We start from the raw sequence: 72,089 nt of genomic DNA on the forward strand, positions 1-72,089 counted from the left end.
ACCTTACTACTGCCCTAATGATAATGGGGATCCCTGATAGTTATCATGGTGTCCAACAAGAAATCTAAAAACAAGCGGATGGTTACCCTAACTACATTCAACTTTTTCGAGTATTTTTTAACTTGTGAAAAACTTATTACTACATCAGATTATGAAACATAAAAGTTTAGATGATCATTAAAATTTCTATATAGAGCTTGAAAAATATAATAATAAATTTCCATGAAACATATAAGAGTTCTCACCAAGATAAATCAAGCACTGGTTTAGGGGGAAAAAAACTGACAGTTTGTGACGGGACAATAATGTGAGCACCTGTGTGATAGGCCTTTTGGTTGTATGTTACATTGGACAATGACCATATGGGTTAAATATCCTAGTATAGTTTGAGCATGACTAGTTTAACAAAAAAAACTGTTAATAACTATAAATAAAAAAAATCTAGGGCTGAGATTAGAAGTGCATACACATAAGCAGCTCCAAATGAAGTTTAACCACACATAGAATTTGTGATACAAGTATTCCACCTTAAATGTTCATACCTATACACAAGCAACTTCAAGAACTAGTCCAACAGCCTAAACTCAATAAATTTAAAAGTAAATATCATTTTAGATGATTGTGTGTTCAGTATATAAGAGCAAAGTTTATCCTTGTCGGGAATAGACATATTTCTAAAAGCATATATATACAAGTAAGAAACCCCAAGGGATTGGCCTAGTGGCAAGTCGAGCCTTGATAAGCCCCTTAGCAAGGGTAGGTCAAGTGTTTGAAACGCCACGAAGCTCTGAATTCCTTGGGGCCTCCCTCCAGTCCGGGACACAATTTGCAGGTAGGACTTTCTAAGGGGGCAATGCGTGTGACTGTGGTATTAGTCTCACCCGAGGGATACCCACGATAAGCAATATATATATATATACGAATGAAAGTTAAAGGCAACTTCCTTCCCATTAAAGAAATTTAACAAGAATTTCTATTTTGTTTTTCATCAATATTAATAGTATGAAAGTGAACTCACTACTCTAAGAAACCACATATATTACAACACCGATCACTAAAACGAGAAGATGGATTTTAAAAGTCAATAAACTCACCAGCCTTAATTTGTCACCTATAACCAACACCGGATTCAAAGTGTCCAAACCCTACACAAATTAATTAATCACATAGTATAGGTGAGAATATCAAACGACAACATAAACATTCACGAATAGTAATAATCATATAAAAATCCGTCCGAAACAAAAATAAAAAATCTGAGGGCTTGTGTCGAAGAAATTGCAAATTGAATTTTTCGCAAACTTAAACCACATTGCACGAACAAGTATTCAAATACACGCAAGCACACACACACTCCCCACATACAGATAGAACATATGGCGCATTCGGTGGGATGTCAATTTGTCCACAGACACTATCAAGATCAAGTAAGATAAACTCTTCTTCTTCTTCCCTCACATTTTCAATTTGATTGGAATTAGTCTCCATTTCCTACAAACACAAAGAAACAAACTATCAATAAATTACATGAAAACTGAAATTTTTGACAAGAAAATTCATCGGGCCAAAGCCCACAAATTTTAGAAACTGATTTTTGATGGCCCATGGCCGTTGAAATTTTTGATATTCCCCAATTTGTGTAGCTAGGCCATGAACATAACCTGGTATTTTAAAATGGTCATGAATGTGATGTTGGTGCAAATCAAGGTGTTTGAAACAAATTAGGGACCAACAATTTTCTTGGTCTGGGCCTTGGGGGTTGTTGAGTTAAGAAGTTTTGTACTTGGGTGGTTGCTCTTCTTGTTCCCATCAGCTCTACTCGTTTGAATTTGAATTTCATTCAGAGTCTTGAAGTTCGTTGGGGGACTACATTCATCGGTTTATATTAGATTTGAATTTGGGTTTGTAACTCATGGATTGTTCCTACTACCTCTTTTAAGTTTTTTCAATCATGGGGGACTAATATAAGATAGAGAGTTTGATTGGTTCAATCAAATATAAATAGGGCCAAGGGTTTTTGCCTTGAGATTGAAAAAAAGAAGCAGAAGAAGAATAGAAGACTTACTTGAACTAGTTCGTAGAGATTACCGCTGTCAGAGAGCGTCGTCGCCTGAGGTTGCCAATGGTTACAAACCCTAACACTCTGTTTGGATTGAGAGAAGAGAAGGGAAGAGAAACTCATTAAGAGAAGAGAAGAGAAGACTAGTTTCTCTTCACCCTGTTTGGATTGAAAGAGAAGAGAAGAGAAAGAACCAAGCATCTCCTATTTGGTTAGGATTCATAAGAGAAGAGAAGAGAAGAGAAATTATTCTTATTAAATGACTATTATACCCTTCATAGTCTAAAGAACAAAGTTCTACTTGTACAATGATACAAAAAGATAAACACCTAAACTCATTTATAAAGAACATGATAAATATTCATCTTCCAACCAAATATCATACCAACAATAGTATTTTTAGTCCAAATGACTATTATACCCTTCATAGTCTAAAGAACAAAGTTCTACTTGTACAATAATACAAAATATAAACACCTAAACTTATTTATAAAGAACATGATAAATATTCATCGGGAGCCATTCGGCATTAGTCCGTTTAGCATACGAGATGACTTCAAAATCAAAAAATCGTGTTTACTTAATAACTTTACAAAATTGTAAATACCTCTCTGTGCGAACTCTTTCAACTCGACCTCTAGCTGCAACTCTCTCTCTCTCTCTCTCACATTCTCCATCTCCCACATGCTGAGACATTTCGAAACTATATGAAACTTTAAACCATGGTACTGACTAAATCATTTAATGGATTCAAAAGGCATGGCTTGGTAACTATGATCCAGATTCATCATTCTCTTTAGTAATCTTCTTTGAACTGTTTTGTCATCTAATAAAATTGGATAATATTTGCTGATTAGCTCAAATAAAATCCAAAAACCAAAATTCTTCAATCAAATAAAACTCAAAAACCATCTAACCAAACCACTTGCAATAGCAACACATTCCTAACCAAGGTGGAAACTTTCACATCACAGAGTTATCTGACAGAACTCTCCTCTTCTAAATTTCTCCAAACCAAGCAGAACCTAAATTCGTCAAAACTAGACTACATAAAACTCAAAAAAATTACCAATTTACAGCGACAATCAAACTAAGTAAAACTAGCGTCTAATTCGAAATAACAATAACCATAAATTCTCGAAGCAAAATTCAAGCCAAAAGAAAACTCCAACAAAACCCAAATTCGGATTGTCTCCTTAGTTTCTCAAATAGATGTCTTTATCTTCCAAAAAATTCACATGATTTCCGATTCTATGAACCAATAATTAACCTCTAATTCACAATAACTGTAAAATCGAGGAACTTCAAACAATTCTATTATTGTAAGAAACAAACCTTTTCGCCTCTTTCGATATACTTCACGGCAACTAGCTCTTTGGTCTGCTTATCTCGCATCAACCTCGCCACACCAAAATTACCTCTTGATGATCATTAAAATCGAAGCTGCTGACTTCCCACTGTTAAAAAAATAAATAAATAAAACAGGGCGTGTGAGGGTTTTTGAATAAAGAAGAAGAAGAGAAAGGTTTGTGCCGTTGAAGAGGGTTTCTTGAACAAAACCAGAAGAATGAGAGAGAGAGAGAGAGGATACCTCAAGTCGTCTCCAACTCGAGTTCGGCTCCTTCGTTCTATACCTCCAAGGTTTCTGAAATCAGATGAAATTTATTTGTTTACTTGGGATGTAAATAGCAATGGATGGCCTGCCAATATTAACTATCTTTGGAAATTTTGAAATTCACGAGGGCAAACTTCAAACGTAAAATTTCTTTCTCTTCTCTTCACGCCTTCTCTCCACTTTTGAAAAAAAACGAAATATGACATTTTTCCCTTCTCTTCCCACCATTTTTCTTCTCCTCTCTCCCCACTTAACAAGCCAAATAGGAGAAAGGAAGAGAAAATTATATATTTTCTCTTCTCTTCCCTTCTTTTCTCTCAATCCAAACAGAGCGTAAGGAAAAAGAGATATGAGGTGAAGAGAGGAGTGAGAGGCATGGTTTCAAGACTCGTTCGAGTCATCTCGATATCTGGAATGGACGAGACGAGACGAGACGCGAAACGAGTTTTAAAATCACGTATTAATAAGGGCAACCCACATACCATCGCCAAATTGTTTTGTCTTTATATGAGTTAAATTTTTTGGAATGAGCTGATTTTTGGTGAGGATAATAATCTTCACAGTCAGAAGATCATCCTCACCAAAAATCAACTTATTCTGAAATTTCTAACCCCATCAAAACAATTTTAAGAATAGTAAATCAGCAATTTTTTTTCTTGTAAGCCAGTTTTGATGAGTAATTTTTGGAATGGACTGATTTTTTGTGAGGATGTTCTCCTCACCATAGATATCATCATCACCAAAAATCATCTTATTCCAAAACTTTTTACTTATATAAGACAAATATATATATATAGATAGGTTATGGTTGAGGTGCCCTTAGTAATAATTGGGGATGCCTTTAACATTACTCAATTAAAAATTGTTTTTTATATGTTATATTAAATGTAGTATAATAATAATTACTATTATATTTATATAATTTTGAATCAAACTTTATCAGATGCACCAAAAATCCACCCATTCTAAAACTCTTGATGACCCATGGAAGACAAAAAAATTTGGCTATGGGGTGGGGTGCCCTAGGTAATGATTGGGGTGCCTTTAACAGAACCTTAAAACTAAAAGTAAAAAAAAAAAACTAATATATATACATTTAGGATTCGGGCAAGTCTGACACCATGAAGGTTGAACCCGTGCCCAACCCGATTGAACTCAGTTAAAAATTTATAGTCCGAACCTGAGTCTCTTATGCCTAGACCTGACCAATTGTCGGGTTGAACCCAACGTGTTCAAGTTTGACCCGCTCAAGTTGCAACCCTGCTTGATGAGGGAGGGTATGAAAATGGATTCAATCAATTTTTTTTTTATTTTTTTTTTTATTTTAGTGGTGAAGAGTTCTACCATTTTGGGGCTTGACGGAAATGCAACATAATTTTTTCGATTTCATGTGAAAACATTTGAAAATGGACGATTACTCATCGATTCCTCTTCTTTCAGAATTTTTTCTTGTGTTAGCTTTATATGGAAGAGAGAAGAGGGTTAGGGATTGGAAAAAATAAAAAGAGCTTCTATTAACACTCCAATTAAAAGTAAAGAAAAATAAGTAAATGGTTAAGAATTAGAAAAAGTTGGTGTGCCAATAAAATTTCTCTATATTTTTTTCCGGACTTTTTTTGTTTACGATTTTATGTGAGCCCAATCATAATTGTGACAACTACTGAAAAAAATTTAACGAGTATTGTAATGTTGAAATAATAATTTGAGCCAAACCTTTTTAATGTTTAAATGATGTGGTCTAATATTTAATTGAGGTGTGATAAATAATTTATGAAATTGGGATGTTATAAGTAAAAGTTGGGGTGCCAATAGAAACTTTCAAAAGAAATTGGTTTTTGGTCGAAAAAACGACAGACCTACATTGACAAATTTCTTTACAATTGGTTTAGCCCGTCGAAAAATTTTCAAGTGGCCAGGCCCGTAGAATTTAGCGCATTTTCATAGTAGATGCTGTAAACACGGGCAACCTCTAGTTATTTATAAGACGCATAACCATTGTATATATTAGATTCTTATTTAATGTATGATTGTGCTAAGAAATATAATTACCAAGGTCACATATGAATTAACATTCTTGGGAAAGGGGTTGATCTTATTTCCTTGTAAAAACATTGCTAAAACATGCTAGGAAACAATGAGGAAACATTTAAATTTATCTTGGATTTTATATTTAAAAAAATTGTATTCCCCATTATTTTGCAATTTTTAATTTATTGTCTTTCCTCTTCTCTCTATTTCAATAAAAGCCCTTCAACTTTGTTGTTTTTCATCTTCTACCCCCATTAATCCCAAAGAGGATGCCCGTGTGACAAGCACAAGCAAAGTCTAATAATTTTTATATTGAAATAAGCAAAAAAAAAAAACATCATGTTAATAAATTGAGAGTAGGATAGATGAGAACTTTTAAATAGTTGAGTGGAAAGACTTTTACAAAAAAAATTGAAAAACTTTGAAAGATAAAATTTAAAATGAACAAATTCAAAAACTGTAAGAGTTATTTCAATGGGTTGGGTTCCGAAGAAAACATGTTTTGTCATATATGGGCTAAAAGTTTCAAAATAGGCTGATTTTTTTTTTTTTTTTTTTGTGAGAATGATCTCTATGGTGAGGGGATCATCTTCACAAAAAATCAGCCCATTTTGAAAATTTTAATCCCATTTGACAGGTTGAAGAATCGTGGACTATTCATTTTTGTTGTTAGTTTGTAACCACTTTTCATAGGGTGAGAAGTTTTAGAATAGACTGATTTTTTTGTGAGAATGATCTTCTCACCTTAGAGATCATCCTCACAAAAAATCAGCCCATTCCAGATACCTTTTTGCCATATAGGACAAAACATTGTCAAGAATGTTATCTACATAACATTCTAAAATAAGAGAAAATTGACTAAAGTGATTTGAGTATATTTAATGAAGCTCTATTACAAACTTAATTAAAAGGAATATTCAAGTTGAAGGTCCTAGAAAAATAAGAAGACCCAAAAGAACTTAGTTCCTACTTTGTATTCTGCAAATTATTTGTAAAATGCAAATAATTTACTAAAATCAATTTTATTGGTGCTTGGTTACACAAAACAAATGATTTGCATTGTACAAAATTTGCATAGATTACCTAAACTCTTAAGAAATTTCAACAAATGATTTGCGGCAAAATAAGTACCACAGATTATTTGCAAAATTATTCAGCTTCAACCTATGTATATCATAATTTCTAAAATATCCCTAAAAAAAAAATCCATGATCAGAGCCGAAAAATACAACTTTCAAGATCCGAATGAACGTATAATTAATAGATTTCCTAGTTGATAATCCGAGAGTTACTTTGATTGACATACAAACTTCATCACGTGCATAATTATCACCAAAAAACATATGGGAGATGATATACATCCCCAAATCCAGGCAATGGATGATTACTTCTTAGGCCACAAAGTCATATGCCTTCCTAAGGTCCACCTTAGCAACACATCTAGGAGGGGGGGCTTTATCTTTGTGCAAATTCCTAACCAACTCATGGGACAACCTTATGTTGTCTTTGATGGATTTCCCTTTGATGAATGCAGATTGAAAGGGTTGACCAGCATGTTCAAGGCGTCTTTGAGTTTGTAAGCTATAATCTTCAAGATGCATTTGTAAAGGACATTGCAACAAGCAATGGGTCTGAACTCATCTATAAAGCTTGGTTTGTCTATTTTAGGCACAAGGGTTAAGGATGTGGCATTGATCCCCCTCATGAGTTTCCCTTTTTGGTACTAACATTGAACAATTACCATCAAATCCTTTTTGATGATGTTATATAGTCTTCTTGAAGAATATGACTATGAAGCCATCTGGGCTTGGGGTATTATCACCATCCATGTAGAATAATGCATGTTGATTAGGGCATAAAAAAGTTGTTTCTAAGGTCCTAATTACAAAGACTTTAAGGCTTAATCAAATGTTAAATGCCCTAAAAACAAATAATTCAGTAATAATCAATGTTTATTATCATTTTTAAATAATTTATGATTTATGACCTGATTTCGATTATTTATTTGTGATTGGTAAAAGTCAAGAAACTCAAAAGGATAAAGCAGGACATATAAAATGGCCCATTACACTCAAGAGTTCAAAAGAAAGTTTTGAACAAAAATCTAGGCTTATTGGGCGAACACAACCGCGACGCGATTTACCCCTTGGGTGACGTCTTGAGGTTGACAAACATTGCCTTGAGGTTTGTGCATATTTATGGCAGTTTAAATTGTTGTGTGATAAACTAGGGTTTTGAGTTTTATTATTACAAAAGTTCTTCGACTCTATGAAACCCTAATCGAATCTCTATAAATAAGAGACCAGACTAGAGTTAAAGGATAATCTTAGGTCATCCTCTCCTATTTTCCTATTCTACCCCCTTTCTTCTATTTTTTTCGTTCTAGGGTTTTAATTTTAATTTTAGTTTAAACTTTCCATAGGGTCTTAATTAGTAATTAAGGGATGAGAGGACAAATAATGGCATAAGGGGTGTTTTACATGTTCCTAAATGTGTTTAAATCTGGGATTATCCACAATTTCATATTTTTGTTGCTAGTTATGCATTGAGTAATTATTGACATTGAGTGAGTGGTCACATTGTTATTGTGCATGTTATTTGCAAATGTTCCTAGCATTGGCTAATAATATTATAAATGAAAAATTAAATAAAAACTAAAACTGTTGAGGGAATATATTCAAAACTAGAAATATGAATGGATGGTACAAAAAACAATTATATGGACGAGACAAATGAAAATCCCATTTTCAAGAAAATATATTTTCTTATCTATTTTTCAGAGAAAATAATATAAAAATAGAGAAAATAATGCAGATCCGAAATATCCCTAATATGCATCTCTCTTTTAAGTGTTTTGTGGTGTTATTGCTTCAAACATAAAGTCCTGTTTCCTTTGTTTAGTTGTTTATCCATTTTTTCCTCTTTGGATAAGAATAATGCTAAAGTGACTTCAAAGATTATACTTCATATTGCACTATCTTGATGTGGAAGTGTGGAGGCACATCAGGAAAGTGCAATATGAGGTACAATCTTGAGGTCACTGTAACACAACTCTTTTGATAAAGATGTTTTCCTCACCATATCTTCTTTGTGATGAAACTAGTTTTAATGGTTGCACATTCCAATCTCACAAAAATTTCATAATGTGTAGTGGGACAAGTTAGGAGGCCACCCAATTTTGAACACATGAACATGATCAGAGGAAGCAAAATCTCGTCACTAATTTTATCACTGATCCAATTCCCTAGGGGTTTCCTTAATCTTTGGAAAACCCATAAATCATCTTGATTAGCTAGTAATTGGAAAACCCATGTGAAATGAAAAATACTCGAATCCAATGACTACAAATCACTATTGACGCAACGTGATACAAGCAAGACTCAGAGTTAGTTTGCAACTCAACTCTTTGCAGTATTGGATCTGGATTTCATCTTGAATATCAAATACCAAGTATACCCTTACTCTTATTTCTATTGCCACACCAACTTTTACTTTGAACACGCAAAGATGTGATGTGTTAATCATTCTTCACTGACAATCTAAGTAAAAGTTGGTGGGGGCAATAGAATATCTCTTTCTTTATTGCTAATAAAATATGGACAGAGAACCGTTGATTTTACCGCCAAAAAAATGAAACTGTTTTTTTTTCCAGGGAAATATCCATGTTGTCCTTTGAAAACGACTGGACCTCACCTCACCTCATCTTTTTTGATTCAAACGGCCATTTACATCCATACAAAACTTTTGATCTTGAATCCCACAGACACAATGGTTCTCTCTCTAGACCATCTACTCACTTTCTTCCATGGCTTCTTCCATTTCAGTGATTTCTTGCTTCTCTCCCAAATACTCCACACTAATCCTTCAAAATCGCCAAATTTCAACAACCCAATTTCACAAAACATCAGAAAATTTGCACAAATGGCCTCAAAGCCAAAGAATTTCGATGCCACCTATTAGAGCTTTTGATTCTAGACCCAAATTCTTGCCTTTGGGTCCATCTGAAAGTAGCTCAAACCGCAGAATTCTCGCAAAATCCGTTGGCACTGAGAGTGGGAACGTTTCAATTGGTTTTCCAAGTGTGAGTAATACTAGTTTTCTTACCATTCTTGAATTGTTTTAATGGTTGTATTTAAATGGAAGAAGTGCATTCCAGGTATTTGGTGTATTGCATTTGGTCGTTTCGCTTGGGATCATCCTTGCAATGGATAAATTTCTGAAACGGATTTTCGTAGCTGCTGCCATCAAGTTCCCAAGTGCCCTTTTTGGAATGTTTTGTGTATTTTCCGTTCTGATAATTCTTGATTATATCATCCCTTCTGCCGCAAAGAATTTGATGAATTTCTTTGAGCCCGCGGTTATGTTTATTCAGAGATGGCTCCCATTGTTTTATGTTCCATCCTTAGTGGTTTTGCCTCTCGCTGTGAAAGATATCCCTGCGGCTTCAGGGGCCAAGATCTGTTTCATCCTAGGTATCTGGCTACATTCTTTTTTCCATATTTTTGAACTTTTGATCTTGCGGGTTTTAGTAACAATTCCACTTGAGATTCTAGTAAAAATTGAACTGCTTTATCAAGTCCACGAACTCCATTACTAGTTTGCTTCTCCATTATTATTGTTATACTTTTAACTTTGCAAAGCCAACGCTTGATCGATACATGTCAAATTCTACCATTAAACTATAGTAGTTTTGATTAAATTGTTCACATTTTTTTTTTCCTTTTTCAAGGAAATTCTTGGGATTAGGCGTTCCTTTGGTGGAATCCTCATAGCTTTTATGGCTATCCATATGGTTAGCTGTCTCAGTCTGAAATTTAAACTATGCAGAGCATTTAAAGTAATGAGTTATTTTGTATCCCTCCGGGTTTTGGTTTATATTTGAGATACCCTTTGGGTTTTCAAATTGATGAAATAACCCTCATTGTCAACCTCTTGCCAAAAGTTATTGATTTTCTCCCAAAAACTTATTGTCTTCAACCATTTGAACTTACTGGTGAGTAAAACATTTAACCCTCATTTTCATCCTCAAGATTATATTGCTTTCAACCTTCAAAACTTGAGAACAAAATAAGGTTTTTTCATGAGATATACCTCCTTGTGACAGGCAAAAAATTTTAGGTTATGGGTTTTGGGGAAAAAAAAAATCAAGGGTTTTTGGCAAGGTTGATGATGAGGGTCTCACAATCATTTTTCATTACTCTCTCACAGAAGACTGCAGTCAAGTGGTATGTTGCTAAACCCAGATGGATATCTCAAAATGACCTTGAAGTAATTTATATATGGCTATATCATTGGTAATTAAATAGATGATTGTTCAAATTTACAGTTAACCATGATCACTATGTGACTCATATGACTTAATTTAATTAAATAACAGAATATTATTTGCTTTGCTTTCTGCAGTTGGGGGCTGGTTGGCTTCACTTTCTGTTGCAGGTTACACAGCCATAACTGTAAGAAAGATAGTAAAAACAGAAATGATAGCCGCTGAACCAATGTCAAAACCTTCTCCATTCTCAAGCATTGAAGTGTGGACTTGGACTTGTATTTTATTTTCATCGTTTGGTCTAGCGTACCTATACCCAACAGTGCTTGGAACAAGTGCAAGGACTTGCCTTCCTTTCTTACTTGCATCTACTGTGTTGGGTTACATGGTTGGTTCTGGGTAAATGCTTCTTCTCTTATTTATAAACTCATTGAGTCATCGTGGATTATATTTTATTATATTCACTTATTCATTCTTTTCCATGATATTTATCACAATGTTGATAATTGTGTTGGCTTACAGCTTGCCATCCAATTTCAAGAAGGTTTTCCATCCAATTATTTGCTGTGCATTATCTGCAGATTTGGCAGCATTAGCTTTTGGGTATTTCTCACAGTCTGGATTGGACGCTGTTCTAGGTTTACAATCTATTACTACTCTAGCATTTCTTCCACTCACTTCATTTCATACTATATACTTCAGTAGATTTTGCCATGTTTTTAGCATTTTAATTCAGTCTTAATTTAGGTCTGCTTTCCTCTAAATTATATGTGCAGTAGCTTATCAAATGAAGGAATAAGTGTTAGTTACAGGTTGTTTTCCTTCTTAAATAGTGTACATTCACTCCTTTTTTTAATATAATCTTTCACTTAGCAAAAAACGAAAAAAAAAAAAAAAGACTCCAAAGAGTGTTCTTCAAACTCATGATCTTAGATGCTTTATATACCTTAATTAATCATAAAAAATGGTGTCCCAAAATAGGCTTCAAGAATCTGTTTTTCTTATTTTGCTCAACTCTTTGATCTCGTTCAATATTCCCACGTTGCTCAAATAAAGAGATCCCATGGGGTTCTTAAGTGCTATAGCATTGAGTAAAGATGGGAGAGGACAAGGGATATGGTAACCAAGGTTTGACACCTACTCTTGAGGCAATGTTTCCATTGGGAGAAAAATTGACACTCTCAACCAAAACATTACGAGACATTCAAAAGTCAATGTTTTGCTCCTCTATGCCTTGTTGGGCTGGGCTCGGTTCAGGGCACAAGCACAGGCTATTGTCCCACGTGTGGGTAGGGTATAAATGAAATGCTCGTTTTGGTCAAAAGTTCAAGTTTCTTTTTGATAAATTCCATTCATTTCCCTCTTTTGAAAAATTACATTTATACCCCTTGTCTTACAACCATTGGGATCCGATTTGGTTTTCTTTGAAGGGGGATAACCCCCTAGGAAATTGATTCATTTCCTTTAAGGGGAGGCACCCCTAGGGTCATAAATCTTTTATAAATAAGGGGGTTTCCTTCTCTATTAAAATACACAATACAATAGACATTCATAACAAAGAACAAAAAATAAATAAAAAATTCTTCCTACCTTTGTTTTCTTTGATTCAATTTTATTTTATGATCTTTGATTTTTTCCTTGGAGTACATTGCCATTATGGGGTTAGCAGACTTTTCATCCTATGGTCCTTCTTGATTGAAATGTATATCGTTGAATCCTAGGAAGTGATCTCCAAGATCCCTACAATTTCGACTCTTGGAGTACTAGGGGCATTGTTAGGAACTTAATTCCTAACGTGCCCACTCAAACGAGAGAAAGGGATATCTTGAGTGCTCAACACACCAAGGATATGTGTAAAACACAATTCAAACAAATATTCTCTATTAATTGATAGGGAGATTACATCCTTTTATAAATAAAGAGCCCTAGTCCTAATAACTTACCAATGCTACTCTTACTAAAATACCCATCCAAATCAAATACCTAACAAATCAATAATTAGTCCTACCAATAGAATCCTGATAGAAATAGAAATTAAATCTAACTAAAATAGAGTTTTAACAATGCCCCCCTCTAAAAGTTGACCATGTCCTCATGGTGGAAATGTAATTTCAATTGGAATATTTTCATCATTCACTTCATCTTGTCCTTATAGCAAATATACTTGCATCTTTTTACATCGATGTCCTGGAGTGTAACGTTCATTGCAATTATAACATAACCCCTTGTCCCGTCGAACTTTCATCTTATCACTTGAAATTCGTCATGCGGGTGCCGTGATCATCTCAGGAGGATTTTTGGTGTGTGTTTGATCATTGGTAATCAATCCTGACATTGAGTGGTTTGCATGTTGTAGTCAAAACAATTTCTCTTTTTGAGTGTCGATGGCCTTCTTGGCCGATTTCATAGTGTAAGCCTTGAATAAAGGTTCCTATCAATGCACGATCCAACTATCCTTCAACTGATTTGCCAAATTTTCAAATTCCTCTTGGTAACCCGCCACAATTGAAGCCCCTTACTTCACTTTGGCAAGCAAATTGTCCAAAATTTCGAAATCCAAGGGTCCAAAGCAATTTAACATAGCTGATATCATATCCCTCCATGTATAATGTGGAGGAGTGCGACTATACCACTGACACCATGTCAAAGCCGCTCCTTCCATATGGAAAACAACCAACAGAGTTTGTTCCTGTTCTGCAGTATGATGGTAAGCAAAAAATTGTTCCACTTTGAAAATGAAGTTGAGAAGTCCGCGCCCATCAAATTTTGGAAAATTGATTCTTGTGTAACTTGTTTGAACTCGACCTTCAAACTGATCGATTAGGAACATGGTCTTCAATTAACACATCACAATTCAAAATTTGGAAAATTGTTTCTCGTGTACCTTGTTTGAACTCGACCTTCAAACCGATCTTCTTACGATCGATTAGGAACACAGTCTTCAATTAACACATCACAATTAGTTGCACTTGATTCTCCATCAACAGATTTAACCGTAAGATCTGGTGGAGGATGTGTAGGTGGGTTTTGTATAGCTAGATGTTTGATGAGTTGTCGTGTCTGCTCTTGATCCTTCTCTAAAGTTTGTTGCATGGATGCAAAAAGGGATTGCTGCATGTTTTCCATAGATCCTTCAAGACAAGCCACACGTTCATCCATGATTTCAAGTTTTGATGGCTTCTTTTCCTTTTTCTTTGCTGGCATTCCCAGAAAAATCTGCTCTAATACCAATTGTTAGGAACATAGTTCCTAACATGCCCGCTCAAATGAGAGAAATGGCCATCTCAAGTGCTCAACACACCAAGGATATTGTAAAAACACAATTAAAACAAATATTCTTTATTAATTATGTAGACACCCCAATTTGAACGGGCCCACTCGAAAAGGGCTCAAAAAGATGTATTTTTATCAAAAAAATTGTCAACGAGCCTAAGGGCCCAAAATCCTCAAAGTAACAATTTTATTCCAAATAATGGCATAGGGCCTCTTTGCTTGCCCATGGGCTAAAAATGGACCACCTCCCACCATAAACCTACACCCTCACCACCTCACCTCTCGACCCAACCCAGTCCTATACACACCCTAACCTAATCAAATCATTACCCAACCTTTAAGCCCATTGGACCTAAAACCCAACCCAAAACCATAAGCCCAAGTTTCAACCCAAGCCCAAGGATCACACCCAATTACCATAAGAGATCAATGATCATCAAAATGGGACACATGTCACCACCACAACCCACTTCCCTAATTCATCTACCAACCTCATCACCTTTCTCTAAAATGTTAATCCACCCACATCTCAACCCACACCCATGTCTTAACCTACCCTCCTCATTTTCTCGAAATCCTTCATCACAAGTCACCCCCATACCCCTTCTTCCTAATCAACTCACCTAACACACACCCCCCACACCTTTGGGATACGTGTCACCATCTCCTCCACCCTCTCAAAAATATCAACAACCATACTTTTACACCACCATTATTCTAACCCGAAGAATGGTAGCTACTCCGAATCCGAAGATCATCTCTACGTGGCGTTACCATTCTTTTTTAGAAAAGGGTGTGAATGGTCACCCGTAAAGTATTTTTCGAAAAATTGACGTTTTGGCATTATAGTTTTCGTAGTAACACTTGTACAGATTCGACGTGTTGGATTACCTAAGATCTAGGCAAGTGATTTGATTAAAGAGAGAGGGAGGTGTTAGGCAACCCTATATTTTCATTTAGTGATGATAACCTTAAAAACGTGGTTATATTTAGAAAAATGAAAGAAAATCAAAATTCGATTAAACGACAGTTTTCTGCCCTCGGATACAAGGGGCTTTTGATGTTAGCTTAAACTAAGAGGGTCATCTCATCGAGAGAAGAAACCCCACTATGTTTTTGCCTTAAACTCACATAATTTTAGGAAAAGTATGGGCTTTGTAATTATGGGCCCATTCTCATGAAATGAGAAGGGCCCAACTATTGATAGCCTCAAAAAGTTTTTGTGGTGTGTGCAACTTGTGCTTAGGGATTAAAGAAGGTATAATTTTATTTTGAAAAAAGGGCTTCAACCCCTACACTTTCGACTAAACCGAGGTTCGATCTACCGGAGGTAGGGGAGGGTTAGAATCACATCCTATGACTATTCTAAATCGAAAATAAAATAAGAGAAGTAGAATCACATCCTATGACTATTCTAAATCGAAAATAAAATAAGAGAAGTAGAATCACATCCTATGACTATTCTAAATCGAAAATAAAATAAGAGAACTAGGGAGGATAGAAAAGGGAAGATGGAGGGGAGAGAAGGGGATTTTTCACATCATTTGTCCTTACTCTACCTTGTCTTTGGAGTCTTCTTTTCTTCTCTTGATCTTCTAATGTGTCTTCTTGTTCTTTTATTTGAACTTGAGGATGATAATGAATGTATTTTAGTGTAGGGATTATGAGTTGTGAGTTGAGAGAGTTTGTTTAGAGGTATTGATAGGGGTGAGAGAGTTAAGAGAGATGACTTGAAGAGGGGTTGTTCAAGCATGGGATTTTTGAGAGGGCGAGGGAACTTTTTATAGGTGTTGAGGGTTACTTTTAGGGGTAGAAATGTCAAAGATGAAGGATTAAAGGATAATGGCATGGCATGTAAGCATTGAAGGGTTGTTATTTTAGGGTTGGGGAGGGTTATTTGTGGAAGGTGGTGGAAATTGGTCATTCTTGACTGAAGTGGGTTGGATCCTGCGACCCATATGGGTTGAGTGTTAGGTAGGGTTGGGAGGAGTGGGTTTTGATTAGAAGAATGGTGTTGTAAGGGGGTGGTTGTTGATATTTTTGGGAGGGTGGAGGAAATGGTGACATGTATCCCAAAGGTGTGGGGTGTGTGTGTTAGGTGAGTAAATTAGGGAGAAGGGGTATGGGGGTGACTTGTGATTAGGGATTTTGAGACAATGAGGGGGCTAGGTTATGACATGGGTGAGGGTTGAGATGTGGGTAGGTTAACATTTTAGAGAAAGGTGATGGGGTTGGTAGGTGAATTAGGGAGGTGGGTTTCGGTGGTGACATGTGTCCCATTTTGATAATCATTGATCTCTTATGGTGATTGGGTGTGATCCTTGGGCTTGGGTTGAGACTTAGGCTTATGGTTTTGGGTTGAGTTTTAGGTCCAATGGACTTAGAGGTTGGGTAATGATATGATTAGGTTAGGGTGTGTATAGGAATGGGTTGGGTCGAGAGGTGAAGTTGTGAGGGTATAGGTTTATGGTGGGAGGTGGTCCATTTTTTGCCCCTGGGCCAAGCAAAGAGGCCCTATGCCATTATTTGGAATAAAACCGTTATTTGAGGGTTTTGGGCCTTTAGGCCCGTTGACGATTTTTGATAAAAATACATCTTTTTGAGCTCTTTTTGAGTGGGGCCTGTTCAAATTGTGGTGTCTACAAATTAATAAGGGGACTATATCATTTTATAAATAAAGAGTCCTAGTCCTAATAACTACCAATTCTACTCTTACTAAAATACCTATCCAAATCAATAGTTAACCCACCGATAGAATCCTAATAGAAATAGAAATGAAATCTAACTAAAATAGAGTCCTATACAAGCATATCTCACCTTAAGGACAATGAATCAATCTGAAATTTTAACCAATAATTCAATCTCTCTCATGTACTTTGATTACAAAGTTTCTGCCATCTAATCATGCTTCATCCAATATGTATTGGTTTGATTGAATTGTTGGTTTAACGGAACTCATCAAAGGAACATCTAAACCATATTCAAATTGTTCTTGTTTTAGTCTAAATCTGATTTTAGACCTGTTACACCTAGGTGTGACAATAAGTACTAAATTTTGGATTTGATTCATGAAAGATGAATCACATTTCATGAAAAGTTCATTTTTGAATCAAAATCTATCGTATAATAAAAGTATTCTGGTGATATGTCCTTCAAATTTCACTCATAAATACTGTTGAATTTTCCATTTTTTTATTCTCTTCTACATTGTTAGTCATTAATTCAACAAAAGGCTTATGTAGGATACTACCTCACAAAGGTGTCATCTGATCCTGGAGCTGGTGATATTCTAATGGGATTTTTGGGATCTGTCATTATTTCTTTTGCCTTCTCAATGTTCAAACAGAGAAAGGTAACCACTTTTTTTTTTTTATCTTTTATTATTTTTAACTCTATTTTTAACTGCATAGAGTTTAAACTATGCTTTTTAGAACTGTTTAATTTTATACATGGTGTAGTTGTTGTGTTTATTTTATGAGAAAATTTGAAGTATTATGGACGAGATCTTCTGTCATTATCACACTAGTGTGCAAGAGGAAGAGATACACCAATTGAAGGGTCCCACATGTGGAATTGTCTTTTCTTACTCTTGCTTAAGTTACACCATGCAACGCTATCTGCCTGTGTCCACACCATACTCTCAATCTAGCAGGTTAGACTCATATCCATCCAATCCAATGGATAATACACCTTAATGGTTCAACAAATACACACTCGACCCGTTGATCCAATTACTCTTTCAAACTATTGATAAGTTATTCAACAGTAAAAAAAAATCCTTAGGCAGATGGAACAGAAGAAGATGATAATATTGATCTAGTGGTTCTCATAACATGTTTCTGCTTACGTTAAGCAGCACCATTTTGCTGGGGCACCTAAACAAGAAAGTTGAGAAATGGTTCCCACTGAATCAATGAAGGTGTGAAACTAATAAAAATATATTTCCCCTTTATTTGAGAGAACTTTTTTGATGGATTCCAAGGACCGTGTGTGAAGTGTTAAATTGTAAAAAAAACAGCCAAAAACTCTATTTGTAATGTTTACTGGCGTTCATATTTCTTCCTCGTACTTAATTTACCTATCAATCTATATCTGGCTGACACCTTTCTTTGGCTATTTAAAATTCCCGAGGAACCTATAGTAATTAACCTCTTAGTCTGGCAGTATAATATATATGTTATAATTTGATTATGCAGCTTGTCAAGAGGCACGCGGCAGAGATATTCTCATCTGTGATCATTGCAACGCTATTCTCATTGTATTCGACAGCTTTGGTTGGTCGACTTGTTGGGCTAGAACCAGATTTGACAGTGTCAATATTACCAAGATGCATAACAGTGGCATTGGCTCTCAGCATTGTCTCCTTCTTTGATGGTAAGTAACTCATGATGCTCTGCGTCTATAGTTTGGTAGTTTTCTTGGTGGAAACTCTCAGTTTTGCATAAGAACTAATCTTTCAAATTTTGAACCTATCATAGAAGAAATCTAAATTAAGGTGGCAAGGACTTGTGGGTGCTAAAAACTTTCATGCATTATCCACTGTCCGAGTGGCACCTTGAGATTCACATCATCGTCATCTCACTCAATTACATGATTACTCTACGTAACAGCTCAACATCAAAGTGAAACTCTCCAAAAGAATATTCTTCAGAGAATTCTAATGAGATTGTTGTTCAGAATTCCAAAAGGCTTTGGAAGGATATTAAGAGATCATTATGTAAATTTATAAATAGACTTCTTCCACCTAAAGGAAGCGGGGCAATCAACGTCGTTGATCAGACTTTTCATAGTGAAATGGTCCATGAGTCCAGGATGTACCCAACAATTTGTGGGGAACCTCATTACAAACCATCTCCCCTTTTATTCTTCTCTCTTGATCAGTCTGGTGTCTATATTTTTGGTGATGCATGTTTCACGAGGTACAACGGCAACCCGTAAAATATACTCATAAGTTGTAAGTTCAACCTTCACTAATAAAAGATCTCATAACATCTTTGCTCTTTGAGGAGAGATAAGATTAGATAGGAAAGCCAAACTAACCTAATCTATCAAAACCTCAACCAAATCTCCAAGAATCCTAATCCAATACAACTGCATCCTACTTGATAATATATTTAATGTCCAATCTAATAACTAGTAAAATTATTAACTACGAAATTGGACAGAAACAGTTAAATAGGTGACAAAGGCACTTAAGTCAAGAAGACAATCTAAGAGAAAGAAAAGTGTTGCTATACTCACCTCACATAATTTTGATAAAGCTTTTTAAGTACACTAAAGGGCTTCACACTTGGGTATAGGCTCTCTCCTCAACCAAGAGGGACAATAGACAAATTATTTGGCAAGAAAGTCTAAGATACCCAACATTTTATTTCATATAGTTCTGGTCTTTGACTCATTGCTATCTTTGTTATCTACTTATGGAACTTGGTTGATTGATTTATCTGAACAAATCTATGTTTTCCTTTGTTGCTTGTAGGTGCCAATACATCTCTAACGGCCGCTGTGGTTGTTCTAACTGGTCTAGTAGGAGCAAATTTCGGGCAAACAATGCTCGATAAACTTCGGTTTCAGGATCCCATTGCTCGAGGAATAGCAACTGCATCTAGGTATACCTCCTCTTTATCTGAAATCGATACATCTAAATCTACTCAACAATATGTTTATGGATCATGGATATGAAAACTCATCCAACCAGCACATTAAATGATCTAGTGGGTTTCGACATCAAGGATCCTTCTGATGGCATTCTATAAATAAATTTTGTTTTCCTCATCAACATGGTTTTAAAAGAGAGCTTCTATTGCCATTCCAAATTTTACTAATGCCACCACAAGATGTGTGCTAATACTTTGGTGATTTACATATGAATTGGGGTGGTGTTAGCAAAAGTTGGTGTGGTAATAGAATCTCTCTTATAAAAATATAGAATTATTATGTTGGAAGTTGCATAGGTGGGTGTGTGCAGAGGGGGAGTGCCTCCTCACATGACTAGTTAATAAATTGAGGTTTCGTTTGTTAACCAAATCAAACAGACAAATCGCTCTACCATGTATTCATGTCAGCCTAAAAAATTGTTTTCCTTGTTGTTTGTTTTAGTGCTCATGGATTGGGGACGGCAGCATTGTCAGCGAAGGAACCCGAAGCTCTTCCATTTTGCGCGATTGCTTACGCACTCACGGGTATATTTGGATCGTTGGTATGCTCCATTCCATTGGTGAGACAAAGCTTGCTTATGATTATTGGGTGAAGACCTTCATCATTTTCATTTGTAGTTGTATTTGGGTATATATGGAAATCATATTTTGTAGTAGAAAGGATGCATTTTATAACCAAGAGGATTGCTTGCAAGCATTCTCTTAAAAAGTATTGCACTGCTAAGAAAAATCATTTTTGCGTCCTTAATTTCATAAAGTTGTTCATTGAGTTTCCTGAATATTTCCATTAGAGCTGCTGAATGTTCAGAAAGAGCATGGATTTTTTCAAAAAGCCTTTTGGTTCTTGTAGAAATTCTTGTGTTGCTTTTGGCTTGGAAAGTGTTTTTGAGATGCTTATAAAGGTTGTGTACAAAGCACCACATCAAGGCATGGTTTTAAAAATTGGTTTAATGTGGTAGCTGCGGAGTCTGATTTGACTTGGCTGCTGCCTATCCTCAAACATGCTAAACCATCCCAAAACCGATTCAAAGTGGTAAACCTTAAGAGGGCTGAGGTGTCATTGGGCCAATATAGCAGTCCACATGGACAAAATGAGGATTTTGGTCCACTGAATTGTCATGCTGGCCCAAATGGCACCTCGGCCCTCTAGGGTTTATGGTTTACATTAGGTTTCAACCAAAAAATGAAAAATAAAATGGAAGAGCTTGATCCAGGCTCTACATAGCCCTTCGGTCATATATATATATATATAAGGTATTAAATTTCGATTTTGATGTCTATTTCGGTTAGTCCGGAAATAGAAATATTTCATGGAAATATTTCACTTAGTGTGGAAATTAATACAATTAGTGAAAATGACAGAAATATTGAAGAAATTTTCATTGACCATGTAGGAAATGATAAAATAAGCATTAAAATACACTAATTAATCATCAGAATACAATAAACAACCATATGAAGTGTGAAATTGAAGATCAGCAACATTTTGCTACACATACGTGCAAGTATTCAAAGTTCAACCGTAAAAAATAATATATATATATGGGTCGGGTTCCGTAGACACATAAAACTACTCATAAAGCTACAACGTTTTTGTCTTATATGATTAAAAAGATTCAGAATGGGCTGATTTTTTGTGAGGATGATCTTTGTGATGAGGGAATCATCCTTGCAAAAAATCATTCCATTCCAAAATTTCTAACCCCATCAAAAGTGATTTACAAAAATTGGACGGTCTAAAAATTTTCAACTTGTAAACATGGGGCTAGAAATTTCATAATGGGCTGATTTTTGGCAAGGATGATCTCCTCACCATAGAGATCATCCTCACAAAAAATCAGCCCATTTGAAACATTTTTCCCATATAAGACAAAACACGTTGTAACTTTATGAGTAGCTTTATGTGTATACGGATCGTAATCCTAATATATATATATATATGTGGGCAGTTCATGGGACATGTAAAAACATATGAAAAAACAATGGTTGTTCAAAATATGGGTTAGAGGTTTTGGATTGAGCTGATTTTTTGCTAGGATGGTCACTATGATGAGAAGATCATCTTCACAAAAAATCAGCACAATCTGAAACTTCTAAATCCATCAAAAGTGATTTACAAATTCAGCTCAATCTGAAACTTCTAAATCCATCAAAAGTGATTTACAAATTATTGGCAAAAGTTGACAAAAAATCGACGGTCCACATTCTAAATCACTTTTAATGGGGTTAGAAGTTTTAGATTGGACTGATTTTTTTTTTTTTTTTTTCTGATGATCTTCCCATCATAGAGATCACCCTCACAAAAAATCAGCTCAATCCCGAACTTCTAACTCATATTTTAAAATTTTATTAATGTTACATTGTTTTTACATATGTTTTTTCATATGTCCCTTGATCCGTTTCCTATATATATATATATAAATATATTTGCTAAGCACAGTGAAAAATAATATTACTTTGAATGAAATAAGAATAATAATGTTGTATTAAGTACATACAACTTAGTATTTAAAACACTGAAATGAAAAAACTATTAAGTATTGCATTCATGTATATTTCTTTTGCTTTTTTTGAATAACTATGAATAGGTTGCTAATGTTACACAACTAATTAAAACATTGTTGATTGTGTGTGTGTGTGTGTGCGCGCGCGTGCGCGCGTGTGTGTGTGTGCGGGTGCGCATGCGCTTATATCAACTTTCTAATATGCTTATAAACATATTAAAATAAGATAAAATAGATAACTAACTAATCATGATTCATTTATAACAAGGAATGACTAATATATGCAATATTTTTATTAGTGAATACTATGTGTAATATAGAAGCTTGTAAAAGTAATTATAAGTTTTTTCTAAAAAAGAACATTTTGGTTGAAGTTTACAATTCATCGAAAGATTTCCAACGAAATATTGCATTTTATATCTAAAATTTGATAATTTCGGTTGAAATTTACTATTCAATGAAATGTTTCACAAAATGAATAGTGATTTCCACCAAAATATATATAAAAAGAAATTGTCAGTTAAATTATTGTCAGAACTTGTGGAAATATGAATATTTCGGTAAACTTTTCTTTTCTTAATAGTCCTTGGAACTCATCTCACGTGTATGACATATTTGAAATACCCAAACTACCCTTTATTATCTTCTTCACATGGTTAGGTTATCCAACAACGATAGATTCAATTTTTATTTTTTATATTTTTTATGATTAAGCTGCAATTTTTCATTTACAACTATGATTTATGCATTTTGGGTGTTTTGAGGAAATTTACCTAATATCGAACTCAAAAAAAAAAAAAAAATGAAAAATCTGATTCACATTTACAACGTTGAGTTCACCACTTTTTATTGTCTAGTTCACCATTTAACTACTGTTGACTTCAACGGTTTTTTTCTTATGAAAATATTTTCGAACTCGACAGTAATTAAATGTTGAACTATATAATAGAAAGTGGTGAACTCGACACTAAGTAACTAAATGTTGAACTAGACAATAAAAAGTGGGGAACTCGACACTAAGAGGTGAGTTCAATGATAAAAATGTTGAATTGGACAATAAAAAGTGATGAACTCGACGCTGTAATGTGAATCATATTTTTCATTTTTTCAACTTCAATACTTGGTAAATCTCCTCAAAATATCCAAAATGCATAAATCACAGTTGTAAATCAAAAGTTACAATGTAATCATAAAAAAATTTAGAGTATCAACTTCGTTCTTCATTTTTTTTAATGAAACATTGAAATGGATAAATAAATAATGCGTCTAAATGTTCATAAGTAAGAGAATATCATTCTCCATTCGTCATTTATGATCAAAGATCGTCGGAAATGATTGCAATCGTCGTCGGACAACCTAAATATGTGAAGAAGATGATAAAATAGTTGTTTAGGTATTTCAAAGACCTTATACACGTGAGATGACGCCCAAGAACTGTTAAAAAAAAGAAAATTTTACTAAATGGACTATTAAGATACAACCCAAAACTTAGGGACTATTTAGAAATAAGCCCCTCCACTAGGGTCTTTTAAGTAATTTTTCTTGTATACACGAAAACGCGACAATAGGGCCCACTTATGGGGGATAAACATCCCCTCAACTAAAGTGGTGTATTTCATCTTTACCCCTTCAAATGTTTTGCCCCCCTCCTCTTCTTCAATAATACCCTTCTAACTTTACTATGTTTTCTCTTTTATCTCTTTACAAAGGGGATTCACTCCTTTGTCCTCTTTTCAAATAATGCCCTTCCAAATTTATTGATTTTCCTCTTCCCCCTAAACCCCAAAGAGGATGCTTGTGTCCTAGACATGGATACGATCAAGTGAACTCTAGCATATATATCTGGGTCAGAAATTTCAAAACGGGCTGATTTTTTGTGAGGATGATCTCTATGCTAAGGAGATCATCCTCACCAAAAATCGGCCCACTTTAAAATTTCTAATCCCAATTTACAAGTTGAAGAATTGTAGATCGTATTTTTTTTGTAAACTAATTTGATGGGGATAGAAGTTTTAGAATGAGCTGATTTTTGGTGAGGATGATATCTATGGTGAGAAGATCATTCTCACTAGAAATCAGCTCACATTGAAACTTCTAACCCCAATTTACAAGTTTCAGAATTGTGGATCGTCCATTTTTTGTTAACCACTTTTGATGGGATTAGAAGTTTCAAAAAGGACTAATTTTTGGGGTGCAACGGTGACTTGTGATATGCAACTATCTTCATCTTAATAAGAAACACAGAAAAAATCATCATCATCTTCTTCTCCACTCCTTCAAGAGGGGTACACCAATTTTTTTTTTTTTTTTTGGAGTACAATCAAATCAATGGTGTATGGGGGATATTTTTAAGTGATGGGTTGCAATCAGTTCTCCAAGGCATTAGAAAGAAACATAAAAAAATGAAATCATCCTTTATGATGCATATAAGATTGTGGCTCATACTAATCAAATCATTTCTTTTCAATTTTATTGGAAATGCAAATGCTAGTGAAAATAAAAATCTCAATGGAAAGCAAAATATTGGTCTTCGAAATTGAAACCAGAACCAGTAGGTGACTCTCACTTCATGTCCTCCAACTCTAGTCCAACTATATAACCCAAGCGGACTCAAGCTCATTCTCATTTGAATTTTAAACCTATGTATGAAGGTGACCCCTCAGTGTTCCCATCCACTCAGTTGGGCAGATCAAGTTTGCCTAGCCTGATAGGCTTACGAGGCGCAAGCCATCAGAGAATTACAACCCGGATGGGTTCAGATGTGTTAGGAGCCATTGAGCCTAACCCAAGCTTCACAGGACTCAATCCAAGCCCAAATGTACTGATGTTTGGCCTAAAATTTTCGAGGTCAACATCTTTCACCCAAACACTATCTACAATTACAAATCTAGAATTATGTTAGAGACCAATTTTTAAAGAAATATCATTTCATCACCAAACAAGTGAAAATTATTTAAATCTACTATGGCTTTTATTTACCCGACTTTCCAAATTCCTCTCTACAAACCCTTGTGAACCCTACAAACCTGAAATGCCACGAGATCACTAGTGTCAGCTCTAACACTTGAAATGCGAAAAACATTCCCACCCATAATATGGTAAATAGATAAAGACACCAAGTCCCCATGATTCTCCTTTTTAGTGGAATAAAATGAATTTTGATTTTTTCACTGCTTCCATGGTTATATGCTCATATTCTATCATGCCCAATTTAGGATCTAGATTTTTCGAAATTTTAAGGGTGGAATGAAAAATAATAAAAATCAATATCTTCAAAACTTAAATACGATGTGAATTTCTTCCAAATAATTTCGAATGAGTTTATCTTAAAATTTTGAATTATAAAAAAATTTCTCATGTAGAGATACCTGTATAATCAAAATCCATATATCCACTATATTTTAACCACCATATCATAGATCAACTACACATTTCATATCGATTAACAGTTGTCCACATCATAAATATTAACTTTCATTATCTGGATATATATATATATACACACACAAATAGACATAATACACATGATTCTAATGTATATAAAGAAATATAAAATAACACAAAATAGTTTCACTAAACCCCAATCTCAACTCACATATAACAGAAATAATGTTCATTATCTTGATCTTGCGACCCTCTATATAATATTCTCTATCAGAAATAGACATCTTCGTAACTGGGACATCTATAATGTTTTGTTGGTAAGATGAGTAACATAAAAGTTACTCAATAGTAAACTCACATTTCAAATTAGTAATCATAATATGAATGAATAAATAAGTTAATCTATTACAAATAATTCAAGTTGTTAAATAAGTAAATAAAAACGAATAACACTCGAAACATGCTAATCTTTAATAAAACAGTAACAAAATATCTCTATCTCAATATAATAATAAAAAAAAACATAAATATGTCATAATAATATCAATCCTGGTGGTGTATTTAATAAGAATGACGAGGTACAAAATCGACATAAAAGTACCGACCAGTATGTTGATGCTCTAATACTTAACTAGTATGGGACTTACTGTTATTTCCTGTTTTTATAATAATCTGATCCAATTCTAACAATTTTGATTAGAATTTGATGTACAAGGTTTATCAACGAAGTTAGCCATTTTGGTCATTATTAAAATCCATTCCTCATTGATTATATATATATAAAAAAATAAAAAAAAAAATAAAAAAATAAAAAAATAAAAAATAATAAAAAAAAAAATAAAAAAAGAATTCCTATGGATCCAATGAACAAAAGAACGATACAAGCAAGGGGAATAACATAGTATCATCTGACTCGTGGGGACATAAGGAAGCATCTGTATTGGCATTGACAAGCGTAGTAATAATAATAAAGGGCAGCATCAGATTTCTTAAATTCCCCCTCCCCTTAACCCAAAAAAGGGAAGACCTTTCATTATCATTTATTATTGATAAAAGAAAATTTTTGTTTATGGATTTAGTAAGTTAAATACATTCACAAAAATAGGTGAATACAACCCATCATTAAGAATTTCGTCTTTGGACGAAAAGTGGTGGAAATACCACAAAGAGAAAGTGTACCACAAAAGAAAAAAAGAAATAAAAGTTTTTCTGATCAGCTGGAATAGCAGAAAAAGATGGTATAAACAAACAGTAGAACAAAGCTCATCTGTGGATGGATTTTCTTTTTAACTTACTTTAAAAGAATTATATTATACAGATTAACAGATTGAAAAATTCCTACAAATATTTTCCATTTACAAGATAAGCAAACACAACCTGAACTCGCAGTAAACAAACAAGAAGCCTGTGTAGCCTCTTATGCTATCTTCTCTCGTCCTTACGATCATTCATGGAGAGACTTAGCTACTAACGCTTCAGACTTCCTTGGTCTCTATTTCTCTTCAAAGTCAATATCAATAATGTCAGGTCCTGAGGATGAAAAGGGACTACTACTGCCTCTACCACCTTTAGTGAAGAAGTCAGACTTTGGCTTCCACACAATGTTCCCACAACTTGTGCATCGAACAATCTGGTTCTTGTAGCCCACGAACCGCCGCTTGCAAGCTGGGCAAGAACCCTGTTCAAGAAATTCAAGTTGAGAATGTCACCACATTATTTATTTATTTAACAATAACAATTATCAATATATGTGCAGGTATACAAAGATCAAAAACAGAACCAAAGCAAGAGGAAGGTGAGGTGGGTGGTGAAATAGAGATGATGTAGTAAGACAGATGAGTAGTAAATTATGATTCATGACGCCAAACAATAGATTTGGAATAAGACAGATGATAATGATCATAAATGTGTTGATGAGGAATTGATGGCGGTATAGGTACTGAGGCAGTTGTTGGAAGCATGGTTTCAAGTCTCTTGTCTGAGACATTCTGGTTTGGCCAAAACCATAATGAAATATTGATCCTGAAACATTGAATGTTTTAGAATGCCTCGGTCAAGAGAGTATTGGTCCGGAGAGAAACATTGAATGTTTCAAATTGTCTCAAAATATTTTGGAATGTCTCAAAGAAAACAGTATCGATTTTCCTCCTGACTAAGCCATTGCCTCGAGATGAGATTTAAAACATTTATTGGAATCTCACCTCCTATCCCTACCTCCCAACACATCCCTAGATTGTCCAACCAAGTAGATCTTCTAGCTCAAGAACTATATCCAACATTGCATTTCTGGGACTCTTATTTTCAGCCCTTCAAGTTTTCTCAGATGTACGTAAGAACGCAAAAAATTCAATGGACAGGTAATATGTTATTGCATTCACAAATGTTACTATGAGTTTTGTTCTCTTTAACAGACCATATGCTTGTGGCTCATCTCTTGATTGAGAAAAATACTCCTAATTCTTTATAGATTGATTCTAGGAATTATTTTTTGTTTCTCTAGAAACAAAATCCCGACCTTAACATAGTTTTAGTCAACTAGTTTAATTCTACGAAACCACACTTATAATTATCTATTTATATAACAATTTATAAGTTGGAATCAACTTAAATATGAATTTGTAAAATTATTTTAATAAGATTTGAAGCTGAACACCTCAGTTTCTAACAGAACTGCTGTCAATAATATTGCAATACACTAATACCTTTCTGAACGAACTCTTGTGGGCCCAAATCCTATCGCCTTTTGGGAAAGAGAAATCCCTAATTCTCCCCATCAAGCTATCTAGGGTAGTGTCAGGAAAATTTAAAAATATCAATTTCAAGATCGTGACGCCTTGGCCGAAACATTCTATGGTATATATATAGTAGAGAAGTACCATTGGTTGTTGAATTAAAAATAATGCATAACAAAATAAATTCTAACAGAACAAAATAAGTAGTAGTTATAGAAAGAAGACCAGAAAAATATGGAAAAGAGGATCAATATATTTACAACTCATTGACCTAACCTAAAAGAGGATAAATCAGGTTAGAGTCTTCATTTAGTAAATGGTTTTAAGTATTAGTGACCAAACATTAGCACATGTGATTAACTTGAGCATCTACCCCAAAATAACATGTCAGATCCGCTAAATAAACTTGGGATGTATCTAAATGTAACCATTGTCAATCCTGTGATAAGATGATTTCAGTCTATAGTCTATCCTATCTATATCTATTGTCAATCAATATGAAGGTTCTAGATCACTGGCACCAATTAAAAATCTAATTTCTTATTATAACACTAACAATATGGTATAAGACTCTCAAAGGATCCTTTCAAAATGCACGACTCAAAAAAATAACGCGTAGTCATAAGTAAAACTACCTCAATCACAAAGTTTCTGGCAACAGTCCCAACGAGTAGAGGAACAGCAAATGGCAGTACCCATGTTGCAAGAATCAAGAACCGAAACAACCATCCTGACAATGCAAACCAAAGGAAGAAGATTGTCTGCACAAACCAAAAAAACTTTGCTCTTGAAAGGTATCATCAAACGTTAGAGAAAAATAATAATAATGTATATTGATATCATTAATTATTGATAACTCTCTTCCCTAATTTATTATATATCCCTATATTAATACAAATTTATATAAAACAATTTTAGCTGGAATACAAATATCTTTTTTTTATCAGTTCAAATACCAACATCTAGCTAAACCATAAACCTTCACTTGCAGAACGTAAGGATCATTTACGTACTTTTTTAAATAGGTTAGGTAATACTCACAGCAAAACTTCTTCCCAATGGAGTGTCTAGGAAATCATTCAAATTTTTCCTGTACTGCAAAAAATATAAAAAGAAATATTATATCTTACAAAGCTGGCAACTGAGGGAAAAAAAATATAAAAATCAACAACCTAAGTTTCAACACAACAATAACTAAATTGCAAATTCAGGCCAATTATTATTATTATTATTTAAATCGAGAATGGGACAGGATATTCCACTGTATCAACTGATAATTATATGGAGGGAAATTGTGCATAAAAAAGCGTCAATTATTTTGAGACAATTTTGTAAGTTAGAAAGTTTAGGCAATTCCTAAACAAATCAATCAAATAAAAAAGATACCTCAATTGACCTTTGGAAATTGACATAATGTGACAAAAATTCACCTAAAGTTTGCGCAAAGCAAGATCTTCAACCATTAACAGACTCATAGAGTAGCATATAAAGCAAATGAAAGCAATTATAATCAATGAAATATTTCATTGGGACACAATAGCAAAGATCCAGAGCTTATAAGTAAAGATCCACCTCCAGCAAAGAACATGGTTGCTAGAGGAGGAAACGATGTGAGAACACAAGAAACAACATCCAAATGCTATCTATTTTCATTCATTTATTGGTATTTATAAGTATGTAAACGTAGAATAGGATTTTTGGTTTTAGAAGTAGAGTCAATAATGGGTAACTTACTAGAACTAGCATCCCCTATTTACTTTTCCTTTTCTCCCATCTTCTCTTCTCTTTTCCTCTTTTAACATAGTTTCTCTTTTTTCCCCTTTTTTCATATTGTCTATAATAGGGAGAATCAAGCAAATTTCCTCCCCAATGAAGCCACCAATGTTCAACAAGTGTTGATTGGTGTATGGGACTGGAACGCATGGATTTGAGAGATACTAGGGTGGTCCCTACTATATACCACCCAAGGGAAGAAAGAGACTACCCCACATGCTTTTCTACCCAACCCATCATTTATAGACGTTATATTTACAAGAGATGGTGTTTTAGAATATGTCTCGACTCTTGATAATGAACTGGGTTTAGAGAGGAAGCCTGGATCATCACCTAAACATTATAATGATCATTTGATGCTCACTATTAATATGAGGGGAGGGGGAGAAATGAGCGAGGCTGATTGAGCCTAGCAGGGAGAAAAGGATATGTAACCAACAATCAAAGGGACGACAAGATATTAAAGTATGGCTATCTTTTAACTATTTCTTCTATTTATTAATCATGTCCTAAACCTTTTTATAGGACAGAGACAAAAGGATAGTTTTGCTAGTAGTGTGGTCCCAACTTCTAAAGGGAAATTTACTCTTAAGCATAGAATGTCCAAAGGGAGAGAGAACTCGAAGTGGGTTGGAAGAGGTTAATGACAGCATGGAGTTTGAAAAGAAGAGGGGTTTGTATCATCTCTAGACGTGCCTTATGTTGGAGGTGTGATGAAGTCGATGACCACAAGTTTTTGTGATGTTTGTATAGAGAGTGGATATGGACACAGATTCTTGGCATGTTTTGTATAAGGAGGATGGGGGTAAACTTGATTAGAGAGGAGCTTCAAGAGGTGTGTAGTAGGGGTGGCAATGGGTTGGGTCAGGTCATGTCATGTTCATGTCGTGGTGAGGGAAGTGTATGATGAAAATTTACCAAACCCAACACATTTATTAAATAGATAACTTGACCCAACCCATGTAACCTATTTAAAAAAATTTCAAAATTAATTGAAAAACATAAGTTCCATTTCCACCACCAAAATGAAATACCATTACTAAAAATAAAGTTGCACAACCATAAACCAATATCTACCAACATAAATTAAGTATCACAAAACATAATCTGAGTTTCATCACCAAAAATGCATCACAACCAATTAAAGGGGCGAGACAAAAAGAAAAAGAAAATGTGTTCATAGGATATTACAAAAACTATAGATCTCTACTTATAACAAACATAATAATAATAAAAGCATCCTTCTAGAATATATGAGTCATACTAGCCTTAGTAAGATTTAAATTCTTACTAAGGATCATTTTTCCCACATGGATCACCATATTTGGGAATCCAACACTACAAACCTCTAGATTTCAATGAAAAACTCAGGGTAAAAAAATATAAATAAATAACTTGGTAAGGAAAGTGTTTTTTCTTTCCCAAACTAAAAACTTAACCATTAATTATTTGAAAAATGTCTTAGAACACCCTCTATATTTTATAAAATTTGAAGAAAAAAAAAAGTATTACGAAAAATTTCTACAAAATTCTAGCAAAAGATGGATAATTTAAAAAACCCGCAAATAATTGACATTTGAGATACCTCCTATGTTTCATGATTTAAAACGACACTAACTAAACGTGTCAAAACGGATTGATGTCCTTGACCCATACCCAGAAGTTTAATAATCGTGTTAGATGAGTCAACGCTATTGTGACCAAAACTCACTAATTTCGTGTCATTTTCGAGTCATGTTCACGGGTCGTGTTAAGATTGCTACCCCTGGTATGTAGTATCAAGGCACCTAGTAAACTGATTTCAGATGTGAGATGTGTTGCCTTTACTTCTACGATCTACCAAATTTGGCATGAAAGAAACTTCTGCGAGAACAGGTTCTTAATTTGATTTCAGAAAATCTTTGAGGTGTCTTTGATGGGGCAGAGTTAAAGTTGTTCACGCTAGTAGATGCTTCCATATGCAAATAGGTAGGGAAGCTCAATCACATTGGAGTAGGGCGTTCCAAAATTTGTGTATTGAGCAGCCCAGATCCAAGAGTGATCAAGATGAATAAGGATGGGTCCTTATCATCTAATGGAGGAGGTTATAGTCATCGTTTAAAATCTCATTTTAGTTTGGCGTTTCGGTTTTTTGAAAAACTGAAACAATGCCGAAACATTCCCAAAACATTTGAAACATATATTATCTTAGATTAGGGTTTTTAAAAAAGTCTTAAACAAAAAACTTCTGTGGTCAAGGGGAATGATATCAGTTGAAAGATAGGGTATCTCAAATATTTACCCAAACATAAGGGTTTTTAGTTAAACAACAGTCTTTCATAGAAGACCAAGGTCAAGGGCATGCAATCATTTTGAAGACCCAGTCTCTGTTTCATAAATGGAAGAAAAAATGAAGAACGAGGAGAAGGAAAAGAAGAAGGAGAAGATCGACGACCTCACTCAATCATCCATCTCTCTCTCTTTCTCTCTCTCCATCTTCTCTGTCTTAGCATCATTAATGGCGTCTCTCGCCCTTCTTCTTGTGACTTGGGGGATTTGTTCTCTTCCAAGTTTCCAACCTCGTTTAGTAAAATTGCCACCAGTAAATCTTCGATCCACTACTAACGATTCAATGTGTTAAACCAATTGAGCTATGGGTCTAAGCCTTATTTGGAAACAGGAGATAATTAAATGAAGTAGGGTAAAATATATAAACTCAACAAGAGAGAAAGAGAGCGAAATAAAGAAATGTTGCACAAATTCAACGGCACATTAAAGTGTTGTTGCTTTGTGTTGTGAAGTAATACAACATTGCAATGAGAAGTAATGATATGGCCCATATCAAGCATAGTCATCTAATCCTCGACCGTGCAAAAGTGGTTAAAATAACTCAATGTTTTGTGCAACTCAAACCGTGCATTACCATTGTATATTTCGTTGTAATGTTGTTGTAGGACTATAAAACTAACTAAAATGATGGTTCCGAAATTACGAAAGAAAAATTATTAAGGACAATGAATATTATAAGTTACTGGATTCTACCAAAAAGAAATAAGAAAAGTCTAATAAATAGCTAACAAATAATTCTAGACAATGTTTTAACTCTCGCCGGTCTGAACCTAAAATATTAAATTAAGGGATCTTATGAAAGGTAGAACTTTCAACTAGCCTAAAATATTAATCTAACAATATCTGAGAAGATATAGAAAATTAGAATTCCTAAGGTTAGGTTTAGGGTTGGAATAAGGTTAGATTAATAAAAATAAGGTTTTAGGATGGTCTAAACTTGCGTTAAATTATTGGGCAGCAAGTAGGGATGATTTTGGGTTGATTTTAGGTCAATTTAGTTAGGGTTTTGGGGCTGGTTTGGGCTGGGCAGCAACATGATAGTTTTGGGAGAGGATTTGGTAAGTTCTATTATGTGTATTATCTCTAAAAGATGTTGGTAAAGGCTGACCTAGATTTTAGAAACAGAAAATCACAAAAAACCATGAAAAAAGGATGAAGAAAAAGAAAAAAATTAGACTATACCTACAAACCAAGAAGAAAATGGAAAATATTGAGGAATCTTGCTCACCAAAATGAATGCTTCAACATTCAAGATAGGAAAACCGAAAATTCTGTAAATTGTATTAAAAAAACTCTATAAAATAACATAAAGACGTGCTTAAATTGTAAACAAAACCCTAAAGAGAAAAAACACCTAAGCTAACCTTGAGTGAAAGATAAATTACAAAAATTCTCTCATTTTCATAACTTTCTCTCCTAAAATTTCAAACCTTAAAAACTTAAATAAAAGACAAACTAAAGTTACTAAATTACCCCCAAGCATCTATACTAAGTCCATGGGTCAATAAAACATGAAAATAAGCCCAAAAACATAATATAAAAAAAAAATCCAAAATAATGCTCCAAACAGAAAATTAAATAAATCCTAAGGTGTTGTTTGTTTGGACTTTTGCACACGTCTTTTTAGCTTTTGCGACTTTTTTTCTGAAGCAAAAGCCCAATCGGTGCGGTTCATTTGGGCTTCATCTACTTTCGCTGCTTCGTTTTGAAGCAAAAAAGTAATAATGAAATGGAGCAGCCTCAGATAGGCTTCACGCTAAAGCAGTTGTGCTTCTCAAATCACCTAAAACGGTTCCAGTGAAATGTCCAAAACACCCCTCTTGAAACCTCATATTTCTATAAGATTTGTCCTTCCAAAATGAAACAAGCACATTCAGGTTTTCCCTTCACAGAACTCTTTAAGGTTTCTTTGAGCACTTTGCAGCTGCCATAAGCTTTCGCAAGAGTTGATTGACCACTCCTTCGAGCTTCGTTTCTCTCCATCTCCCTCGAATATCTTCTTCACAAGCAATCGAACTCAGTCCTCTTTCCTTTTTTCCTTTTTTTCTGGTTTGCTACACCCACGAACCAGTTGCAATCTCTTCTCTTGGGTTTGTTGATTTTGTTATAAATTGTTGTTGTAAATCCTTCGCAGGAGTAATTGAACCCCGTCCATCTCTTTCGGAAATCTTCTTCCCAAGTAAGTAATCGAAATCAGCCCTCATCTTTCCTTTTTTTCTTTTTTTCTAAAGATCGAGGGATTATGGTAGCTTGTCTCTGATTATTCTGCCTGAGCACACCAGAAGTTTTGTGTGTGGAGGCTTTCTTTTGCATATTATTTTGGGTATTGAGTTGGCTCTTGAATGGGTGGTTCAACTTAAACACATTCTGTTCCTTCTGGCCTAGCAAACTTCTACTAATACCCAAACTCAATCCCTATCTTTTCTGAACATTGACCTTAGCTTGGATTGCCAGTGAAACAGATTTTCCTTTGTTCTTCAAACCAACAAGGTTACTTTCTTCTGAAGGAGAAACCCTGAACTGGGTTTCATCTTCTATTCCATTCCAACTCTTGTTCAAAGGCTGTCCTTTAAGATATTTTTAGCAGTCTTGGACCCAGTTTTCTACCTAAGACTGCTATACCTCAATTTTTCCTTCAGTATAACTGGAAGTCTGGAACAACGGAAATGTCACACAAAGTCTTACAATCATGTAAACATTTACCCAATATTAACATATTATCTACTTAATCTTGATTTTTGAGTTTTTTTTATTGAATTCATTAGGAATCCTAATCAAGTTTATGTATTGTTTACGTGTGTTTTGGAGAGTTTCCAAATTCACAAACTCTAGACTAGAGTCCTAGATGGCTAAATGTTATTATTTGGTAGATGGCTAAATGTTATTATTTGGTACTGATTTCATGATATAATGTGTGGGTGTTGGGACTGATTCTACAAACTAATGCTTCATTGCTATACTGTATGTTTTTCAATGTTTGTTGTTGGTTCTATGTTGTCTGCACCATATATTGTTTTGAATTGGATTGAAGAGATTTACATGTGTTTGTACTATGAGAGAATTAATTGTAATGTGATTAGGGTGTTGTAAATTTATTTTGTTAGAGAATTGCTTGTAAGTTTGACGATTAGTATTCAACATGATGGCTGAATTTTGTTTATGACATTGATCTTATCAGATGGTGAGTAAAACACAAAAAGAATCAGAGCCAAAAAATGATGTAGCAAGATGGAAATCCCATCTACACAAGATAGGGGTTGATATTGCAGTGGAATTAGTAAAGAAGGGTAAAAGACCAGGAACTACACTCAATACATCTGGGTATTCATCTCTAATCAAGCAATTTCATGCAAAGACGGGTCTTCGTTACAGTAGGAAGCAACATAAAAATCATAGGGATAAAATGAAAGGTGTTTGGGCTCGATGGATTAAATTAAAAGCAAATAGTGGTGTAAGATATGATGCTGTGAACAATAAGGTCTTGGCAGACGATGATTGGTGGGACACTTGGGTAGAGGTAATTTATTGAGGTTTAGATTCTAAATAGGATTGTACTTCTTATGTTCACTTATCATAAATAATAAAAAAAATTGGAACTTGGTAGAATAACAAAAATGATGCACATTGCGGTTGCTCGGGATTGGAACATGCTGTGGAGTTGGATATACTCTGGTGGGACTTATGCTATTGGAGAATTTATGGCTAGTTCAGTTACTCCCAGTACACATCCTTCTATTGGACTATCCAAGACATTAGAGGATGAGCTTGAGGAGGAGGAGGAGGAGGAGCTTGTTCTTGGGATGCAGCCCCCAAAGTCACAAACAGTAGGGTCCCAGTCACTAGAGTTTATTTCACCTAATGTCCACGATGACGATGTCCCAGCATTTATTGCACCATATCGTAGGAGATCTAGAAGTACCACAGACTAACAACCACAGTCCCGACAACCAAAAGTTACGAATGCAGTTAGGTTGGGGCAACAACTTGATCGTTTAGTGGGTGCATTTGTATCAAGTAATAGTGCCACTAGTGTACCATCTGCACCATCTGGTACCGTTAGGGAGTGCATAGATTTACTGGATGTGATAACAGAAATCACCCCTAATAGAAATGTACCGGTTTGCCCTCAAATTGTTTAGTGCGAAGAAGAAGGATAGGGAGATTCTTAGCATGCTGCGAAGTTCTGATCTTCGTATAGGATGGTTAGAGGGCGAAATGGAGGATGCTCGTAGTCGCCGTTCTGTTTAGTGACAATGCTTTGTGTGGATTGGAACACATGTTATTATCCATTTTGGATGTAAGTCGACTTTATGTTTATTGTGTGGATTGGAACATATGTTATTATCTATTTAGGATGTTACTTGACTTTATGTGATAGGTTGTATGGTTTGTTTGTTGTAATCTATCTTGGATGTATGTGATTTATTTGATGACATTGATGACAGACTTATGCATTCCAATGAAGTTGATGACACAAACACCTTGATAGTTCTGCCATGGTTGGATATTATAGCAATTGGTGCCCTTCTTGCAGCACAACAATACTATGATACATTTATCTATAAGGAACCACGTAGCAATTCCACATATTTTGGAGCAGATTATGTGCACGACATCCTCAGAGAACATCCAGGCACATGCAACGATTTATTTAGGATGGAGAGACATGTCTTCCATAGTTTATGTGAATTATTGGAAGGGGTTTACTACAAACCCAAAAGATGGTCTCGGTTGAAGAACAAATTGCTATGTTTGTGTTTATTGTGTGTCAAAATCAAGGGCATTGGGTATTGCGAAGCAGTTTTAGGCACTCATTGGATACTATTAATAAATATTTCCATCTAGTTCTTAGAGGACTGATTGAACTTTCAACGTTATTATTAGTTCCGCCAAATCTTAACGAAACCCCATTGCATATACAAACTAATGAACGATATTATCCGTATTTCAAGGTATTTAATTTACTATCTATTCATTAAATATTATTTTTAATTTCATATATAGTTATTGATACTTCAAATATGTATATTTTAAGAATTGTGTTGGAGCTATCGATGGGACACATATTTGTGCACATATCCCATTTGGGTTACAAAATCGATTTCGAGGACAAAAAGACATAACACAAAATGTTATGGCCACTTGTGCGTTTCATATGACATTTACACACGTTGTAGTTGGATGGGAGGGATCGGCTAATGATTCTCGTGTGTTCTTCGAAACTATTCGAAAACAATCGCTAGGATTTCCACGCCCTCCTACAAGTTAGTTATTAGAAATTAAGATAAAATACATGATTAAAAAAAATGTTAATTGTTTGTCTTAATTTTATAGGCAAGTATTATTTGGTCGACGTTGGATATCTATTAATGGATGGCTTCCTCGCACCTTATCGGGCCACAACATATCACTTTCAAGATTTTAGGAGAGTCACGGCCAAGAACAAAGAAAGAGTTGTTCAACTATATGCACTCATCACTCTGAAATGTCATTGAATGATATTTAGGAATTTTAAAAGCAAAATGAAATTTTTTGGAAGCAAATGCCTCATTTCAAATTTCAAACATAGCGAGATATAGTATTGGCGTGCATGGTACTCCATAATTTATAAGAAAACATGCAATTGCAGATGCAGAATTCAGACATTTTGAGGAAGAACAGATTGTGAAAGATGAAGAGGGGAAACGTGATGAGGTTGACGATGATGAGGACCTTATAGATCATCAAGCTTGAATTATCATAGAGAGGACAAGGAGTGCAATAACTGATGCACTATATGTTGATTATGATATAGTTTAGGAGCTTTCATGTTATTTTTTTGCGTTGTTCTTAATGAGATTACATTGTCAGATACATTTTTATTCTACTTATTTGTTTGTATCACATTATAACATTTGGTATTTGGTTAAACATGTTGTTCGAATGTCTAATTTAAATGTTAGTTGATTAATTAGTAAGAGTTTTTTATGTTATATGCTAGTTGATTAATTTAAACATTATTTTAATATTTGTGGTCTTTATATGTGTGGTTGTAGCATTGATGGCTCATTATGCAATTCCTCGTTCTTGTGGCTTAATTATGAAACAATTTACTACTCGTACGAAGGAAAACAATGGGAGATTATTTTATGGACATTAAGTAGTTGGATCTGATTGATTAAACTCAATTTCATGTCCCTACTTATTTATAACTGACAAATATGTTAAGTAATATATGTCACTTATTTTTTTTCAGCGACACAATGACTCATTTTTATGGGCAAATGAAATAGAGGGCAATTTGGATAATATTGTGGTCAAAAGCTTATGTAGGATCTAAAGAAGGAAAATAATATAAAATATGCATTGATAGGATATAATATCTTACTTATAATACTCGTTTTAATTTTGTTTATACTTTTAGTAGTAGCATTTCTACTTAATCGATGATGAAACAAACAAAAAGATGTTGTATGGCCAATCTCCGACATTGACATGTTATATTTATGTTTTAGGTGAAATCTATTAGCAACACATTAGAGAAAAACCTTACAAGTTAGATGGACTCGAGATGGTTCCTATTTGGGACGTGTGGGGAGTATCTTTTGAAGACATTATAGCTATTGAGATGCAAACTATCTATGAAGTATTGAGGTTTGCTAATTCCAAAGGAGAAAAGTAATGACTCAAACTATGCAATAAAGAAGATTAGTGGTGAAATTGAACCTGCCTGGAAGTACATCACACCGATTCATGACATTAGAGAGATGAGCCAAAGATTTGAGGTGTGCATATTTGAGTTCTTTTGGCATAATAAAGCAAATCGAGTTATTGGTTTTTTAGCAAAAAAGTGGATTTGTTTGAAGCGTGTACGGCTTTTCTTTTTTAATTGCAAAGGGTGGGGTCCCCTCTAAATCCTAGCTTACCGATAAAAAAAATAGTTTTCTTATGAAAGTTAGCCATGCAGCCATACACTTTATTTCACCGTATGGTTAACTTTCATAATAGGGTAAACAAAATCACTAGATTGAAGGCGAACAATGCTTGGAAGGTGGGGGATGAAGAGGTGGCATCGAGAGTGGTTGATTACTATATAAATTTATATACAGGAGAGTTTCCAGTGAAGCCATTGTTAGGAAACTTGCATTTTGATAGCATCTTAGATGAACAAAGACCTTGGCTTGAAAGACCTGTGGATGAAGAGGAAGTCCGATCGATAGTGTTTGGGCTAGCGGATGACAAGGCTCCCCGGACGGATGTTTTTTCATGGACCTTTCTCAAGGTTTGATGGGATGTGTTAAAGTCAGACTTGATGAAATTTTTGGAGGAATTTTTTAGGGAGGGGTTCTTGGATCATGGTTTGAACTGTACTTTCATGGTAATGATTCCCAAAATTGATGGGGCGGAGGATATTTCTAATCTAAGGCCTACAAGTTTGGTGGGTTCGACTTATAAGATTATTTCAAAATTACTTGTTGCAAGATTCAAAAAGGTAATCCAAAATGTTATTGGACCTTCCCAAGGAGCGTTTGTTGCAGGTAGCCAAATTCTTGATAGTGCTCTAACTGCTAATGAATGCATCAATTCTAGGTTTAAGTTAGAAGATCCGGGGCTCATTTGCAAAATTGATTTGGAGAAGGCCTACAATCACGTAAGTTGGTCTTTTCTTGAGTATGTTATGCGAACAATAGGTTTTGGGGAGAAATGGATTAGATAGATGTTGCAATGTGTGTCCCCTGATGATTTCTTCAAAGTCTTTAGGGGCTTGAGGCAAAGGGATCCACTTTTACCATACTTATTTTTTAGGATTATGGAAGCTCTTAGTAGAATGGTATCGAAAGCCGTGGAGTAGCCAAGGTCGTTCTGTTTGCATGTTCACTTCAGCGATAACATACTTGTTTTTCTATACCATTAAGGCACACAATTGACATTTCTTAGTAGTATTTTGGGTTGTTTCGAGGCGGTATCAGGCATTCTTGTTAACTTGAAGAAAAGCAAAAAAATTGGTGTGAATGTAGCTAGTGGCTTGGAGTTATTTGGGGCTTCAATTGGTTAGAGTGGAATTTTTGCCGACTACCTACTAGGGCCTCCCTCTTGGTGCTTCCCATAGGGGCAAAAGAATTTGAAATCCAGTTCTACAAAGAATGGGGAAGAGGTTGAGCCTATGGAAAACAAAGTACCTAACCAAAGGAGGGAGGGGCAAGTATCCTTAACTATATCCTTTCACTTTTCTCTCTACTTCGGAGTATGGACCTACAGATGGACAAGAGTTGTAGGGATTTCTTTTGACATGATAAGGACAACAATAGAAAATACCATATGGTGAGGTGGAAGAAGATTTGTTTGCCTAAGCAAAGAGGAGGTTTGGGTATTAGAAAATTTTCTTCTATGAATTCGGCCTAGTTAGCAAAATGATTGTGGAAACTCGAGGAAGAGGAGGATAGCTTATGGAAAGATGTTGTGAACAAAAAATTGGGGTGAAAGAGTTCAGGTGGGAAAGTGGCGAGGGAAGAAGTATTATAAGGCATTTTGAAGAGAATTCCTGCTTTTCGCTAAAGAGTAAAATTCAAAGTAGGGAGGGGCAATAGAATATGTTTTTGGGAAGATAGGTGATGTTGGGATATTCCTTTGGAAGAGCAATTTCCAGATCATTTTGCGATATCTACTAAAAAGGGGAGGCCGATAGCTGATTTCCTCGTGGGGGATAGCACGTCAAGGTCATGGGGTTTTGGTTTTAGACGGAACTTCAATGATTGGGAACTCACTAACGTAGGAAGGTTCTTGGAATTGGTCGAGGCTACTATTGTATGCAAGGATAAGGATGACTATAAGTTTTGGGATGGTGCGAGAGATGGGGTGGAGTCTACTCGGTGAGGTCCATGTACACTTCGGAATTACCTTCCTCCAACTTCACCTTGCCTGCTTCTTTTGTTTAGGGTGTTAAAGTTCCCTCCAAGGTTTCTGTTTTTATGTGGCTGACTTTGCTAGAGAAAGTCACCACAATGGATCAATTAATCAAGAGAGGTTTTCAAACCCCTAACGAATGCTTGTTATGCTTAAGGAATGGAGAGATGACAAATCATTTACTCATTCATTGTCACCTTGCTCATGAGGTTTGGACACACTTTCTCAATTTTTTTGGATTGAAGGGCCGTTTTCCAAGGTCTATCAAGGTGCTTTTTGAGACATAGGGATCGTGGGGCAACTCCTTTAGAGCTTCGAAACGGATCCTTTGGAGTCTCACTCCATTTGCCATTTGTTGGGGCATTTGGAAGGAGAGAAATAAGTGCATCTTTGAGGGGAAGGAGCTTACGATTCACAACCTATTGTTGTCTATTTTGGGTATTTTGTTCTTTTGAAGTAAATTGTATAGAGTGTTTAACGGAATCTTCTTCGAGGATTTCACTGCTAGGTGGGACATGGTTTGTAATTTAGTGAAGGCCATGATGCTCCCATCTTTTTGATCAGTTTGTAATTCGGGGCCATGAAATCCCCTTTTTTTAAATGAAATTTTAACTCATCCAAAAAAAAAAAAAAAAAAAAAATTTTTGAAGAGTTTGATTTGGAGAAATGAAGACCAAAGCGGAACAATGATTGAAATAACTGAACTATTAATCAAGAAAAGACAACAAATTACTTATTTAAAAAAAAAAAAATGAAATTAGTTAAATAATAGAAAACAGATTGATTTATTCACAAACTCATGAATTAATTAAATTTGAGAAAATTAACAGTACTAATAATCAAGAAATGACAATAAATTACGTATGTTTCCAACAAATTTGTGATTAATTAACTTATAGGAACCATATCAATTTACTCAAAAAAAAAATCATATAATCAATTTATTCAAAAACTCATGAATTATCTAAATTTTAGAAAATTGAGAGAGGGAACCTTGGGCAAATTCCTAGAAAACTCGAGAGAGAAAGAGCGCCAGCGTCGACTGATTTCGAACTCACGGTCCAGTTCGCGGGCCCGGTCGGAGGCAGATTGAGCGACTGAGTTAACCCGTTGAGAGACAGAGAACCGGCGGTCGAACCGCTCGGCGGTCTTCTTGGCATCGAAGAGGAACTGTTCGAATCCATCGTTGGCGCTTCTCCATGCGTCCCCCCAGACCTCTCCGGAGGCCACTCGCTTGGCGAATCCATCGAAATCGCTTCGTTGGAAAGCCTGGATGGAAGCCACGTGGCGCATAGGGAGGGTCCTTCGTTGGCTGTGATGGTGAGATTTTGAGGAGGAAAGTAGAGGGTTCCATGGCAGGCTCGTCGCCATGACTAGGTGAGTTGAATCGAAGCCTTTGTTGAAGAACTAAGAAGAAAGTTCTTTTGAGTTCGAGAGACAAATAAAAGAGGGAGAAGAACTTAAGAAGATGAGAGGTGGTTTTAGAATGCACGTCACGTGACAGGTGGCGCTTACTTAGTAAAAGCCTTTGGCCTGATACGCAGTTGGATACCCAGATGACGTGGTAAGGGCACAAAATCGCACATCTTACTCCTTTGTATCCCGAGATAAAACCCTTGTCACATCAGCCGTGTATGAAGACCGTGTGTATTCATCATGGCTCTTAAGAAAAGGGAAAATTACTTAAAGGACCCTGGTAAAGGGATTTCTTTTTGAATAATCCCTAACTTTTGGGGGTTTTCTAAATACTATATTTAGTAAAACTTTATTTTCTTAATAGTCCCTCAACCTATCTTCCCCATTATTTTCGTTCAAAATACTTGTTGCGATGTGTTTTTTGAGTATGGAAAATCTTGTTACCACTTAAATTTAGAGTCGTCGTCATTCTTTTTCAGAAATAAGTGTGAATGAACATCCAAAATATTTTTTGGAAATCATCTTTTTCACTGCATTTTAGTGACGTATTTGATGGATAGGGACATGGTCCACTTACAATCTAGGTAAAAAGGTTTGGTTAAAAAATGAAAAAGGTATTAGACACCCCCATTCTCTCTACCTTAAGGTGGGTTATTTTTTAAATTAAGCATTAAAAGAAGTTTTGAAAACTAAAAGAAAATAAGAAAAATATCAAAGTAAATACATGTATGTCATCGAACACATGAGCATGGTAGGATTGTTAACTAAGTGCATGCCTAAAATGTTATTTTAGGTGTGGAAAGGGGCTTTAGGTGTTTAATGTTGGAAATAGTTCTTAAGAATTATCTTATGAAGATGATATCGTTTTATAATCTTTCCTTGAAGATGGATGCATGAATGGATGATGATGTTGGCCTAGACCTTAGAGATATTCTATACATGGATTCTCTCTGGGGCCATGACATTTTAATAGAGGAACATGGAAAATGTTGGCCAAGGTTTCAATGGCTCATTTCATAGATTAAGAAAATGGTATGATGCCAAGTGTCCTCTTGTTGAAAGGGTTAATGAATCAAGGGCCACATTGATGAGATTTAGGCTTTTTGAGTCATTTTTTGGCTTTGCAAGCTCTAAGAAGTGAGATGGGCCTTTTTTGAAGCCTTTACTTTGATTGGGGTTGGGCAATTTCGGGTGTTTACAATACCCAAACTACCATGACCATTCGATTCCATCAGTTTTCGCCAAAAAAATGTCCATATTCCGGCATCCCAGAGTTCTTTCGAGCTTCCATTTTGACAAAAAATGTGTTAGAAGAAAAAAAATCAAATTTTGTAGGATTTTTTAAAGCATTTTGAATAGGTTTTTTTTTTTTTTTTTCAATTTTCACATTGTTATTGGATTAAAATCCATTATTGATGGTTTATTTTGTCCGAAATCAAGTAATAATCTTGTTTTATCAAGTATTTAGAGATTTTTCCCATGTATTTTAGTCTAAAAATGTGAAAAAAAAAAATAATTTTTTTAGATTTTAACATGCGTTTGACGGTAATTTTGTATAAAATTGTTGAGGTAGACAATTATTATTTTAAAATTGTCAACTGCGACAATAATTTAACAAAAATGTCAAACTTGAAAAAAAAAAAAAAATTCTAAATCACAAAATTCCCTTTGTATATTAATATCGAGTTTGACGGTAATTTAAATAAAACATCGAACTCGATAATAATATTGTCGAGTTCGACACTATTGAAAACCATTGCATATTGTCTATTTTGTTAATATTGTCAAGGTCATCAATATTATTGTCGATTTTATTTTTTTATTTTCAAGTTCGACAATAATTATTGATGAACTCGACATTTTTTTTCTTAATTATAATGCAATTGCAAGTTCCTTTGAGTTAACAATGGTAAGCATATTATAAATTGAGTATATTTATATATTCTAAGTACCTTTATTTTTATTTTGTTGTTATTAATAATTTTTATGTTTGCAGGCAAAAAGAACAATTAGGTCTAATTTCCTCAATTTGGTGAAGATATTTGAAGATTTCATAGCTGCCTAAGAAGAAGCATTCAAGAACACCACCTTTGGTAAGGTGTTGGGGTTGAAGGGTCTGAAAATGAGTCGTTTTTTGCTCGCAGACTCCTCAATGCTTGCCATGTCAATCATACAAGGGTAGTTTTATAATTAAAAAGGGTACTTTTGTAAATTAGAAATGCCATTCAATACACGTGGGTACAAGTGATCGGTGAAACTTGGATTTTTTTTAGCAAAAAAAATTGTCTGAAAATAACACAAATGCAAACTATTATAACCATTTTGATCTCAAAACATCAACCTATTCTATGATTTTCATTTGGAAGGGTTGATTTTCATTTGTAAGGGTTGATTTTCAATTGTCAATATGGTGGCATGGCCAAGATATCTAAAATGGTCATCACAAGATTTTTTATGGGTTAAGACTCAAATGCCACCATATTGACAATTGACACTATCATAGTGAGGGGAATGAGCAGAGGTAGGGGAAGGGGTACGAAGAATGTGGGAGGTGGATAAGAGTATATGGATGGATGTAGAGAGTGATAGTGAAATATAGATGGAAAGGGGTAACGAGAAGGAGAAAGAGAGGGGATGGAGAAGGAGAGTGAGAAAGACCAAAAGAGAGGAGGGAAGAAAAATAGAGAGAGAGTGAGAATCAGAAGCAGTTTCAAATGTGGGCAAGCTTCCTTTGAAAACAATTGCAAGAGCAGATTATATGAATTTCATAATCGAACTTCAAGATGTTAGGAACCTAGCTCCTAAAGTGCCCACTCAAACAAGAGAATGACGATCTCGAGTGCTCAACACACCAAGGATTGTGTAAAAACATGATTAAAATAAATATTCTTTATTAATTAATAAGGGGATTGCATCCTTTTATAAATAAAGAGTCTCAAACTTAATAATTTATCGATTCTACTCTAACTAAAATACGAATCCAAATCAAATACCTACCAAATCAATAATTAACCCTTATCGATAGAATCCTAATAGAAATTAAATCTAACTAAAATAGAGTCCTAACAATCCCCCTTTCTAAAAACCAACCATGTCCTCATGGTGGAAAAGGAATGTCAATTGAAATATTTTCATCGTTCCCTTCATCCCGTCCTTCTAAGAAATATACTTGCATCTTTTTACATCGATGGCCTTGTAACGTTCATTACAATTATAATATAACCTTTATCCTGTCGAACTTTCATCTCATCACTTGAAATTCATCATGCGAGTGTCGTAATCATCTCAGGAGGATTTTTGGTGTGTTTGGCCATTAGTAACCAATCTTGACATTGATTGATAAGCATGTTGAAGTTGAAACAATTTTTCTTCTTGTCACCGCGCAAGTCCTATGGCTTATTGGAGTGTCGATTGCTAATAATTAGTACTTTTTGGCTGATTTCATCTTGTAAGCCTTGAATAAAGGTTCCCATCAATGCACGATCTGACCATCCTTCAACCCAATTTGCCAATTTTTCAAATTCCTCTTGGTAATCCGCGACAATTGAAGCCCCTTGCTTTATCTTGGCCAGCAAATCATCCAAACTTTCGAAATCCACTAATCCAAAATGATTTAGCATAGCTGATGTCATATACCTCCATGTTGAATGCGGATGAGTACGACTATACCATTAATACCACATCAAAGCTGTTCTTTCCGTATGGAAAGAAGCCAATAGAGTTTGTTCATGTTTAGCAATATGATGGTAAGGAAAAAAATATTCTATTTTTTAAATGAAGTTAAGAGATTCAAGCCTATCAAATTCTGGAATATTGATTCTTGCATACCTTGGTTGAACTCAACCTTCAAACCGATCTTCTTGCACTTGATTCGGAACATGGTCTTCAATCAACACATCATGATTACCTACACTTGATTCCCCGTCAACAGATTTAACCGTATGATTTGATGGATGATGCGCCAGTGGATTTTGTATAAACAAACACTCGATGAGTTGTCATGTCTGCTCCTGAGACTTCTCCAAAGTTTGTTGCATGGATGCAATAAGAGATTGCATATTCTTTATATATCCTTCCAGATGAGCCATAGGTTCCTCTATGATTTCAAGTTTTGATGGCTTCTTTTCCTTTTTATTCATTGGCATGCTCGAAAAATCTACTCTGATACCAATTGTTAGGAACCTAGCTCTTAATGTGCCCACTCAAACGAGAGAAAGGGTGATCTTGAGTGCCCAACACACTAAGGATTGTGTAAAAACACAATTAAAATAAATATTCTCAATTAATTAATAAGGGAATTACATCCTTTTTATAAATAAAGGGTCTTAATCCTATTAAGTAACCAATTCTATTCTTACTAAAATACCAATCCAAATCAAATACCTACCAAATCAATAATTAACCCCTACTGATAGAATCCTAATAGACATAGAAATTAAGTCTAACTAACATAGAGTCTTAACACAAGACCAAGCTACAAATCTAGAAAATAAAGTAAGGTCTCTAAAGCTACAATTCTTGAAAAGAGTGAGATCATAAGTCACTATGAAGTGAGGATTCTTAAACTTGAAGTTAAGCAAGTTAACAATGAGGTAAAAGTTCATTATTTTTTTTTAACATCTTTCCATTCATATTAAATGTTGTTAATATTTTTTTAAATTGTGTAATTTTCTTATGTATGTAATGAAGAAAAAGAAAAAAGAGGATGGAGAAGATTTCCAGACACAGACAATGGAATATAACATACCATTGCATACTTTAATGGAATATAAAATACTCCAAGAGGAAGATGTTAATGATGCTTGCATTAGGGAAGATAAGTATGGTGGTAATGGTTATGGGAAGGGGAAGGATGAAGAGGGTGGTGGTGATGGTCAAGGGAAGGATGATGGGGTTGGTGGAGATATTGATGGGGACTGGTGGGGTTGTAAATGGGGCTGGTGGTAATAGTAAGGGAAATGGTGATTATGGTGAGGGTAAAGAATGTGGTGAGAATGGGGAGATGAAAAGAACGAAAGTGAGGGAGGAGATGAAGTGAATGGTGAGGCAAGCTAAGAGCTTATTGAGATAAAGCTTCCATACCCTACATTCTGTTAATCATTTCATTGAATCATGCACTAAAAAAGGAGGACTGGGTAGCTCATGTTCAATTGGGTAAAAGAGTTCCAATTTCCAACAAAGCACATATTGGATCTTCTTATTGGCAAACACCAAAGCCAAAGAAATCTTTGGAAAATGAGATGATCGCAAAAGATTGCATGAGTATTGGAACATTGAGAAATCAACTTCATCAATGTAAGTCAATAAACATCGGTCATTGTATATGATATTTATATCAAGAAACAAACTAATATGTTGTTTATGTAGGCTTATAATCGGGTACATTTGTGATTACACAATCACCATAAGTACAATGCAGTCTTTGCGTTACAAAAGGTGTGCAAAATTTGAAAAGTTTAGCAATAAAGGATGCGTACTTGATGAAGTATATGCAACATAATGTACATCATTGCATTAAAATTTTAACAAATCACTTATTATTGTTAAATTGATATAGGTTGTTAGTGCATATTTAATTTTACTCAAAAAAGGGAGAACGCATATACTGATCACTAAAAAAGCTGTCATTACTTCAATTACAATTTATTAAAAGTTTTTTTTTGTGAAGGTTTTCATAAGAAAGAAAATTTCGAACTGAAAAGAAAAATTGTTGAACTGGACATTTTTTCAAATAAGTTCAACTATTTTATTGATGACCTTGACACTGTAGAAAAAATTGAGCTTTTGTGAAGTATTTCATCAAAAAAAAAAAAAAAAACCGCCAAACTAAACAATGTTTTAAATGAGTTCTATAATTTTATTGGTGACCTCGACACTACAAGAAAAGTTGAGTTTCTATGAACGTTTTCAACAGAAAAAAATGGTCAAACTTGACAATTTTATTGGTGACCTCAACATTGCAGAAAAAATTGTGTTTCTCTGAAGGTTTTCATCAAATTTGTTTTTTGTCAAACTCCAAAAGAAATGGCGAACTCGATAATTTTTTAAATGAGTTAGAGTCGAGTTCAAAAAAAATGTTATTGTTGTTTTTAATTAGTTTCTCCTATGTTGTGTTACGTATGAAATGTTGGATGATTGTGCAAATGTTTTTAAAGCTATCAAGAAAGATAGGCCTTAGCTGAAATTTTCAAGGATCATGCATGGGACGAAGTGCTTATACAGCAACCAGAATTTTTGGGTTACAAGTTACAACATCATATCTTGTGTGAAGATAAGGTTAATTGTGTAGACACCCCAATTTGCACAGTCCCTTTCGAAAAGGCCTATAAAAATGTCTTTTTTTTTCTAACAATTTACTAATCAAAGGCCCAAAGCCTTTTAATTGACCCATGGGCTCACAAATATTTTTCTTATTTTGCATATGGAGCTATGCCTTCTCATCACATTCTATTCTAAACTAATCCCAATCAAATTCCTAAAATTACCCTAATCTAATCAAATCCAACCTAATCCTTGGCTAATTCCAACCTAAACCAATCTCTAAATCCAACCTACAGAAGTCCATTCTTTTGAAACCTAAGACAACTCACCCATGGATTACCCTTAAAGCCATACCCAAGATCATTCCTAAAATCCAAATCCAACATTATCCAAATCCCCCAATCAATGTCAATTGACTCAAGTCAAGGCCATATAAGATATGAAAAGCTCATTCTCACAAAATTGTCACATGTCACCATGACAATCAACCTCCCAAATCCATTCCTACCAACATCATCATCATCTTCAAAAGCTACACAATCCATACCCCACCCCATACCACATGTCATAATCTAACCTAATCATTCTCACCCAAAATCTCATCACAAGCTACCCCCACGCTAAATTACTCCCCATTCCCTTAAATTAACTCATCTAACCCATACCTCCATACTTTTCTACTACATGTCATCATCACACTTACCCTTTCAAAACCTAATCACATAATATTTTACTTTAAACATTCTCTCAATCAAATAATCATACATCTTAATTTAACTACTACTCAGCCTAAGGTATGGGTTATCAAACCAACCCATTTGGATCTTATCCATGGGTATGGGTTAAAAGAAACCTATTTATCTTTTTCCTACATTTACCCCTATATTTCATATACATTATCCACATGCAGACACTCCAATTTGAACGGGCCCTCACTCGAAAAGGCCCAAAAATATTATATTTTCAATAAAATTGGCCAACGGACCTCAAAGGCCAAATCAATAAAACGTGACATTTTAATCGATTTGGAGGTTCATAAAACCCCTTAAAGATTTAAAGGACCCACCCAAAAGACTTGGTGTACCCCTATCTCCCCCACCTTTCACCACTCCACCCTCAAAATCGAATTACCCTAAGCTCGTTCAAAACCCACAAACCCTCAACTCACAAAAATGCATTTTTCACCTTACCCCCTAACTTAAATTTAATCCCACATCACCTAAACCCTAAAAACTTACCCCCTAACTTAAATTTAATCCCACATCACCTAAACCCTAAAAACATACCCACCCTCAAAAACTCATTCTCAAAATAACCCTAACCGATGTCAAATAACCTAAAACATTTCTCAAAACCCAAGCCCAATACTCCAAAGCCTAAATTCATATCAAATTCACATCCAACCCATAACCCTAACCCACAAACCACTATCCACATCAACTAATCACCCCTTTGATGATCAAAGGGGACACATGTAATCACCCCATCTCACCTCCCTCATCCAACTACCTACTCCCATCACCTTTCTCTAACAATCTATCTACCCACATCACCTCTCTCCAAAAATCATCTCAACCCATACCTTTTCCTAATCTACCCACCTCACATTTCTCTAACATAACCAACCACCCACATCACAACACATACCCCCTACACCTTAATCTATCACCTTTTTTCTAAACACCCCACCAACTCACATCACAACCCACATTTCCCCTCATCATTTATTACAAATCCACTCTCACAAACCTAACATACACCCCTCATCACCAAACTAACACTCATTCTCTCCAACCCATTTAACCACCTCACCTCCCTCATCCCTTTTGAAACATGTCATCATCCCCTTAACATTTCTAAAATCCAATCAACCAACCCCTTACACAATTCATTCTCCTAATCTAAACACCTCACCTCTTCAATCAACCTAACACTCCATCAACACATCACTTCCTTATACTCTCACTATTAAACCAAACACCCATCATCTCACCTCATCAAACATTCTATTCAAATGGATTGGGTAGGATCCAAACCATTTGGATCAAAATAATATCCATTTACATTCATTACAAAACTACTCTCATCCTAACTCTAAATTTCATACCTCTCACCTTCAAAACATATGTCATTCTCTATTCTCCCAACACTTCACCCCATTATATCCCTAAAACAACCTCCCAACAGCTATAAATACCCTCATTCTCTTCCAAAATGGACACCCAAGTCTTATAAGGAAAAAATCATCCCTCAACTCTCTTCTACTTTATTCTCATTATTTCACTTTAATCGTCTAAAAATATAAAATCTCATATTCTACTAAGGACTTGAAGAAGAAGAAGGAAGAAAAGAAAAGAAGATCCTAAAGATTCAAGGTAGGGTCAAAGGATACATCCCCCCTCTCTCTCCCTACCCTCTCCATATCCCTATTTTACTATCCCCTTCTTCTTTTTAATTTTTATTTTAGATAGCTCCTAAGATGTAATACTCCCCTTCCCTTATCTCCGATAGATCGGACTTCAGTTCGATCGAAAGTATAAGGGTTGTAACTACCTTCGAAAATAAAACCGATTTAAACCTTCAACTATTTTGAGACAACCGATATTCGGATCCTTCTGAACCCATAAGAATGGACCCTTAGCCATTAGCCAACACTCTTCAAAAGCATGTTATTTGAAGGCTAAACATCTATATGGGTTATCTCCTTCGATGAGATGTTTCCTATAGTCTAAACCCAAAATAAATCCCTACTTAGGGTACAAATTATCGACACATGACACTTTATTTTAGATTGCATTTTCATCTAAAAATGGTCGAGTTGAGTTGAGGTTACCACCAATTGGTGGGGAGAAAATGGTGTCTAACACCTTCAATTTTCTCTAATCGAGTTGCTTACCCCAATCTCAAGGTTAGATTGGTACCTTATCCATCGAGAGTCACTAAATGTCAAAAATGACACTTTTCTTAAAAATATACATCGGGTAACCATTCACAGCTTCTTACAATATGACTGGTGGCAACTTTAACCTTTGTAGATGTAGTACTCGTAATCAAGAATCACATATCTACACCACAAATCCCATGTCTTTTTCCTCTTCACAAACTACTTTCTTTTGACCACAAAAACTATCATAAACCTCTATAACCCCCCCATCTCCCATTGAAAAGCTAATGCTAAAAAGCCCCATTTCCTAATTTAAAAATTCAACACAAATTTGTACTTATCCGTACTCTCTCTTTCTCCTTTTTTCTCTTCTCTAAAAAGATCTAACATAAATATATCATTAAGAACTTAAGAAAAATAACAAAAAAATAAGAGAAACTCAAGCTTCAAAGTGGGTTAGAATAAGAGTTTAATTATTCTCCCATATCTCTCCCCTTCATCTCCTTCTCCTATCTCTCCATTTATCTTCATTAATTCCGATTTAAAGAGTCCTAGAATGTAATGAACACCCTCCCTTACTCTTGATAGAACAGACTTCAGCTCAGTCTAAAATGTAAGGGTTGAAACCACTTTCAAAAAGAGTTTACCTCCTTTAAATCATATTCATAGATTGCACACACCATTAAAAACCTATTTTGAGGCTAAAAGTAATTTGGGCCCCTCATTCCATGAGTGAGTCCATAACCATCAAATCCCATACTTTTCAAAATGTGTGTTCTTAAGGCAACACATATTTAGCGTCCCCTCTTTCAATGAAGTGATCCTCATAATCTATGGAAACATCAAACTCCCTTACATTTAAGGGTATAAAATCATTGTTTTCTCAAATTTCTTTTTTGCTTTTTATATTTCTTAAAAGTGATCATAGCTTCACCACTTAAGATGTGTACTTAACACCACCCCCAATCTCTAATCGAATCCCTTACCTAGACTCTAGGTAGATCAATTTCTTATCCAATTTTGAGAGTTGCTACGAGGCCCAAAATTAAAATTTCAAAACTATTATCTGGGTGGTCATTCATACTACTTTCAAAAATGAATGGTGGTGACTCCAATCCACATAGTTTTGATCTTTCGAACTCAATAATCGCATTGCTACAAATTATAATTTTGATATTTCATATTCTAGTGTGTAATTTTTTTATGATTTTGGTTGTTTTGTTAACAAGCATTCCTTATTATGCTTATTAAAGAAACATGAAGTCCTTTATTTACTTATTAAAGGCCATTGGGTGCTAGTGCTAATACATCTACAAGATAGTAAAGTTGTCTTAATAGATTTGTTTAAGAAAATTCCCAAGTAAAACATTCCAATCGAGTGAAAAAAAAATTGTGAGTCTCATTGTTCAACATTGACATTTAATAATTAATCATTTTAATATTGAAGCTAAATGTTTTACCTAAAATTTTATAAATTGTTAAGGCGAAGGATAAGTTAGAGCCTTGGTTTGATTGGTTGTTTTAGACTATCCAAATCCACCCCAATAGGCTAACGATGATGATTGTGGCTTTTCTTTATGAAAATTTTAAAATCTCTTAGTCAATCTGATAAAATTGATACAATATCGAAAGACCAAATAAAAGACATGCGTGATAAGATAGTAATTGTTGTTATTACAAATGATATTTGAAGTTTGACAATGAATGGATGTAATTATTGTAGTAAAAAATATAGATGGATAGATGTATATTATTGTATATTAGTATTATGCATGAATGACATTTTTCGTAAACAATATCTTTAATGACATTCAATGTATGTAATTAATTTAAGTGGGTTTCACTTTATATATAAGTAAGTAAAGTAACCAAAAGCAACATATTCTATTAAAAATACTTAAATAAAGTTCTAATAATTGATATTTAACAACTTTCAATTATGTAAGGGTTCCTTATAAGTTGCCCTATTATGACCATGATCTCTGCAATTACTATGTTGTATTGGATGAGTTAGGAGAGCTTGAGATTCAATCCTTCATTATTTGAGTTGTCTTGGTGATTGTCGTACAATCGGCGATGCACCAAAAGTTCCAATGATGTCAACTTATGATCAATAGATTTTTCAAGATCAAGAATTGGATGAATTATTTTTGCATGTCATATGAAAATTGTTGGATGTGAAGTAATTGTCTCTACAATATTCTGAAATAGAATAACCAATAGTGTTAATCGCAATGCAGGCATGTATACAAGGTATACATGATTATTATCATTTCTTGGATGTGCATATTTGTTTGTCAACCTTCACACAACAAACAATACGATCTCTTATTTCAACCTTCTCTCCATTAGCAAAAAGAACATCGAGCCTTCAAGATTTTTGAATTGTGTTATTGAGTAGATCATTAACTAGTGGAATCAAAAAAGTTTGTCATTATGCAGAAATTTCTCCATGGTCATGCATCTTAATCATCATCTTTGATCTAATCTCATCCAACAACTGAATAATTGATAGTTCTAGTTCTTCCAAAATCCATGCATTAAAACTCTTTGTAATGTTAATAGTCATGTGATTATAATTGTCACCTCAAAGAAAATATTACACCAATGTTTAGGCTCACTACTCAATACTCACTCATATGTTTCTTCAGAAACTTCTTTCAAGTTATTGAGGTGATCCATATAAGTATTCATATCAATTGGATAAACAATGAGCCATATTTGGTGTGCAATTGTAAATTTTTCCGATAATAACATTGACCTCCTTAGAAAGTCTTTCGGATTATACTCGAGATGATGTACACAATAATCATTTAATGCATTTGGAAACACATTTGCAATCTCATTCCTTAAACCCTTGTTACAATTCGATACAAAAGTTAACTTACGTGAATCAAACAAAACGTATTTCAATTGCATGATAAAATCAATTCCAATTGTTATCATTTTTATTGCTCACAATCGCATACTCAACCGAAAATATATGATTCCCTCCATCTATAGTGATAGCTGCTAGTAAACATCTCTTAGTCTTAGAAGTCAAATGGGTTATATCCAAGAAGATGAGTGGACAAAAATAATTAGCAAATCCAATCATAATGGCATGAAATGATATAAAACGACGAAGAAAATGGTGTTTGGGTCTAGTTTCATATGTAGCAATGCTCTTCGGGTTTGTCTCTTGGATTATGGAACAATACCAATGTATAAAGGTATATGCCTTTATGTAATTTCTATGCGTTTCGTTCGTTGCAATTTCTTTCTCTCTCCAACATTTAATGTACAGAAGGAGGATGTCGTAATCTCTCCTTACATCCTTAACCATGTCACATACTTTGTACTAAGGATTTTGTTTTAATTTGTTTATTACCAACTTTGAGACTACTTTCTTATTTTCATGAGGATGACCCGTCTTACTTGTAATTCCTTAACCATATGTATGAACATTGGTCATCTTTTTTATCATGAACTTTGGATCCACAAAGACCGTTGATGCATGTACCCTTCATAGACACCCGTCAACTTTGCACTTTACAGTTATCCATTTTAAAAGTTGTGAGCAATCACATATTGTCTCTATACTTGATGGGAGGCTTCTCTGTCACTAAATACTTTTTCTACTCTAAAAATATTATCTTCCCAAAATCTTGTCAATAAAGGTACAATCAATTATATATTTTCTAGTGTTAGTTATTGACTAATTCCTTCGATTCTTGGATCTCTATCAATGCCTTTGATCTCATTTCCAACATTAGTTGAAAATGCAAATATTGAACCTTGGATTGCAATATTCTTTCTTGGCGGGGTTAGCACATATATACACACGATTTCGGATGCCTAATATAAATCAATCAATGAAGACAATGCTTTATCAATCAATAGATTCATCAAAAGTTTATTGTTTCCAAGCATGAAGTACTTTAAGTTTATATCATCATATGGTGTATTGGTAATGTTAACAATTATTTGTTTAAACAATGAAAATGTATCATTGCGGTGTATGATTTTCAATTCTAAATTACCGTCACCATTTATGTAAGATATTGATCCATCTTTCTTCAAACGTTATAACGAAACCTGTTGAAAAAATAATTATTATTATTATTATTATAATTCAAGAAAATAAAGAGAATTCAACAAAAAAATAAATTTAATTACTGTCAAATTCAACACTAAATTAAATTAATTGTTGAGCTCGATATTAATATAGTCGAGTTCAACAATAATTAAATATATACAACTATCACTTGAAAATTAGGGCATGTTTGGTAATACTTCTGAAGTCTGAAGTCTGAAGTCTGAAGTTTAAAGTCTAATTTCTATTTTTTGAAATCTGGATTCTGAAGTCTTATTCTTGAAAAGTTGTTTGTTTATTATTTTTAAAAGCTTTTGGTTACAAACAAAATTTTAACACATAATGGTTATTTTGACAGTATTATCCTTTTGTAATTCTAATAAATTGTCAACCGAAAAACATAACATGTTATGCATAATGAAACCAGCCACACATTTAATTTCAATTTCTAATTAATCAAAGACCCCAAAAGTATTGTTTTTAAATTGATTTCACACTTGAAAAATTATATTCTAACAATGTAATATTCAAACAATAAACAACTATGTATTTTCTAGTTCAATTGCAGTCTAATCACTTAAAGTGATGTGAACTACTTACAAATTTAACAAACAAAATCAAAAGAAAAAATGGAAAAACCTTGACAGCACAATTGTAGAGGAAGAAGATGAAGAAGAGAAAAGAAAAGTAAAAAAGTTAAAAATAAGGGTTTTAGGGTTTGTATAAAGAAGAGAAAAATGATAGAAATTAGTGTTTTGATGATTTACGAAAAAATAATAATTCAAATTTTAGAAGTTTCATCTAGCGTCCCCCATTGCTTAATCAACAATTTTGAATTTTGGTTCTTAAGGCTGAAATCTAAAACGAAACAAACGACAATAAAGCTTCTGAAGTTTGAATTTTAAAGGTGGACCACCTCTATTCAGACTTCAAAAGTATTACCAAACACACACTTAGTGTCGAGTTCAGTATTCTAAAAATACTCGACCTTTAAAATTTTAATTAAAAACGTCGAGCTTGACAATCCTTATATTCTTAAATTGTCTAGTTCGACGGCTATTAAAAAAATTTGTCGAGCTCGATACTGATATATCAATTTTGTAATTTTTGAGGAAAAAAACGATGTGAAGTTCGTTTATTTGCTTTTAGTGGAAAATGCACTGTAAACCCTTAATAAAACACTAGAAATAATGAAACAAGGAAACCCTAGCTAAATTACATAGACAGTAAAACATGAAAAAACTACTTACTTCAAAGACGAAGAAAAGTCGTAGAGTCTTATAGGAAGAGGAGTGTCAATTCAAACCAAAATATTTTTCTATATACTGAAAAGGTAGTTTCGATTATTTCACTATTGATTAATGTTGAGAATGAGGTTCAGGGACTATTAAGACTGTCCTTCAAGTAATTTTCCATTAAAAAAAGTCCCAAATCTCTAATAAAAATTGTGTGTGATGATTAAAAAAGTAGAATAGTTATCTTGACCATATCACTCTCTTTTTTCGTTGATACGTAAGATACTCCTTATTTTCAACTTTATCCCTTGACTATAGTCTTCTATGAGAGGCTAATATGAAATGATCAATGTACCCACTTAGCTTCAACACATTGATTTCCTCCCCAAAATTTCACCATATATGTAGAGCTGTCAACAGATGCTTATTGGTTCGTATATAGTAATATCTGATTCCGAATCCGAAATTTTTATCTGATATCCAAATTTGAATTTGAATCCGACAGATGTTTTAAAATTCTATCTGAATTCGAATTCGATTATCTTATTGGATGTTGGATAATATCCAATTAGAATTCAAATAATTTGTATATTAAAAAAAATACAAATTTTCCTTATTCAATTGATTTTTCATTATTAAACCAAAAAACTTATAATATATTATACTATGTATATAATAAATAAAATAAAATATTATATATTATATATTATTTTGAATAATATATTATCAAATTCGAAATGTAAATATCCGAATCCGTATTTGATAAGCATTCGAATATATAAAACTATCCGAATTCGAATCCAATATTCAAAATTTTTGGATAATATCCAATTTTTCAAATTCAAATTCGATTCAGATTCGAATTTTCAACTATTCATCGACACCCCTACATATATGTCCAAACTCTTTAGCAACTCTTACTTTTATATATATATATATAGATATATATGGGAAATGTTCAGCAACAAACATTTTGGCAAAACATTTTTCAAAACATGAGTTAGAGGTTTTGGAATGGGCTGATTTTTGGTGAGGATGATCTCTATGGTGAGGAGATCATCATCACCAAAAATCAGCCCATTCCAAAAACTCTAACCCCATCAAAAATGGACGGTCCACGATTTTTCAACTGGTAAACTGGGGCTAGAAGTTTTGGAATGGGCTGATTTTTGGTGAGGATGATCTCCTCACTGTAGAGATCATCCTCACCAAAAATCAGCCCATTCCAAAACCTCTAACTCACATTTTGAAAAATGTTTTGCCAAAATGTTTGTTGCTGAACGGGACCCTATATATATATATATAAACTTGATTTCTTTCCCAAAACCTCAAAATGTCTTCAATCATGCATTTATTTAGCAAATTTATTGTTTAAAATTTTTCTTTATTTTCTTCTCCATACAAACATAGAACCAATCAAATATTTTAATCAAGGCCAAGACCGGATGACTTAAGGAAAACACATGATCCTAATAGTAAAACAAGAAACCCAATAGCAGCGTTTTATCTATAAGTATTATTTTTGCTGTGTCACTATTGCAGGGGCTTTTTAAGGATTTCATTTGGCTGACATTTTTGCCCCTTGTAAGCTTGTGCTTTCTTTAGCAATACTAGTGGGTGGCAAGTAGGGCTGCAACTTAGGCGGGCCAAACCCAAACCCAAACCCGATAGTTTCAACCCGATCTTGTATAAAAAAATTTTGACCATTTGAAATCGGATTTCAGGGGGGGATAGGCATCGGATTGTACAAACCCAAACTTTTCCGGAAACCTGAACTTAATATCATTATAATTTAAAATATTTTAAAATATCTTTTTTTTTTTTTCATCCACAATTCACATTTCAAACTTCAATTTTAAAATATTGAGTATTTTATGCCTTTGATCGAGTTGGTGTTTGTCGAGTGTGGGTTGTGCACAAGTTGATCCCCAACCTGCCCAAGTTGCAACCCTACTGGCAAGTGCAAACACATACATATCAAAAGGTTTATTTGTAATTTAAAATATTGATTAAAAGATTTTTTAAGATTACATAGTAATAAGAAGTTAGTTTTGTAATTTATCAAAATGACCTGATTATATTAATTTTAAACATAAAAGTCGAGGCATTTATGACCACTCGTTTTTTTATTATCGGGATCTTGTGTTTCTGCATGAACCAATCCCAACCCTTTAATAAAATTATTGAAAATAAATGTCAATCTTTCCACCCTAAAACAAAGTTGGAGATCATTTTGCATTAGTCTACCCATAGAAGACTGTATTCAAGGAGGGCTTCTCAAATATTCACCAAAACCTAGGGGGATATTCCTAAATTACTTAAAATTTAAATTTTTATTGTGTGACAAAAAAATTAGGTGTGGCAGTATAAGCTCTTCAAGAATTACATCCTAAAAACTATTACAATGATACTTAAGCACCAAGAGCTACCATCCACAATAACAAATTGCAACACATCGAGTGTGGGCTTGCACATGACAAGGCACTGTTTACATGGCAAGAAAGGTAGTGCTCCGCAGAAATTTATTTTGGACTGCCCATCCAGACAACCTTTTTTTTTTTGTCAAAATAAAAGGCTAATATTCCAACTTGGATCCAATTATTAACTAAAAACAACCCGAGATATTGAGGAGGATCATTTTACTACATATTGTTTGAAATTAAAAGTGTAAAAGGAATCTGATTGAAGCTACATTTGTCCTTCTAAGACACCAAATCTATAAATAAATAAATAAAAAAGAAGCTACATTTGCAAATTAAGAAACTTATAACAGCCAACCTCCTGATAAGGAACCAAAACAAAAATGAATCTGAACATGATTGAGGTTGAGACTGAGAAAGTTTCAAGACCAAATGAGAGGAAATGTTAGCAACACAAAGAATGGGAATAGGCATTCGGCAGAGGTTCCCTAGAAGCACTGCGCCGCTGGGTCTGATGAAACTCTGTTGAACATTAAATATTAAATTAATTAAAATTTGATAACCAAAGATTAGAAACGCAGAATCTTCATGCGGTGGTCAAGTCTGTGTAGGGTATGCCGAGTGAGGCCAACCAAAAGATGAGTATGTTGATGTGCCTTGAATAGATTGGGCACTATTGTTGCATGCCCCAGAGGCCCGGCTATGCGGGCTAGCAGCCTCGTTCAATGATTCACTCGAAGTAGCTTGAGAAGGGGAGCTGCCGGCTGCAACCGGTGTCCCTAAGCCCATCATCATATGTGGCAATGGTGCCGATGAAGGCTCTTGTTTCGAAATGGACTGTGATTTTTTCTTTTCTATAATGAAGCTGCCCACAATAACCTGGTAGTGCAGTCCAACAATAAAAATTAGCACAAACGGGTGCAACACATATAGTGTCCTACTAGGCTCAATAACTTTGTAAGATTTCAACTCTTACTAAGGGTCATTGAGCTAACCTTGTGGCATCCAAAAACATGATCCAATGCCACAGGGTTGTAGAGGACAAAATTCTATGAACTTCGAAAAAAAAAGTTATTTTTTCACCGTTGAATTTTAACTTTAAATTTGGGAGTTCCGTGGAAGCTCAGTAGCCATCCATTTTCAAAACCTTGAATCAAGTCAAAAAAAAATAATTTGGATCCAAGTTTTTCCATGAAATCTAGAGGGCTGTGGTGTTGGATTGCCAATGTGGTAATGGAAGTTCTTTTCATACATACAAGAGGTAGACAAGTCACAAAGAGGCACCTGTACTGGTGTTGCCGCAATTAGCATCCCAGCTACCTCACCTCCCAGAACTCGACCATCAGAACCTGCCAATGACACACTCATATCACTAATTCTGCTACCGTTGCCTCCGTTGTCCATGAACAGAAAAGAGCCTGATAGAGAGATAATCTCGAAAATACCCTGCATGTACAAGGTTCAACATGAAAGTGATTCATCCATGTTGATACACAATTACACATGTACTTGTCAGGAGAAAAAAAGAAACCAACAACAGATGAAACTGAAGGATTGAGATGATCAAATAAATTATTGTGCATGCTTATGTCTGTAAACCACACATCTAGTCATTCTAGATCGTTGGTTATGTTATTGTGAGTTTGTGACAATCTGAGATGGGTTGCCTTCGTGGTATTAGGCCAAACAATTCAATAGAAGCTATTCCATGAGAACCTCATTGAGCGTGAAAATGCCATTGTTAATTATTGCTTCATGTGTAAAGCAAGCAAAGAATCTGTGGATAACCTGCTCTTTCATTGTCATAGATTCGTCGATGTGGGATCTTTTGTTCTCCCCTTTCAGTATCTGTTGGTCTATGCCTTCCTCAGGGGCTAGTCTATCCTACAACTAGGAGTGTCATGCATTTAGTGCTAGAAGAAGGATCCTATGGAGTAAGTTTCCATTTGCAATTTGTAGAAGCTTGTGGAAGGAACAAGGAACCTTTCAGGGGAGTGACGGGTACATGGAAGAGATCCTTGTGACCATAGTAGTTACTAAGTTGGTATACGGGATTAAAATGGCAATGGAAAATTTTAGGGGAAAAAAAAAAAGAGAGGAAAAATGGAAAAGAAACGAGTTTAAAAGAGAGGGAGGGGGAGGGGGGAGTATGCATTTTTTTAAGCAAAAATACACATTGTAGAATGTCTATGCATGATAATAATATGTTTTCACACTTACTTATACAAGTTATGATGCTAAAAAAAGGTCTAAACATCGACTATCTTTTGAGCAAAATAACACAGGTTAAAGGAAAAAAAATGTCATCTTTTTGAAAAAAAAATCTAAAACATAAAAAATGTGTCTAAAACATTATATAAAAAAACACGTTTTTTGTTGAAAAAATTGAGGCTTTTTTAACTCATTTTTATCATTAGAGGTACAAAACACATTTTAAATGTGACTTTTCCCAAAAAACGAAGGGGTCATTTTTTGTGACGATACCTGTTACCTAGACATGTGGTGTAGATGCCAAGTGTCAAGTTGTCAAAATGTGTTAGGCAAGCCAACTTCTAGAAATTAGAATAAAAAGACAGTCATACAAAAGTTATAAAAAAAAAAAATCACATGGATATGATCCAAAAATTATTTTAACATACCTATACAAAAAATTATTTTAGAAATCATGCTTGCATGACCACCAATTACTTCCTTAATATAGAGATAGCATAATGGTAGAAGAAAAAAACAAAGATATCTAAATTGTTTGATACGAAAGATTGAAACAAAACTACAGGAAAATCTTAGATTGATAATTGAAAGACCTACCTGACAAAAAGATGAAAAGTTAAACCATCTATGTCAACACCTAACATAAGTTATTCGATATCATACAAAGAGTTTCAAGGACCCAAGCATTTTTTAATTCTATGTGGTGATACTCTACTTGATTATATACCGTGTGTTTCCCAAACTGACACACATTGATGTTTTTCTTCTTCTTTTTTTGATAAGTGACTTTGGTGAATATCATAAGATGTTTTGTCATAAATGTCGAGAAGTGTTGTGCCATGTTGAGGAGTGTCCAAGTGCCAACAAGTTTCGGCATGAAAAAAATCCCTAAATAGAATTTCTAAAGTAACCTCTACATAATAAAACACCACGGTGGACCCACAAAAAGAGGAGTTGGATTTAATCTTGCTACAAATCTAAAGGAAGTGTTTTAACTTTATTCTCTTTTCTCTTCTCTTCCTTTTCAATAATACCCCTCCAACTTTATTGTCTTTCCTCAATTACCCCTTTACCAATAATGCCCCTCCAAATTCGTTGTTTTTCCTCTTTTGGGATTAACCCCAAAGAGGATGCCCGTGCTGGTAGGTACGGACAAACTCTAGTTGGACTATACAACAAATCTCTTATTGTGTAAGTTTCATGAAGAATTCAAAGGAGTCTTCTCTGAAGATACTGCATTCAAATGGGATCCTTTGGTATTAGGGGAGAAGTAGTACGTTCTGTGGGGTCCTTTATGTGGTGAGTTTCTACAGAGACTTAGAGGTGTTGGGAGTTATCTCTTGGAGACTGGCGTTTCCTTGTTTGTCCTCTATTACATGGCTGTAAGCTCAGATCCATATTTTTTTTCTTTTTTCATACTTTTCTATCGTTTTGGCAGGTCGTCTTGACCTCTGTGGCTTTTGAACATTCTTTCTAGCTTTACTTCTTAATGAAATGTCTTATATCCCTAAACAAAGTACAAAAAATATACAAATAAGAGCAAAACATTTGAATAAATCAAGATTTTATAAGAAAAAAGTTCAACATGTATCCATCATATGAAAACTACATCAATTCAACAAGAAAAATCTTGAAAAAGGAATGTCTACGTTACGTAGGTTAAACCATTAATGATCGAAGTGATTGGATAAATAGGATTTGATGTATTTTGATTATTCTTTATCTTTCCTAAATCTTTTTTTCTCATTTTCCTTGATATTCTCTACTGGTATCTTATTTCTAGCTTCAAATATTTTTCTTCATCAAGTCAAATCTTCACAATCCCAGACTTTATAACTTAAATCCTGGGATATTAAAGAAAATTCACTTTCACCTCTCAACTCTGATAATCACAGTTGTATCTAATCAGGAGATAAATAAACAGGGCATTAGCAAATGAACATTCATGAAGAGGTGTTAGCCAAAGAAATTGCCACAAAATTCCAATAGGGTTCTCATCTTGCACTACTTCTGTTGACAGAAATCACAGAAAGCTTAAGCCTTCAAAGGCTATGCGCAAATCAAAATCTAAAAGAAAAAGCATTATCTCTTCCATTTCCAAATCCTTAAAGTCCATAATAACTTAATAAGTATTAGTTTTCACCACATAAATAATATTCTTTAAATAAGTGAGTCGACATGCTACAGTAGTTTTAAAATGTAAAGCTTCATAATAAATAAAATACCATGTAGATCTAGCTACCATGAAAACTTGAAGCGTAGACCTATCATATGACTATGGATCCTCTTATTGACGTAAAGTCCTCCAATAACTCGATATCGATATATATTATTAACATGGTATCATATATTATTTCCTTTTATCCTTTTATCAAGTTATTGATCCAAAAAATGTAGCACAAAAACATCAAAAGTGATTAATACCTAAAGGAAGGTAACAAGATACGCCTAAACATAGAAAATAAAGAAGATATAAAGAAAAATAAAGGGGGGCATTGGAAGCCAGAAATTGAGGGGAAAAAAGCATTTCTTTTGCACAAATATCCTTGGCTTCTATGTATCATGGAAAGAAAAAACATCTAAAACAGCATTTACAAAGATATCAATAACTTCTGTACAATATACAGGGGGAGTTAACTGTAAAATCTTCTTGTGACCCAGCAAAAAAAAAAAGATAACTATTGTTCATCTTAAAAGAGAAATAAGCAATTTCATTTTGCGTGGGTCAGCTGGTATTGCACCCAAAGTTAACAACTATGGTCACAACACAGCTGATAGTACCATCTAGTTATGTATAGGCAGAAACCTCTAAAAATTAATAGGACTCACATGCAAATATATTAAAAATAAAAATCCTCAATTGATTAAGAAAAATCTTTAGTATGTCCTACAAGATTAAGTTTCTCCAATACTTCTTTGGACCCCCAAGTCTAATAACTATGATCCATGTCAACATAGATGCCTATCTCTATATTATACAGAAGTTCTTGTGAAATTACATGACAAATTGCTCCAAAATTTCCTCAGGATACAAACCTATCTCACATAAATAGAAAGAACATGTCCAAGATAATTTCGGATTACACAAAAGAATTAAATCAAATTTCATCCAGACCTCATATGTTACGGTGCCACTATATGTTTTTGTTAGCTGGAGAAGGGTGACATTGCGTACGGCACCATTTGCAGAGAGAATGCAAACTGAACGCGAGCCTTGCTGTGTAAAGGCCATGATTTTCGACACAACATCCTGGGGAATACAAGGAAATAATAGTAAAATGTAAAATATTTTCATGGACAGCTTCCGATCTTCTATCATTCAATTCCTTTACAACCTTTTAGATCATAATATTAGAAGGAAAAGACAAAAGATAGCACAAAATGCACACAATAACATTCACCATAAGAATAACTTTAAATAGTTAAAGTGTTGCAAATGACTGTTAAGTTCAATTCCACAATGGCTCTTCTTATATTGCAGGGATGCTCCAAACTCATATACACACTCGTCCATCAATTGGAATAGATAATTACATTAACTAAGTAATTCAAACGCCTAAAAAATAATATTAATATGTCATGAATCATGATTTCAAGAAATTTCAGAGAAGAATTTGTCAGCTTCCTGGTCACTTATCCATCTAATACATTAATGGTGCAAACATACTTTCATGCACTTGTTACTTGTTAGTTCCATTGTTTTTTATATTAACCATTTGTATTATAAACCTTTCTTGCATCAAACAACAAACTTCTCATCAATTTGGGTATCTGCACATTTCTTGGATGCTCCTAATCCACAAATTACAGCGCGTAACCAAATAAAAATTTCATATCAATAAAAAAATCACACCAACTCAAACCAACAAGCAACATAAAGATTTGCTATGCCATCATGGCATATGTAATTTAGTGGATTTGGATCATTATGCTATTGTATGCAAGAGCCTACTGCTCCAGTGAGCATTTAGTTAGTTTTTAAATCAATCTTTTCCCACAAATTCCCTGTTCCTACATCATTGTAAGCTATTTATTTCTCTTCTACTCACATATACTCTCTTTAAATCATATTTTCACTATTATTATCTCAATTTTTTGAATTTTTGCAACTAACATACTTGTTAAACATGCAAGCATAATAAATTGCAATGAAATTGGTAATAGAAGATCACAAAAAAATATTTATCTTAAAGTTATTGTAATAATTTGAAGTTATTCCCATTATTTCAATTTTCCTTAAATTTTTACCTTTAAAAAGCAAAAACAAAAATATATTTTTTTCTGATACGCAACCGCATATGCTATTGTCTGATCACATATGCACATAGTATATGCTTGATCACACACAATAGCATTGCTAATTGAAAATGTTGTCTACAAGAAGCTCGCCTTATGGAGATCCGTTAGATTTTCAATGTTTTCATCTACCTTCTTCAACTCTCCCTCCCAACCTCATGCCAATTACTTGAAAAATCTAATGTTTGCAAAGGAAGAATGTCAACCATACTATCACAATACGTGCTGGACAATTGAGCCGTGATTTCGCCACACCATTTGAGAGCTCATGGCATGGTTTCATGACCACAAAAACATCAGACATTATTACGGATTTCATGGTACAAAAGAGTTTCAACTCCTGAGAATTTGTAATGAAAACCTTTCTATTTCCTTCCATTGGAAAAATATGGTGAGAGCAGTTTGTACGACTACATCATCCCATTTGACCTCCCCAACGCCTAAGATATTGCCTACCATTGCCATCCCCCAAACTTTTCAGTAGGGGCTTTAATATGGTCCAATTGCAAGTCATCCTTACTTGGTACATGAGCTGCATTGGGCAATCTTATCAATCCTGGATTGCCCGTCTTATAGTATTAAACTTACTTGCCATTTCCAGATTGCCCATCTCCTTAGAAATCCTCCCATTCATTTCTTATACATACTCCTTCCCACTGCTGCCTGTATTCATTTTTGCATTGTTGTCAACTCCTTCAAACCCTCCAGCTTTCCTGAAACTGTTAATCACAGGCCTCTTTAGCAACCCTTTACCATTAACACCCTCCAATGCAATGGATACACCCACACTTTTAATTAAGATAGATCCATGATGTTGCTATTCTCGTTAGAACATTTGTATGGCATTTTAACAAGTCCATCCACTGTAGTTTTCCTCCAGACCTCTTTATCTAAAGGTAATTAAAAGCTTCCAACAAAAACTTCCACCAACCAAAGAACTTACATTTTAAAAGAATTCCAGCCGCTCCGTTTTTTTGGCCTCTACCACAACTTGCTTAGCCTTCCCTTCTTGAAACTAAGGAGTTTAGATTCAGTATTGATTAACATTCTTAGTTAAACATAGACTATTCTATTCCACAAGATCCTCCCAAGCCTAGCCATCCAAACTCCAAAGAAGTTACGGTCCCTAGGAAAAATGGTTGGAAAGGGATATCTGCACTCACAAAGTACAACCAGAGAGAGAGAGAGATCTCAAATATGAAAGAAGTAGAGGAAGCGTTCGAGGTGGGTAGAAGGAAAATAAAGGGGAGGGAGAGAAAGAGTGTGGGAAAGAAAAAGATAAGATAAATGAGGTGGATAGAAATGAAGAAAGGTAGACAGGAACAGAGAAAAAGGGAGATTTTTTATTTTTTTGGGTAATGTAGGCTACCCCACATCTCTTTCGAGATATGGACTAATCCCTATGATTGCACGCCCCAACCCTACGGAAGTTTCCCAACGTGCATTAAGGTCACCTAGTTTTGAAAACATGACTAGAAGGAGATAACCCGTCACTAGTTTTACCACTGAACCAACCCCTTGGAGGTAGAAAAAGGTAGAAATTGTTATTTACAAAGTTTAGTCAGGAATTGCTATTTACAGCTACATCCGAAACTACTAGTTATGACTAATAATGACCCATACATACAACATATTCATAATGGCATCAATCCACTTCAACAACACCATCACTTCAATGACATCTCATGGCAAGACCTCTTTAAATCGATCCACCTAATATGCAACCTTATCATTTTCTACCTCTTTCATCCACCCATATAATGTTGTTTTTTCTATTTACAAACTTTGGTCAGGATCTCAATACATTTGTAACATTTATCTTGGCTTTATACGCTCTTCGTAAATTTTAAGAGCCACAACAGCACCCTTCTAAGTACAACCTCCTCATGACCACAAGGCATTGTCCTTGAAATTCATGTAGTGACCATCCAATGATATGAACCCTGAGGAGGAGATGACACCATCACTTTTACAAAATTCAAATTCTTACATACATATATAAGGAATTAACTTTCCATACAATTAACACCTAGGTGATTTGGTGTATTGCTTAGGTTCATTTGAAATGGTATCCAATCCAACACCACCTCCAAGGTTAATGTCTTAGGAGGGATGACTTGGGAAAAAGGGCTACATCAGCCCAAAAGATTAGTAAATTGAAAACCACCACAGAGTGGGATGGTTATGTGTTACAAACCCTAACATAAAAGGGCTTAACTTTTCCACACCATTAACACCAGGATTCTTTTAGTGTATCCTTTAGATTTGTATCATATTTGATATCCAATACCATACGACAATGAGGATGATAGTGAATTACCTCACCAGCTTCAATAATGATAACATGTGGAGTAAAACCAATTCCACTCAATCCTATCATCAACCATAAAAAAAAATAATTAGCATGACCTTTTTTCCTTATAATTCAGAACCAGTGTAGTCAAGGTGAGTGCCTTGGTGCACCTCAAGCGTGTCTCAAGTGGGGTGGACGGAAGGCGCCTTAATAAATGTGAGGCAGCACAATGTAAGGGAAATGTATCAAGGAGCATGCCTTGACCGTGCCTCAATCAAGGTGCACCAAGTGCACGCCTCACTTAAAATTGAATAAAATAAATGTATTTTTTTGTATAGTTTGTACATACAAAAAAGATTTATTTGGAAAGTGCATTTTTAACCATTAAAAATAAAAATGTTTAATATTACATTTTTTTCATTTTTATTTGGCTCGTAGGGTTGGTTAGTAGGGTTGCAACTTGGACAGGTTGGAGGGTAAACCCACGCTCAACTCATCCCAACCATCGGGCTTGAGCTCATTAACCTAAGATTGATCTCCTAAAATCAAGTTGAGCTCAGGTTAGCCTAAGTTAGGTAATTTTGGGCGGGTTGCACAGGTTAGACTCATTAAACAAACTTAATTTCATTTGGATTAATATATATAGCAATAGATTCAAATATAAAAGAAAATCAATAAAAATATTATTTTTGTGTTAGTCTTACAACTATATGTAGGAAGAGGAGATAACTAAAAAAATAGTTTAAAAATAACAAAAAATAGCATCGGGTTCGGATTGAGTTGGGTTACCTGAACCCTCAACCTGAGCTTAACCCGAATTGAAATCGGGTTGAGATATCTTAGTCCAGGTTCAACTCATATTCTACATAACTTGGCCTTGACTCGCTTATTAATCGAGTTGAGTTCAGGTCAACCCGCCCAGGTTGCAGTCCTATTGGTTAGGGCTTAGTCAACTTAGACCCACTAGGTATATAGGGCTAGTCTAAGGTACAACCCACCTCTTTAGGGTTGGGTTAGGGCTTAACAAAGCCTGGAACGGACCTGCCCGACAGCCCAAATTGTTGTTGTGTTGTAGTAGCAATGACCATGTTGTTGGCCTACTTATACTTCTTCGCTTTTTCTTGTTCTTCCTCCTAATTTCTCTACTTCTTCGTCTTCTTGAAGTATTGAATACTTACCTTATTTATACCTGTTATAATTGAAAACTATGTTTCAGTATAATATTTTTTTTTTTTAAATTTTAAAATTTTATTATTATAGTATAATTTTATGTGCCAAGAGAACTTTACACCGCCTTTCACCCTTAACTACACAGTTCAGAACATAAATTAAAAATGAGAAGAATAACAATTACCCAATGCCTTTAATTGCTGTTTTTTTCCGGATCCCAGAGGCCGTCCTCGACTCCTCTTATTTGGATTATTGGGAGAATCGAATGACTGAGTATTATTAGGGTAAGCCGAAGATAGAGGAGTTAAGGCCAATGCTGTGGCACCATTGCTTCCATATTTCCTTGGTCTTCCTCTTTTTTTCTTCATTGGTTCGCCGCTTGTCATGTTGAATCCATCGACATGGTTGTACTGAGAGTAAGAAGAATCATAAGATCTTGATGAAGAAAACGAATGGATCATTGGATTGGACGAATCGTAAGTTGGAAGTCGATTGCTTTGAAACATCTCTGCGGAAGAATTGGGATTGATCATCGAGGAGAAGGAATTGGGAGTGGTAGTTAAATTTCCGGAAGGATCCAGAGAAGAAAACCTTGAAGAATCCATTGTGAATGGTTCGATTCTGATATTTAGATGAGTTGGTTTTTAGGGTTTGTGTGGTTCGATTCTGATATTTAGATGAGTTGGTTTTTAGGGTTTGTGAAATAGAGAGAGAGAGAGGGTTTCTTTGGGTTTTAGCGGGAAATACCTATTTCCATTTCCGGACTCTAGAGTCCAGAATTACCTCACCAAGCGGTATCCGAATTTGATGCAAAGCACGTTATCAAAAATAGATACGAAACAGATGAGTAGAAAACACTTGGCGCTTAAAAATCAGATTTTGATGAAAATTAAATTCGTTTTGAATGCCACAAACAATACATGATCAACACCGTCAAAACAGAAAATTAAATACCTATCCTAAGAATAAGTATATTTGAGATGTGTATTATTGGGAAATATGTATAAATTGCAACAATTGGATTTTGCTAAATATTGAACTTACTCGTATTCTCTTTTACAAAAAAAAAAAAAAAGATTACAACCAAATATTCTAATATCTTATAAAAGAGGAAATCAAATATTTCAATATTCATTCAAATCTAAAAAGTCTTGTAGCCTAAGGTGCTGTTTGTTAAACTGAAAAAAATAAGTGTTGAATAGCATTAAGCACTGAAACTTTTAAGCGCTGAATTTAAATACTAAAAAAGTTGTTTGTTTAGATGCTAAATCATATTTGTTACACATTGCTGAAACTGATAAATTGTCTTTTTTACCCTTACAATCATATTATACAGTAATTACATATTTCAAATGCCTATTTCTTATCAAACACAATAAAATATATTATTTCTTATAAAATTAAAATACAATTCATTTTTAAATAATAAATAATACTCAAATCTTCAATTTATAAATAATAAGTTCTATTTATAAAAGCCCACAAATTTCAAATTAAAAATAATAATGTCATACAAGTCACAAAAATTTGAAATCAACATTAAAATAACTTAATTTTGGATGAATAATTTTTTATGGAAATGAAGGATGTGTAATTATAAAAGCACACTAAGAATTAATAAGGGTAACCTACACCATAGCCAATTGTTTTTATTTTATATAGGTTAAAGTTTTTGGAATGAGCAAATTTTTAGTAAGGATGGTCTATATGGTCTAGAGATCATCCTCACCAAAAATCAGTCCTTTTGAAACTTCTAACTCATCAAAAATAGTTTTCAAAAAAAAAAAAGAATGGACGATTTACAATTATAGAACTTGTTTTGATAGGATTAGAAGTTTCAGGATGTGCTGATTTTTGGTGAGGATGATCTCCTCATTGTAGAGATCATCCTCATCAAAAATCAACTTATTCCAAAACTTTTAACTCATATAAGACAAAATAATTTAGCCATGGTGTGAGTTTATTAATTTGTGGAGTGCTTATATACTAATGAGGAGATCATCCTCACCAAAAATCTACTCATTCTAAAACTTTTAAATCATATAAGACAAAATAATTTAGCCATGGTGCGGATTTATTAATTTGTGGGATGTTTATATCCATGGGATGTAAAAGGTAATATCTTTTTAAGAATAAGGGCATACTTGTCCATGTTCAAAAAAATGAAGGGCATACTTGTCCGCGTCGAAAAAACGAAGTGCTTACCACTTCAGTACTTTTTTTTCAACATCAAAATAGTGCTGAATTTTTTTCACTTATTTTCAACAATAAGCGCTGAAAATATAGAGTAAACAAACGCGCTATTTTAACAAAAAGTGCTGAATTT

The 72,089-nt window shown here is 34.4% G+C and overlaps 4 protein-coding genes across 38 annotated transcripts in view; 1 reads left to right on the forward strand and 3 right to left on the reverse strand.

Annotated features, from left to right (window-relative positions):
- The window catches only part of LOC147393275 (uncharacterized), an 11,964-nt gene extending 8,156 nt beyond the window's left edge, over positions 1-3,808 (reverse strand). For 31 of the 35 annotated variants that reach the window (XM_086455432.1, XM_086455429.1, XM_086455431.1 and 28 more), the window contains exons 1-5: positions 3,651-3,807; positions 3,395-3,516; positions 2,066-2,218; positions 1,366-1,491; positions 1,095-1,145 (exon numbers count right to left, since the gene is read on the reverse strand). In XM_086455432.1, coding sequence (XP_086311558.1) covers positions 1,095-1,145; positions 1,366-1,491; positions 2,066-2,218; positions 3,395-3,454 — 390 coding nt within the window. In that variant the 5' untranslated portion in view covers positions 3,455-3,516; positions 3,651-3,807. Of the gene's footprint in view, positions 1-1,094; positions 1,146-1,365; positions 1,492-2,065; positions 2,219-2,666; positions 2,747-3,394; positions 3,517-3,650 lie in introns of those variants that run through there. The other 4 variants (XM_086455433.1, XM_086455434.1, XM_086455435.1 and 1 more) reach the window with 4 other exon arrangements.
- Positions 3,809-9,431: 5,623 nt separating this feature from the next.
- On the forward strand, positions 9,432-20,667 carry LOC147393276 (plastidal glycolate/glycerate translocator 1, chloroplastic). Its single transcript, XM_086456055.1, has 8 exons — positions 9,432-9,783; positions 9,859-10,174; positions 11,106-11,367; positions 11,491-11,606; positions 17,484-17,593; positions 18,438-18,615; positions 19,721-19,850; positions 20,341-20,667. Exons 1-8 carry the CDS (start codon positions 9,508-9,510, stop codon positions 20,489-20,491), a joined length of 1,539 nt encoding a protein of 512 aa, XP_086312181.1. The 5' UTR covers positions 9,432-9,507; the 3' UTR covers positions 20,492-20,667.
- A 6,371-nt stretch (positions 20,668-27,038) lies between these two features.
- Positions 27,039-42,953, reverse strand: LOC147393277 (uncharacterized). Its single transcript, XM_086455281.1, has 4 exons — positions 42,496-42,953; positions 29,560-29,613; positions 29,154-29,279; positions 27,039-27,464 (listed from the first exon to the last, which is right to left on the reverse strand). Exons 1-4 carry the CDS (start codon positions 42,871-42,873, stop codon positions 27,279-27,281), a joined length of 744 nt encoding a protein of 247 aa, XP_086311407.1. The 5' UTR covers positions 42,874-42,953; the 3' UTR covers positions 27,039-27,278.
- A 17,113-nt stretch (positions 42,954-60,066) lies between these two features.
- On the reverse strand, positions 60,067-70,503 carry LOC147393278 (AT-hook motif nuclear-localized protein 10-like). The gene is made up of 5 exons (XM_086456087.1): positions 69,948-70,503; positions 68,621-68,673; positions 65,120-65,254; positions 61,078-61,239; positions 60,067-60,672 (listed from the first exon to the last, which is right to left on the reverse strand). The coding sequence occupies exons 1-5, from the start codon at positions 70,366-70,368 to the stop codon at positions 60,391-60,393; spliced, it is 1,053 nt and encodes a 350-aa protein (XP_086312213.1). The 5' UTR covers positions 70,369-70,503; the 3' UTR covers positions 60,067-60,390.
- Between the last annotated feature and the right edge of the window lie 1,586 nt (positions 70,504-72,089).

The sequence above is a fragment of the Akebia trifoliata genome, chromosome 10, assembly GCF_017979445.1.
Source record: "Akebia trifoliata isolate Shusen 1 chromosome 10, ASM1797944v1, whole genome shotgun sequence".
NCBI classification, from domain to species: Eukaryota; Viridiplantae; Streptophyta; class Magnoliopsida; order Ranunculales; family Lardizabalaceae; genus Akebia; species Akebia trifoliata.

Excerpts from the sequence above, each read along its gene's own strand:
- LOC147393276 (XM_086456055.1), top strand. The coding sequence starts at position 9,508 with ATGGCTTCTTCCATTTCAGTGATTTCTTGCTTCTCTCCCAAATACTCC. Across the intron at positions 17,594-18,437 it reads CAATGTTCAAACAGAGAAAG|CTTGTCAAGAGGCACGCGGC; the intron begins GTAACCACTTTT and ends TTGATTATGCAG. Across the intron at positions 18,616-19,720 it reads CATTGTCTCCTTCTTTGATG|GTGCCAATACATCTCTAACG; the intron begins GTAAGTAACTCA and ends TGTTGCTTGTAG.
- LOC147393278 (XM_086456087.1), bottom strand. The coding sequence starts at position 70,368 with ATGGATTCTTCAAGGTTTTCTTCTCTGGATCCTTCCGGAAATTTAACT. Across the intron at positions 61,240-65,119 it reads GTGGCACCGTAACATATGAG|GGTATTTTCGAGATTATCTC; the intron begins GTCTGGATGAAA and ends TTGTACATGCAG. Across the intron at positions 60,673-61,077 it reads TTGCGGCAACACCAGTACAG|GTTATTGTGGGCAGCTTCAT; the intron begins GTGCCTCTTTGT and ends CTGCACTACCAG.
- LOC147393277 (XM_086455281.1), bottom strand. The coding sequence starts at position 42,873 with ATGGCGACGAGCCTGCCATGGAACCCTCTACTTTCCTCCTCAAAATCT. Across the intron at positions 29,614-42,495 it reads TTTCTAGGAATTTGCCCAAG|TACAGGAAAAATTTGAATGA; the intron begins GTTCCCTCTCTC and ends TATTTTTTGCAG. Across the intron at positions 29,280-29,559 it reads CATTGGGAAGAAGTTTTGCT|ACAATCTTCTTCCTTTGGTT; the intron begins GTGAGTATTACC and ends TGGTTTGTGCAG.